Below are 56,310 nucleotides of genomic sequence, written 5' to 3'. Positions count from 1 at the left end.
AGAGATCCAATGATGAGTAAAATTTTGGGATGGCATATGAACTGCAAATACTTAAATATAATAGAAATAGGCGAATTATCTCTCAGTTTCCTGGGTTTCTGCTAGACAGTCCTTTAGTATTTGTAGAGCACCTAGTACAATTGGGTTCTGGCTCATAACTTGGACTCCTAGGAATTACAGTAATGAAAATACAATAATAGCAATAATCTTAATATATGATATTTTGGCATTTCAGTTCCTCCTTTAATTATTAGGCCTTGTACACACAAGAAGATGAGGTTGATATAACTACCTCACTCAGGTATGTAAAAAATGTCACACCCTTAAATAATGAAATGAAACCAACCTAACCCCTCGCGCAGACAGTGCTATGGCAACACAAGGATTTCCCTTATCAGCATAGATACCACCTTTTGGGAAAATGAAATACCAATGCCATCATGACACGCCCTCTTATCGGTGATACTATCTTCACTGAACAGCTGCAGTTTCTAAAGCCTTGTTTACACTAGCATTTACATCAGCAAAATTTGATCACTCAGGGATGTGAAAAATCGATACTGTTGTTTCTCTGTACACTTGTAAATGCAAACGTGGGCTAAATTAGACTTGCCCATAGTTCAACAAAGAATCAGCTAAAATTTCTCATGTTCATTTTTCCTTTCATAGACCATAACACTCCTCCAAACTGGGTCATTTCTATCCTATAATTACAGTTAGAGATAATAGGCAATAAAAAGAACTGCATAGTAAAAGTTCTTATGAAGAAATTCACGATAAATGTATAGTAGCCAGTTTTGAAAGATAATCACTTAATTTGTTTAAGAGCCTAAAACCTAAGCATTTCCATGTACTGTACCCAAATTTATTAAATAACACCATTAACACTGAAATTCCTGTGGTAAATGAAAGCCATTTTAAATGATAAATGCCCTTAAGAGAGTCTAAAAAAAGAAATATTCGTGATCTTTTTTTAAACACGCTTTTTAGTGCTCAAGTTAGGAAAAATGGAGACTGATGTTGACATATTTATGTGTCTAAGCTGCATAAAGAGAAGACTTTAAAGTTCTCAGCCACCAGCAGTCTCATTTATCATTCTGTTTTTGGAAGGGAAAATAACAGATTTAAATGTCAAAGCTATAATGTCAGGACTGTTTATAATGTCAAGTGTTGCTTGTTGCATACACTGTCTGCTGTATTGATCAAACCAGCAACTGGTATAATCATTACAGATAATGCTGGACACACCATGTGTAATTGGATACAGATTTGAAGTGAATCTGGGAGAAAAAAACAAAGCCTTGATAATTTCCCTTTATCTATGGGATGCAACAGCCGGTGCAATCATTAATGTGCATTAAGCTGTTGCTTTAAAAAAACAAAATGAAAACAAAAGCAAAAACTAGCAACAGCATCATGCCTCTTGGTATGATCAGCCAATGAGAATTTAGTTTCATAATATAATGCTTGTAATTTGATAATCTGTTGCAGATTTGAGAGAGACTCAATCCTCAATAGCATCAGAGAGAACTACTGTATAATTCTGTCTCTGCAGCCTGCTCATGCAGTTTCTTTTCAGCTCAGGCAACTAATTTTATTATTTCTAAAGTTAAATTGTGGGTTTTTTAAAACTGTCCTCTGGACTTCTTTAATAATTACTCCATAAAGAACAGTGTTACTCAACAGTTCCCAAATTGATTAATGGCTGCCTTCACATTAAGGTAAGAAGAAAACTAGGTTTAATAAACCCCCCATAGAACATCAATGAATTAAGTCCTTTTAATTTACAGATGCAATAAAACTAAGAAATAGCCTTTGCAAATGGATGCTTATCTCTGGCACAGTAAACTGATTGAGGTGTTTCCAAGATAATCCACTCTTATTTTAACCACTGATTAGTGCAAACTTAAGTTTATACAAACCATGCTTCATTCTTAACTGATCCAGATAGAAGCCAATCCTATCTAGTGGTTTATCACCACATTGTAAATGGCAAGTTTAAAAGCTGTACTTTAAAGGGGCAATTCATTAGCTCAATATTTCTGCAAAGGTTATTTTTTGCTATTGTCACTGTTTATCCATTACTACCAACAACTGATAGTGATCAAAAAGGCAGGTTGTACTGCAACAGATAGATTTGCTATTGTGTGTGGATGAAGTTTTATGTTCAGTTGTAACTCCTGCATCAGTTGAGAAAAAAGAAAAAGGAAAGTATAAATTCAAGTGTGAAATCTCTGAAGTGACAATTATTCCTGGAGTTTGAAGTCTACGATTGTCTGTGCAGAGCTTTGAAGACTTCTGTGAAAGTACTAAATATTATCTTCCTTGCAACATCCATGTCCCAGTCCCCACTTAGGGAGTACACTTCAGATGCTGTGCCGCCTCCCACTTTGTATGACTTTAAGTACGTTGGAAAGATCAAAACTTTTTGAAATCAGTTCCAAGAGGCTTGCATCGCTTTCCACACCATTGATAAACTCTTCTAAAGTCAGTTCCCCTAAAATGAAATGAAATGAAGTTTAGAAACTGGAGGCCAAAGGTTATTAGATCCCTGGTGCAATAATTAGGCTTACAATTTTACCTCATTTGTGAACATCATTGTAAGAATGTGGATTAAAGTAAATAACTTGTAATTGTAAATGTTCATGTAAAAAGGTGCAAAAGGAAATAGAAAGATGGAATTATTAGCTTGAAAAAAATACCTCCTGATCTAACTCAAGGGGCTTGTCTGCACTAGCCCTCTCCTTTCAAGGGGGCATGTAAACGAGTCCAAGTGGTAAATAGCAATGAGGTGCTGCATATGCATCACCACATTAGCATAATTCTCACTGTGGGAACTTCGAAGTTGCTAACTTCGAAGCGCCAGCAAGCAGTGTAACCACAGGCACTTCAAAGTACCGCAGAACTTCGAAGTTCATGTGGTGAGAATTATGCTGATGAGGTGCTGCATATGCAGCGCAGCACTTCATTGCTATTCACTGATCAGGCTCATTTATGTGCCCCCTTTGAAGGAAGGGGCTAGTGTGGACGAGCCCAAGGCGTGCTTAAAATCATGTCCACTAAACAAGAGGTGTGCGAGACTTAAAATCAGTGAATCAAATTAGCGTGTCAGAAATTAGGCTATTTGTAGACAAAATAATGAGCTGATGATCTGTTTTGTCCATCAATCCCTTTTGGGAGCTTTAAAAGAAAAGTCTTTGGGAGGGTAATTAGCAGAAGCAGAAAAGAAGCTGTCTATTGACAACCTCTGCAGTGAGTTTAACCATCCTGTCTACAACCCCACCATCTTCAGGGTCACCATAATCCATTGTAATATTCTTGGGCATTTGCCCTTCTGATTCAAAGAAATGTTTTGACCAGACATTTCTAAGTGAGAATTTAAGATGACAACATCAACTCTTCCACTCTTCCAAACAGCACCTGGGATGTGAAAAGTTGTTACAAATCTTTCTCCTTTGCTTATTTTTTATCTGCCACGCCTTATTGCTTCCTTTCTATCCCTCTCCTTTTCCCTTCCACCTAACAAGAATCTGGTTTAACTGGCCAGGACTGTGTTTTGCAATACTGCAGTAAGCCTGTGACCAGAGGAGCACTTAAAACAATGCCTTAAAGAGTCTGCCTTAAAGAGTCTGAGATGTTAATACCTTTGACTCTTTGGGCCCATAGATTCCATCTGAATTAAAACAACATCCAATACGTGGCTGTCTTCTGTGTGCTGGGTTCATTGTTACTTTCCTGTTCTGTCTCACCTGAGCTTTGAGCGGAGGTCATTGGAATGTAGAATAGCCTTGCCTACCTTGCATGTTGCATTTCAAACTGAAAATCAGATCACAGGTAGTTTTTGTCTGTTAACAGAGGAGCTATCAATCACAACTCTCACTTAAGTCAATGGGAACTGCAAAGGTTTGGCATTTCCAGTGGAGAAAAAGCCCACAAGGGACAGATGCAGAAAGGCTGAACTTAACTGCACAGCCCTATAAAGGCAACGACAATGCTCTTGCAGGCAAGCTCCTCCAGACTATGGTGTTTACAGTTAGTCAGCTGCACAGTGACATCTATGCTCTGCTGTAGTAATTAGTCCTGATGTATTTGAAGCCTCAGAGGATTAATATTGATTAGCTAATGACAGACTCGTGTGAAGTGCTCCAGATTTCCAGAGTCTGTGCTGAATACCAGAATTACTCAAAGACAATGTTGAGATGCAGCTATCAGAACTAGAAAAAAATCTTCGTCTTAGTCTGATTTGCTACCTTGGGAAGCATGGAAACACCTTCACCAAACTAATAGACTCAAATTCTGGCACCCTTTTGGTGTTACTTACAGATTCTGTTAGGCAGCGATTAAAGATACAGCCCCATTGGTACATAAATCAGCTTCATAAACAGCAGAAATATACAAATGAATTTTAAGAATTCAGTGAAAGATTTTCAAGAGAGCCTAATGCTTTGGGATCACAAGTTTCACTGACTATGTTGTTCTGTGATACCCAGCATTTGGGGGCCCTACAGCTATTATGTGCCTGGACATCGATGAGTCTGATGACACTTCAGTTGATACACCAGTTTAAATCCGAAAGAATTCCTTTGACATACAGGAATAAGAATGAGGTTTACTATTACTGCTAATCATTTCAGTCATTTGTATACCTATAAATTCAATATTCCTCCCAGAAATATCAACAACACAGTCAAGTGAAGTAAAGGTTCTTACCATCATTGTTTACATCTATCTTCTGAAATACCATGTCTGTGAACTCTTCAGGAGATGTATTCTGGTGGCCGTTAATAGCCTGAATAGCCTGAAAGCACAAATAAAGGGTTCTCTCTCGGACTAAGGAAGGACAGGTCAGCAACTGTGGCACTTAGCTATGACACTTCAGCTCACCAATTCATTTGAACTGCTAAAAGAAACAGCTATAACTTCAATTAAATCTAATTTAATTTAGTTTAATTAACCTAACAGTGGATTAATGACCTAATTTACATATCATTAAAAGTTTTGTGAAACCATTTGACACCTCAGTTCTGAGACACATTTCGAATTTCACAGCAGTAGTTGTGTCATGCCCTAGATAATTCTATGGGTTGAACAATGCATAACATTCTGCCCATTTTTTTTTTAAAAAAAAACACTATTTTTTACACAGTAGTTTGAACATTGTGAGAAAATTTAGGAAACAATTTTATTGAAAAAATGAGTTTTTAAGTGATCACAAATAAATGCCAGAGCGATAGCCCTGCAGATAGAAAGCCTTTATTTAGCCTCTGATTGCATTAAACAGAAGTTTTTCTACCACTTTCTTGTTGTTGAAGATTGTTATCTCTGAAAGAAAACGTAAATTTGTGCCACCTTAGGCCTCAGCCTTCTCTGCTAAGATTGTCATTTAGTGCCAGTTGGGAAGTGTTGTAGAAATAATGTCCACAATTAAGACTGAGTCTCCAGTTCCACAATGCACTTAGGCAAATGCTTAAGGGCTTTGCTGAATCAGGCCTTAGAGTTAATACAACAGCTGTTGATCCAGTGGGAGCAGAGAACCAAGATTCCGATTTTAGCCCTGCTTTTTGGTTCCTAATTAAAGCATCCAGATAGGAAGTATGAAAAACAGAGTGGGATCGGGGTGGGAAGTAATGGGCACTGATATAACACAAACTCCTAAATATTGGGATTGTCCCTACACATTTGGGACATCTGGTCACCCTCTTCCTAAATCCTTTCCAAAGAGATATTGTTGAACATTTTAACCCAATTGACTCCCGGAAATTTATGAAGAGTAATAAAACCTCCAAATTCCAAGCATTGTTCCAGAGTGTATTTCAGTGCATATGTTATAGGTAACTAGTTATTGACCATTTGCTTGTGATTGGTCATGTAAATCACAGCCATTTGTTTTCTACTGACTGGGTGGCACTTATGAAGAAGCAGAACCAACTCAGATTTCAAAATATCCACTAAATTACACACAGTCTGAAATAGCTACGAGACTTGTTTTTTGTAGATAGTTCTGAAAACCAAAAAAAGTCATGGGGCAAATATTTGTTGACCATGGAGCTGAAAAAATAGCATTCATCTCTAACCACTCATCATCATCATCATCAACAACAACCGTGGGCTCAGTGCCCGTTGGTGTCTGATGCCTCTCTCACTACTTCCTTCCATGTTTCCCTATCCAGTGCAGAGTGGCTTAGTTTCTGTAGACTAGCTCCTCACCAATCTACTACATCATCTATCCATTCTCTGTGGGGTCTGCCTCTCCTATTCAAACCGTCCATTATGCCAAATACAAGGGTCTTGATTTTTCATTCATCATTCATTCTGCAAACATGTCCAACTAGTTGTAGCCTCCATTTTATAACTTTCTGCAGCAGGTTCTCTTTTGGCTGTATCTTCCGATATAATTCCTCATTGGTGACCTTCTGCATCCATCCTATTCTCAGAATCTTTTTATAACAACTCCTTTCAAATGTCAATATTCTTCTTTTCGAATCTTTCGTTATCACCCATTTCTCACATCCGTTCAATATGATGCTGAATGCACACATTTTCAAGATGTCCAGTTTTGTTCTTAAGCTAATTGCTTTGCTTTTCCAGATCTTATCCATCGCCTTCAAACTCACTCTTGCTTTCACTATTCTAGTCGCTATTTCCTTCTTACAGTCTAGAGCATACGTTATGTTGCTCCCCAGATATAGGAACTTCTCTACATTTTCCAGTTCAATACCATCCACACTGATCTTCCTTTCCTATTTCCTTATCTCCAAATACCATTGTTTTTGTTTTATCGATGTTCATAATCAGTCCGTATTGCTTCCCTTTTTCAACACCCTCACTGTTTTTGTTAGCTTCTCCTCATCTTCCTCAATGATAACTATATCATCTGCGAAGCTCAAGTTGTTAATTCTTTTCCCATGCACAGATATCCTTCTACCTCTTCCTTGACCTTGTCCACCGCTCTCTCCAGATGTGCGATGAAGATACTTGGCGATATTGGATCTCCTTGTCTCGTACCTCTACTTGTTTTAAACCAACTTCCCAACTCCCCGCATGTTCTCACCACTGCCTCCACATTATAATTGATATCTTTCAACAACTGTATCAGTCTGCTATCCACTCCATATGGCTCCAACACCGCCCAAGTCACTTTCTGATCTATACTGTCAAATGCCTTTTGAAAATCGACAAAGCAAGTGTATATGTTTTTGTTCTTTCATCAAGCCTTCTCTGCTATCAGTCATAGTGCCAATATCTGCTGTATGGTATTTCTATCTTTTCTGAACCCTGCTTGCTTGTCTGCTATATGTTCTTCTATCTGTGATCTTAATCTCAGTCAGTATCATCACCAGCAGCTTATCTAGATGACTCATTAGGGCAATCGTTCTGTAGTCCTTGCACTCCAATGTACTGCGTTTCTTGGGTACTGTCACTAGCACAGATCTTGTCCATTCCTTAGGCGCCTTCCCTTCTTTCCATCTATATTACAGAGTCGGTGAATTTCCTGAATCATGCTTTCTCCACTGTATTTGATCATCTCTCCCGTGATCTTATCATTTGCAGGGCGTTCGTTGTTCTTTAGTTGTTTCGCTGCTTTTTCTACTTCCTCCTTTGAAATATTGGTCTCACTCTCGGTGCTCAGGAGAGATATCTCTTTCAGTTCTTCAATCAGTCTCTCTGAGACACTCGGGTCCAACTGTGCTTTGTATAGATTGGTGCAATATCTTGTCCATTGCTGCACAATCTTCTCCCTGTTCATGAGCGCTTCTTCTTTCTCATCTTTGATCACCATCTGCTTCTGTTGCCATATCCTATTAATATTCCTAATCGTCTTATGCACATCCCTGGTCTTACATTCGCCATAATACCTCTCGATATCTTCACATTTCTCCTTTAACCATTTCTCCTTATCCTTTCTGGCTGCTTTCCTTACCTTATTGCATTTCAACCTATATTGCTGTTCTTCCATCTCAGAAACATCTCTTCTGATCTTCAACACTCTTTTCTCTTGAACCAGCTTCAGAGTAATCCCCTTCTTATTGATCTTTTCTTCTTCTGGAACAGTCTGCTCAGTTGCCTCTTCTATAGCGATGACTATCCCTGGAACTCTCTTATCTAGGTCTTTGTGGCGATATTCTTAATCTTCTCTTCCAGTGCTGTTCTGTATGCATTCCCTGTTTCTTCCTCACATAGCCTCGCCACATCTCTTCTTTTCTTAAACTGTGTCTTATATTTTCTTTTGAGTTTTATCTTGATGTTCACGATCACTAGACTGTGGTCTGAGTCTATATCTGCTCCTTGGAAAGTTCGGCACTGCTGTACTGATGTTATCCATCTTCTTATCAAAATCATATCTATCATGTTCTTGACTTCCCGTCATTCGATCGCCATGTCCACTTCCTACAGTCCTTTTGTTGGAATCTCGTCTTGCAAATCACTATCTCATGCTCTGTAGCAAACTCTAATAGTTTCTCACATCATTCATTTCTTTCTCCATATCCAAACCTTCCCATGACTCTCTCCCAACCTTCATTATCTGTTCCAACCTTCACATTCCAATCTCCTCTGAAGATCAACACATCTTTCTTCGGTATCTCCTCCACCGTCTTTGTCAAGTCTTTGTAGAATAGCTCTTCCTCTGTACTGTCCGACGTGGGTGCATACACCCGAATGACTGAGATATTGAATGGTTTTGCTTCGAACTGCATGGCCATCACTCTTGCACTCACCGGTTTGTATCCTAATAGTGCCCTTCTAGCTGTTTTGCTAGGAAGGAATCCAACTCCTGCTTCATGCTTCATTTAGTTTCCTGACCAAATGACTTTGCAACTGCATATTTCTCCTGATCCGGTCCAACACGTCTCTGCCAGTCCAAGCATATCACATCAGTATCTCTCCATCTCCTTCCAAAGCAGCTCTAATTTTCCAGTTGCCCACAGTGTTCAGATGTTCCATGTTCTAATGGACAGCATATGCGTTAGGTGTCATTTTCTTTCGGTCGCCAACTTATTGACCGAACCCCGATCGCTCGATTGGTATCGCAGACCTTGTTTATCAGGGTGATGTCTGAGCCGGCATCTTTTAACATTTAGTTGTACTGGCATCAGATTTCACTCGTATTGTTGTTTGACGGTCAGCGCATCAACACACATCTGACCAACCCTCCTCCTTCATCCAGGCTTGGGACTGGCATGGAGCTCTCAGTGGCTTCATGGCAGAGTTATCTCTAATCACTGCCACCCAAGATTTCATCCAGTAATGGTGGGGAGAGGTCATTATCCTAGTACTAACGCTTCAGCTAAGTAAAAAGCTGTCAGTCAAAAAATTGGGCCTCACTATAATTGTGTTCTCTGTGTCAATGGGCTAAACCTACAATATAACGGTCTGGAAGCTTATCTTTAGTTGTAAATAGTGCCAACAGACCCGTCAGATACATCTCACATCTGTATCAACAAATTAACTGTGCAATATAACCAGATATCGATACAGTAGAACCTCAATGATATGAATACCAGAGTTATAGACTGATTGACTCGAAAATGTGAAACCGGAAGTAAGCAATCAGGCAGCAGCAGATACAAAACTAACAAAACAAAACCAAAAAAAACCCCACCCCAAACCAAACCAACCACCCCTGCCTCCATTAAAACTATACTGTGCCCGTATTGCATTTTAAAAGCAGGTACATCTCATCTACCAGCTTTATTCATTAAGCTACTACAGGTCTGTATGTCTGCAGAGAGCAGTTTTTCAAAATAAGAGCTCACCATTATGTAGCTGATTCATAGTATTCATTTTGACTCAAGTCATACACCTGTAGCATGGCTTGAGGTAAAACACTCAGATATATGCACCACAGCAAGCATAAATAAAGACAAGAATATTTCCAGCTAGAAACAGTCGGTAAATTGTTGTTGAACCATTTATGTTACTTGGCAAATCACTTCTCCAGAGGCAATGGGCTATGTATAAATGTACTTGCTTACCGTGAATATGCTTAGCAGTTCTTTTTTGTCAATGGATCCATTTCCATCAGCATCATATAGCTTAAAATACCATTTCAGTTTTTGGTCGATTTTTCCTCGTATAACCAAATTTATTGCAGCAATAAACTCCAGAAAGTCTATAAATCCATCCTATGAAAGATCCAAAAAATATTGTGTTTAACAAGTAAGAAATAGTGTTTAACATTCTGGCAGCAATCTTGCATATGCAGGTCATCTAATACAATATAAGATAAGCTTATTTATAAAGCACCTTGCTGTGAAAATCTTCCATGGAATTTCCAAAGGATAATACATGAGCTCAGGCTAAAGCAATACAGAAAAGAGATTTAACACATATTATATCCTCCCTGCCCTGAGGCAGCTGATATAGACACTGATAGAAAAGGAATATGGAAAATGGCTTTTCATTATACTTCATGCCCCAACGAGGGATTCCAACAGCCCATCTTCACTGCTACATAGGATCCAAAATTGCATTAATTAAAATGTGTATGTGCTCCCAAAAAGTAATTAAAAATGATGTCTTTGTATCCTACAGATTGGCTTCCTGTGGTATTCATGTGAGGGCTTATGCTATAAATGGCATTAAAAAAAGTAGTCTCAGAGGGGTAGCCATGTTAGTCTGAAGCTTCACAAAAATAAGTAGTCCTATAGCACCTTAAAGACTAACAATTTTATTTATTAGGTAATGAGCTCTTGTGGGTAAGCAATCTCACTACCTAATGAATAGTTAGTCTTTGAAGTAGTACAGAGCTGCGTATTTTTTATTAAAGTAGGTATCTCTTTTTATCCCCTGCCCCCTCCAATTTAAAAAATAAAACATAAGTAAATAAAGCTTTGTCACATTTTCGTGCTGTGGCCTCATTCATCCGTTCAGGTATCGAGAACCTGTTTGTTTTTTCACTGCAGTGTACTTATCAAGGAACAATAGTAGTGAAGCAACACAGAAGGCTTTACGTATTGCGTCAGATAGTGATGGCACCAGAGCCGCCTAGAAGTGTCTAAACTGTTTGGGTAGGCTAGCAATTACAAGACCTGGATTTACACAAGTAGGAGATCTAATGGGAATTTCACCTTGGGAATGGGAAAAAAAGGAAAGGGAGATTTGATCTCTCAGGCTGTTTTTGCAGGAAATTTGGAACAATTCAGAATTTAACTATAACTCTAGATATTGTTTATCCTTCAAAGGGTCTAATCGCTTTATCACCAGCTAACGATTTGGGAATGACTATAAACATCTCATGATTCAGAATTTAAACCTGTTTTTTACTGCTAAGGGATTAAGAGGAGACCATTAAGATGACAATGACAAACATCCCCCTTGTGACACTGGCAGATCATGCCAAGGCCCCAGACCACACTGAATACTGACAAGAGCACAGCTGGAAACCAGTCTGACTTACCTGTGAGTTATGTGGCAGACTGAGCCTGTAGGCTGCAGGGACCTGATCGAAAGCCAATATTCTGGATGGTGGGCTAACGCTTTTCTGTCCCTGGAGGAAGCCCAATTAGGGCAGGCAGCTGGGGCTAATCAGCACCCAAGGCCAGCTGAGGCCTCTGGACATGCTATAAAAAGCTTCCCCCAGGCGGCAGGGTGGAAGGAGTTGGAAGGTGCACAGGGCAGGGCAGGGCAGGGCAGGGCAGGGCAAAAAGGTACCATTGGGAAGTGGTGGGCAAAGTGGCCCATGGTGAGGTCGCTACATTGGGGCAGGGGCAAGAGTCCCGCTAGCTGCCTCTTGTCCTCTTAGGGACCCTCGGCCGCAGTCCAGGGTAGTGGGTGGGTGTGGACTCCCCCCACCCTTCCCCAAAGGGCTACCTCACTGGAGCAGGTAAAAGCCTGCAAAGGGACCTGTTTTACCCCCAATCAGGGCTTGCCCATGATGACAATGGCTTGCTAAGTGGAGATCGCTGCCTCTGGAAAGACCTGGGCAGTTAAGGGCCACCGTGAGTCATTGAGGCACAACATGGAACTGCCAGGAAGTGTAGGGACCCCCCGCGGGGCTGACAGGGGAATTTGTCACACTGGTATCAGAAATGGGATTTCACTGTATGGCAGCCAAACAGCAACCGCACGAAAAAGAAAGGAAGGGAGAAACAAAACAAAACAAAACAAACAAAAAACAAGGGGGGACGGGGTGCACTCACAGGTGGGAGTTAGGAATATCCCAAAATGAAGACTATAGTGAAGGCATTAGTACAAGCTACAGCTACCCAACAGGAGGCCAATCGGTGCAGCAGGAAACAAGCTCCCAATGGACCAGGCCATTGCCGATCATGCTCTTCTTGGAGAGATGATCGACAAGCTTCTTGAGTTGGCGTCTTGATCTCCCAGGGACGAGGGAGTGAGAACCCTGAGAACTGTGGGCTGTCTCCCCAAGATGGCACCAGGAAATGACATCGAGGCCTCCCTCCTTGTGTTCAAGAGGACTGCTCAGCAAGAAGCCTGGCCAGAGCAGCAATGGGCGAGTATTCTTGATCCATTTTGTTGAGGGGATGCCTGCTGAACATGCGAGTACCTATCCTAGGCTCAAGGAAGAGATTTTGGCCCAATTGGGGTGAGTACAGCCACCCAAGCTCAGAAGTACCACAACTGGGAATATCAGGAAGGTAAGCCACCGACGGCGCAGCTGTCTGAACTGGTCCACCCCCGCATTAAAACAGCTGCATCCCAAGGCTCATAACACTGAGATCATGTTGGAGATCCGAGTGATAGACCAGTTCACTCAGAAGTTACCCCCAGATCTCTGTGCATGAGTGGACCAACATGACCCCACCACGTATGGTGATGCAGTTGCCCTCATGGACCTCCGGCTAGTGGCAAGGGGGTTGGCTTGCATTTCCAGGGATGCCAGGCATCGCTTCAGAGGAAGGCTATCAGCCCCAACCACACAGGGTCAGGGGCTCAAGAGCCCAGTGGGCCCTGGAGGGAAGGAGGAGGGGGCTAGAGGGCCACAGGGTCAGAGGCAGAAGTGAAGGAGCTAAGGAAGCCCAACCCTGACACTAGACCCTGTTTTCCCCAGAGTCCAGGGGAAAGCTACAAGTGCTATAGTACGGGGCCACATAGCTGTCCAATGCCCCAACAGAGAGGAGCCAATGCAGTGCAATCTCAGGGACTGGTTGGCCCCATGTGCCCTGCTTGATTTCGTGGGGGTAGCGGTTACCTCTCCCAAGGACACCCACCCAATGCAGCTAGAAGGAAAGGAGACCTTGGCACTAGTAGATTCAGGGACTGCGGTCACCTTAATTTCGAGGAAGCTAGTCAGGCCCGAGCAGCTATTGCCAGGGAGATGAACAGGGGTTACTTGTGTCCATGGGATGGCAAACTTTTAACCCAGTGCAAGGTGAGAATACAAATTCAGGGGACCAGCACCCAGGTGCAAGCTGGGGTAGTCCCACACCTTCCCTATCCAGTATTGATTGGAAGGGACTTCCCAAGGTTCAGCAGCCTGCTTCCGCCCAAAGAGCAGGGATTGGAGGAGCCCCCCAGTCACTGGGAGTTAGATGCCAAAGGGCAACATACCCCCCAAAAAATTGTTTCTCAGCTCTGGGAGGGGCAGGAAGTCAAAAAGACAGAGGTAGGCAGCCAAGGCATCAGGCATGCAGATCCTGATGCAGGCGCAATGGCTCGCCTGTGCAAACCGGCAACCTCAGAATGCATAAAGGGAAAGCGAAGACAGGCAGGGTGGGGAAGACCCTGAACTATCAATAGTTGAAGAGCCGGGGCGGGGGAGGAGGCAGAGGCTAGTGCCAATCCCAGCCAAACAGGATCAATGCAGGGGCCAGAGGGTCCTCCCCAGGACTTGAACTGGCTGGACCAGACCTTTGATTGGGACCAAACAGGGGATCCCCGGTATGCAAATGTCAGGAAGGAGGTGGTTGAGATTGATGGGGTGCCAGTAGAGAGCAAGTCCCGTGGCCCCAGCCCCTACTCTATCCTTAAGGAGGACCTACTGTACTGCGTTACACAGATACAAGGACAAGAGGTTCACCAGCTCCTGGAAGCACCAGCGGACCATTATGGACCTGGCCCATAGCCACCTTTTCGGAGCACACCTGGGGGCAGAAAAGACTGAGGACCGGATCCTACACTGGGTTTACTGGCCAGGGATACATGAGGATATCCGCTGATACTGTGCTTCCAGTCCAGAGTGCCAGCTGCACAGTCTTTGCAGGGTGAGAGCCCCTTTGGTGCTGCTACCCATTACCGAGGTCCCATTTGAACAAATTGTGATCGACCTGGTGGGTCTATTGGAAAGGACAACTCAGGGACACTAGTGTATACTTGTGGTCCTCGATTATGCCACAAGATACCCTGAAGCCATGCCCCTCTGGAATATGGCCTCCAAGAACATCGCCAAAGCGCTGGTGGAAATATTTGCTCAAGTTGGTCTCTCGAATGAAATCCAGACCAATCAAGGTACCCCATTCATGTCCCACCTGATGAGGGACTTCGGTGCCCTGCTCCAGGTACAGACTTTGTAGAACGCAGTTTATCATTCTCAGGCAGATGGCCTCATGGAGAGGTTTAATCATACCCTCAAGGCCACGATTAAAAAGGTTGTGAGCAAGGACAGAAAGGACTGGGACATGCTATTACCCTGTCCCATGTTCACTGTCCAGAAAGTACTTTAATCATCCATGGGATTTTCCCCTTTGAATTTTTGTATGGGCACCACCTCCAGGGCATTTTAGATATAGCCAAGGAGAGCTGGGAGGAGGAGCCAAATAATGGGAGGAACATAGTAGAATATATGATGCAGCTGAGGGACCACATAGCCCAGGTCACTCTCATAGTGTGGAAACATATAAAAGAGATTCAAGAGGCACAAAAGACCTATTATAATCATCAGGCCAAGATACAATGATTCCAGACTGGGGTCCAGATTATGGTGCTGGTCCCAGCTACTGAAAGTAAGCTGCTGACCCAGTGGCAGGGTCCCTACAAAGTTATCAAGCCAGTCAGAGAGGTAAATTATAAAATATGCCAACCAGGGTGGTGGAAGCAAGAACAGGTCTATCATATTAACCTCCTGAAACCCTGGCAGGAGAGACATGCATGTCTGGTGGCCTGAAGGGAGGAGGCCCACCCACTTGCTGAACCCATAGTACCGGTAAAAGTGGGTCCTCAGTTTGCACCAGCTCAGAGAAGGGAAGCCGTCGACATGATCGCCCGGAACCAGGATGTATTTTCAGAAAAACCTGGAGAAATGTCTGAAGCCATCCTCCAAATCATTACCTATCCTGTGGCCTGAGTGACAGTGATACCCTACCGGGCCTCAGCAGCCAAAAGGGAGGAAATCAAGGCAGAGGTACACAAAATGCTGAAGATGAGCATCATTGAAGAATCTCATAGCCAGTGGTCCAGTCCCATAGTGCTGGTATCGAAGCCAGATGGCACCATATGCTTCTGCAATGACTTTAGGTGACAATGAAATCTTCCAGTTTGATGCCTATCCCATACTAAGCACCGATGAGTTGGTAGACCACCTGGGCAGTGCTTGGTACTTGACCACACTAGACCTAACCAAAGGTTATTGGCAGATCCCGCTAGCTGAGGATGCCAAGGAGAAGACAACATTCTCTGCACCTGAGGGGCTATTTCAACATAGCATTCTCCAATTTGGTCGCCATGCGGTGCTAGCCACCTCCCAGTGCCTCATGGATAAGTTGTTGCAGCCCCACACCAGGTACATGACCACTTACCTAGACAACCTAGTTATTCACACCCTAGGACTGGGAGACTCACCTGGAGAGAATAGAGGGGACACATTCAGGTGAGCTGGCCTCATGGCAAATCTGGTCAAATGTGCCATGGGGTTCACAGAGCCCAAATACCTCATGTATGTGGTGGGGAACATAAGAATGGCCATACTGGGTCAGACCAAAGGTCCATCCAGCCCAGTAGCCTGTCTGCTGACAATGGCCAGTGCCAGGTGCCCCAGAGGGGGTGGACCAAAAACAATGATCAAGCAATTTGTCTCCTACCATCCATCTCCAGCCTCTGACAATCAGAGGCCAGGGAAACCATTCCTACCCTTTGCTAATAGCCTTTTATGGACCTAACCTCCATGAATTTATCTAGCTCTTTCTTAAATTCTGCTATAGTCCTAGCCTTCACAGTGTCCTTTGGCAAGGAGTTCCACAGGTTAACTATGTGCTGAGTGAAGAAGAACTTTCTTTTATTAGTTTTAAACCTGCTACCCATTAATTTCATTTGGTGTCCTCTAGTTCTTGTATTATGGGCACAAGTAAATAACTTCTCCTTATTCACCCTCTCCACACCTGTCATAATTTTATATATCTCTATCATGTCCCTCCTCAGTCTCCTCTTTTCTAAACTGAAAAGTCCCAATCTTTTTATCCTCTCCTCATACAGAACCTGTTCCAAGCCTGTGATCATTCTAGTTGCCCTTTTCTTAACCCTTCCCAGTTCCAGGATATCTTTTTTTAGGTGAGGAGACCACATCTGTACGCAATGTTCAAGATGTGGGCATACCATAGATTTATATAGGGGCAGTAAGATACTCCTTGTTTTATTTTCTGTCCCTTTTTTCAATAATACCTAACATCCTATTTGCCTTTTTGACTGCTTCTGCACACAGCGTAGATGTTTTCAAGGAACTATCCATGATAACTCCAAGATCTCTTTCCTGATTAGTTATAACTAAATTAGCCCCCATCATATGTTAAGTATAGTTGGGGTTATTTTTTCCAATGTGCATTACCTTACACTTATCCACATTAACAGAGAGAAAGCTAATATATATACTATATATATCTATTCACAGATTCACAGGCACATTCTCATGTTCCTCAACTAACATCATATATGCCATCATGTGTCAATAATGCCCAGATGCTTTGTATATTGGACAGACCTCAAACTCTCTTAGACAAAGAGTTAATGGGCACAAAACGACATAAAAACACTCCTGATCCACAAACCAGTCAGTCAGCATTTTAATGGAGTGGGCCATTCTGTTAATGACTTAAAAGATTGTGTCTTACTGAAGAGAAATTTTTACAGAAGTCTGGAAAGAGAGGCTGCTGAACTCTCTCTTATATTCAAATTCAGCACATTAACACATGGTCTGAACTGGGATGGGAATTTTCTGGGTCATTATAGGGGCTCTTTTGCATACTTGGCTTAATCTAATTCTTGACTCACCACCCCTCCTTCTGCCCCTCTACTCTCTGATTTGCTCACCTTGATCATTTTTTTCCGATTTGTCAACCTTGATTACTATTTTTGGTTCTCTGTGCCTTAAATATTGAATCTGTTCTGGTCTGGCTATGGTCTGAAGAAGTGGGTCTGTCCCATGAAAGCTCATCACCTAATAAATTATTTTGTTAGTCTTTAAAGTGCTACTTGACTGCTTTTTTGTTTTTATCCACATTAAATTGCATTTGCCATTTTGTTGCCCAATCACTCAGTTTGATGAAATCTGTTTGACATTCTTCACAATCTGCCTTTGTCTTGACTGTCTTGAACAGTTTAGTGTCATCTGCAAACTTTGCCACCTCACTGCTCACCCCCTTCTCCAGATCATTTATGAATAAATTGAACAGGATTGGTCCTACGATTGACCGTTGGGGGACACCACTTGTACCCCTCTCCATTTGGAAAATTTACTATTTATGGCTACCCTTTGTTTCCCATCTTTTAACCAGTTCTCAGTCCATGAAAGGACCTTCCCTCTTATCCCATGACAACTTAATTTACATAAGAGTCTTTGATGAGGCACTTTGTCAAAGGCTTTCTGGAAATCTAAGTGTACTATATCCACTGGATCTCCTGTCTGCATGTTTGTTAACCCCTTCAAAGAACTCTAATAGATTAGTAATCTGCAAAAACCATATTGACTTTTGCACATCAAATTACGTTCTTCTACGTGCCTGACAATTTTATTGTTTACTATGGTTTCAACTAATTTGCCCGAAACTCACGTTAAACTTACCGGTCTGTAATTGCCAGGGTCACCTCTAGAGCCCTTTTTAAATATTGGTGTCATAAGAACATAAGAACATAAGAATGGCCATACTGGGTCAGACCAAAGGTCCATCAAGCCCAGCATCCCATCTGCCGACGGTGGCCAATGCCAGGTGCCCCAGAGAAGGAGAACAGAAGACAAGTGATTTATCTCCTGCCATCCATCTCCTGCCCTTGTTATGAAGGCTAGGGCACCATACTTTATCCCTGGCTAATAGCCATTTATGGACCTGACCTGCAAAAATTTATCAAGCTCTTTTTTAAACCCTAATAGAGTCCTGGCCTTCACAGCCTCCTCGGGCAAGGAGTTCCACAGGTTGACTGTGCGCTGTGTGAAGAAAAATTTCCTTTTATTAGTTTTGAACCTACTACCCATCAATTTCATTTGGTGTCCCCTAGTTCTTGTATTATGGGAAAAGGTAAATAATTTTTCTATATTCACTTTCTCCACACCATTCATGATTTTATATACCTCTATCATATCGCCCCTCAATCGCCTCTTTTCCAAACTGAAAAGTCCCAGTCTCTCTAGCCTCTCCCCATATGGGACCCTTTCCAAGCCCCTAATCATCTTAGTCGCCCTTTTCTGAACCTTTTCTAATGCCAATATATCTTTTTTGAGGTGAGGAGACCACATCTGCACGCAGTACTCGAGATGTGGGCGTACCATAGTTTTATATAGGGGAAGTATGATCTCTTTTGTCTTATTATCGATCCCTTTTTTAATAATTCCTAACATCCTATTTGCCTTACTAACTGCCGCTGCACACTGCGTGGATGTCTTCAGAGAACTATCCACTATAACTCCAAGATCCCTTTCCTGATCTGTCGTAGCTAAATTTGACCCCATCATGTAGTACGTGTAATTTGGGTTATTTTTTCCAACATGCATTACCTTACACTTACCCACATTAAATTTCATTTGCCATTTTGCTGCCCAATCACTCAGTTTGCTGAGATCTTTTTGTAGTTCTTCACAATCCCTTTTGCTTTTGACTGTCCTGAACAACTTGGTGTCATCTGCAAACTTTGCCACCTCACTGCTTACCTCATTTTCTAGATCATTGATGAACAAGTTGAACAGGATCGGTCCCAGGACTGAGCCCTGGGGAACACCACTAGTTACCCCCCTCCATTGTGAAAATTTACCATTTATTCCAACCCTTTGTTTTCTGTCTTTTAACCAATTCCCGATCCATGAAAGGACCTTTCCTCCTATCCCATGACCACCTAATTTACATAAAAGCCTTTGGTGTGGGACCGTGTCAAAGGCTTTCTGGAAATCTAGGTATATTATGTCCACTGGGTGCCCCTTGTCCGCATGTTTATTAACCCCTTCAAAGAATTCTAATAGATTAGACAGACACGACTTCCCTCTGCAGAAACCATGCTGACTTTTGCCCAACAATTCGTGCTCTTCTATGTGCCTTGCAATTTTACTCTTTACTAGTGTTTCTACTAATTTACCTGGTACTGATGTTAAACTTATCGGTCTATAATTGCCAGGATCTCCTCTAGAGCCTTTTTTAAATATTGGTGTTATATTGGCCGTCTTCCAGTCATTTGGTACCAAAGTGGATTTAAAGGATAGGTTACAAACCACTGTTAATAACTCCGCAATTTCACATTTGAGTTCTTTCAGAACCCTTGGGTGAATGCCATCTGGTCCTGGAGACTTGTTACTATTCAGCTTATCAATTAATTCCAAAACCTCCTCTAATGTCACTTCAATCTGAGTGAGTTCCTCAGATTTGTCGCCTAAGAAGGCTGGCTCAGATTTAGGAACCTCTGTAACATCTTCAGCCGTGAAGACTGAAGCAAAGAAATCATTTAATCGCTCCGCAATGGCACTGTCTTCCTTGATCGCTCCTTTTATATCTTTATCATCCAAGGGCCCCACTGCTTTTTTAGCAGGCTTCCTGCTTCTAATGTATTTAAAAAACATTTTACTATTGTTTTTTGAATTTTTGGCTAGCTGTTCCTCAAACTCTTTTTTGGCCTTTCTTACTACATTATGACAGTTAATTTGGGAGTGTTTATGTTCCTTTCTATTTTCCTCACTAGGATTTGACTTCCACTTTTTAAAAGCTGCCCTTTTCTCTCTCACTGCCTTTTTAACATGGCTGTTTAGCCATGGTGGTTCTTTGTTAGGTCTCTTACTGTGTTTTTTTATTTGGGGTATACATTTAAGTTGGGCCTCTAGTATGGTGTCTTTAAACAGTTTCCATGCAGCTTCCAGGGATTTTAGTTTAATTACTCTACCTTTTAGTTTCTGTTTAACTAGCTTCCTCATTTTAGTGTAATTCCCCTTTTTGAAATTAAATGCCAGAGTGTTTGACCGCTGCGGTGTTCTTCCCAACACAGGAATATTAAAAGTTATTATATTGTGGTCACTATTTCCAAGCGGTCCAGTAACAGTTACCTCTTGGACCAGATCCTGCGTTCCAGTCAAGACTAGATCGAGAATCGACTCTCCCCTTGTGGGTTCCTGTACTAGCTGCTCCAAGAAGCAGTCATTTAAGGCATCAAGAAATTTAATCTCTGAATCCCGTCCTGAGGTGACATGCACCCAATCAATATGGGGATAATTGAAATCTCCTATTATTACTGTGTTTTTTATTTTGATAGCCTCTCTAATCTCCCTTAACATTTCAGCATCACTATCACTGTCCTGGTTAGGTGGTCGGTAATATATTCCTAATGCCATATTCATATTAGAGGAATGAATTGTTATCCATAATGATTCTATGGAACATTTTGATTCCTTTAGGATTTTTACTTCATTTGATTCTATATTATCCTTCACATATAGTACCACTCCGCCACCCGCACGACCTGTTCTGTCTTTCCGATATAATTTATATCCCGGTATGATAGTGTCCCACTGATTGTCCTCATTCCACCATGTTTCTGAGATGCCTATTATGTCAACTTCCTCCTTTGATATGAGGTACTCCAGTTCACCCATCTTATTAGACAGACTCCTAGCATTAGTGTAAAAGCATGTTAGAAAACTACCACTATTTATATGTCCGCCTTTCACAGACGTGGTGGATTTTTTTATGCACGATTGTTTCACATCTGATCTTGCCCATATATTATTTCCCACGTTCCCTATCTGACTAACTTCTAGGGAATCCCTGTCTATGGAGCCTCGTGTAAGAGAAGTCTCCGTCCGATCCAGGTGCTCCCCCGCACCAATCGGCTTTCCCCCACCTCTTAGTTTAAAAACTGCTCTATGTCCTTTTTAATGTTTAATGCCAGCAGTCTGGATCCACCTTGATTTAGGTGGAGCCCATCCTTCCTGTATAGGCTCCCCCTACCCCAAAAGTGTCCCCAGTTCCTAATAAATCTAAACCCCTCTTCCCTACACCATCGTCTCATCCACGCATTGAGACTCTGAAGTTCTGCCTGTCTATCTGGCCCTGCGCGTGGAACTGGAAGCATTTCAGAGAATGCCACCAAAGATGTTCTGGATTTCAGTCTCTTTCCTAGTAACCTAAATTTGGCCTCCAGAACATCTCTTCTACCCTTCCCTATGTCATTGGTACCAACATGTACCACGACGACCGGCTCCTCCCCAGCACTGCCCATAAGTCTGTCTAGATGCCTCGAGAGATCCGCAACCTTCGCACCAGGCAGGCAAGTCACCATACGGTTCTCCCGGTCATCACAAACCCAACTATCTATATTTCTAATGATCGAATCCCCCACTACTAAAACCTGCTTCTTCCTAACAGCTGGCGCTCCCTCCCCCGGAGAAGTATCCTCGGCACGAGAGGATACAACATCACCCTCTGGAAGGAGGGTCCCAACTACGGGATGGTTTCCCTCTGCTCCCCTTGACTGCTCTCCTTCCCTGAGCCTTTCATCCTCCGTAACAGCCTCAGGACTGTCAGATTGGAGGTGGGACAGCCCTACTATGTCCCGGAAAGTCTCATCCACAAACACCTCTGCCTTCCTTAGCTCCTCCAGTTCAGCCACCCTGGCCTCCAAAGCACGCACTCGGTCTCTGAGGGCCAGGAGCTCCTTGCATCGAGCGCACACATACGCCACCCGCCCACAGGGTAGGTAGTCATACATACTGCACTCGACACAATAAACAGGATAGCCCCCACTCTGCTGCTGGGCTTCTGCCTCCATTTCCTACTCTAGTTATATATGAGGGTTAATTAAATGTTTCAGATAGAGGTTGTTATAAAGGATTTAGTTTAAGGGCAACAGAAGTCACTGGCTCCCTCCAAGCTCCCCCTCTCAACTCCCCTCTCCAAACTCCCTCCTGTTAGCACGCACCCTGTTTGCCAGCACCCGGTCGCAAAGCTCCCTGGTCGCTTACTAGCAGGGTTTAAGTGCTCGGCCTCCCTGATAGCTCCTCCCTCTGCCTACAGCTCAGCCAATCAGCACACGGTGTTTCAATTCAAACCTAATCAGCTTCCAACTGCCTGCCTGCCTGCCTGCCTGCCTGCCTGAGCACACGGCCTTTCAAACAAACAAACAAACACTCAGCTCAGCACTCCAAACAAACAAACTCCAAACTCCAAACAAACACACAAGCCCAAAACCTCCAAATATAAGCAGCCACTTACCCCAAGGTGCTTTAGTTTGCTCCTTCCTTCTCCTCCTCCAGGAGAGCCTCTCCAAACTCCCTCCTGTTAGCACGCACCCTGTTTGCCAGCACCCGGTCGCAAAGCTCCCTGGTCGCTTACTAGCAGGGTTTAAGTGCTCGGCCTCCCTGATAGCTCCTCCCTCTGCCTACAGCTCAGCCAATCAGCTTTTCCTTATTACAGTTTTACGCTTAATTTGGTAGCGTTTCTGTTCCTTTCTATTTATCTCACTAGAATTTGCCTTTCACCTTTTGAAAGATGCTTTTTCATCCCTCACTGCTTGTTTTACATAGGTGTTAACTCATGGTGGCTCTTTTTTTCGGTCTCTTAGTATGTTTTTTAATTTGGGGTATACCTTTAAGTTGGGCCTCCATTAGAGTGTCTTTGAGGACCTTCCATGCAGCTTGCAGGGTTTTTGTTCCAGTCACTCTGGCTTTTAATTTCTGTTTAACTAACCTCCTGATTTTTGCATAATTCCCCCTTTTGAAATTAAATGCGGGAGTGCTGAGGTGTTCTTCCCACCCCAGGAATATTAAATGTTATTACATTATGATCACTATTCCCATGCGGTCCTGTAATAATGACCTTGTGGACCAGATCCTGCGCTCCAGTCAGTACTAAATTGAGAATTGCCCCGCCCCTTGTGGGTTCACGTACCAGCTGCTCCAAGAAGCGGTCATTAATGGCATCAAGAAATCTTATTTCTGCATCTTGTCCTGATGTAACATGTACCTAGTCAATACGGGGGTAATTGAAATTCCCCATTACTACTGAGTATTTTATTTTGGTAGCCTCTGTAATCTCCCTTAACATTCAATATCACTATCACTGTCCTGATTTGGCGGTTGATAATATATCCCTACTGCTACATTCTTAGCAGAGCTTGGAATTACTACCCATAGTGATTCTAGGGAACATTTTGATTCATTTAAAATTCTTATTTCATTTGATTCTACGTTATCTTTCACATACAGTGCCACTCTACCACCCACATGGCCCATTCTGTCCTTCCCATATATTTTATATCCTGTTATAATTGTGTCTCATACATTGTCTTCATTCCACCAGGTTTCCATGATGCCTATTATGTCAATTTCCTCCTTTAATACAAGGTACTCTAGTTCACCCATCTTATTAGTCAGACTTCTAGCATTTGTGTAGAAGCATTTTAAAGATTTGCCTCTGCTTATTTGTCTTCCCATCCCACATGTATTAGATTCTTTTATATGTGATTTTTTGTCTGATCTAGCCCGTTGTTTGATATCTCCCCTCCTCTCTTTTTTAGTAAAGCCTAGAGTCTCTCTATCGATGGATTCTCCTGTAAGAGGAGTTTCTGTCCAATCCACGTGCTCCTCTGCACCAATCGGCTTTCCCCCATCTCTTAGTTTAAAAACTGCTCTACGACCTTCTTAATGTTTAGTGCCAGCAGCCTGGATCCCCTTCAATTTAGGTGGAAACCATCCTTCCAGTATAGGCTACCCCTCTCCCAAAAGTGTCCCCAGTTCCTAACAAATCTAAACGCCTCCTTCCCACACCATCGTCTCATCCACACATTGAGACTCTGAAGTTCTGCCTCCCTACCTGGCCCTGCAGCTAGAACAGGAAGCATTTCCGAGAATGCCAGCTTAGAGGTCCTGGATTTCAGTCTCTTTCCTAGCGAACTAAATTTGGCCTCCAGGATGTCTCTCCTACCTTTTCCCATGTTGTTGGTACCAACATGTACCACAACCACCGGCTCCTTCCCAGCACTACACATTAGTCTGTCTAGATGCCTTGAGAGATCCGCAACTTTTGCACCAGGCAGGCAAGTCACCATACGGTCTCCCGGTCATTGCAAACCCAGCTATCTATGTTTCTAACAATCGAATCACCCTCTACTAACACCTGCCTTTTCCTAACAAAAAGGGAAAGGGGCAGTAAAGCCCCAATTAAACAAGCTAGAGACCACTCAGCAGTGGCCTCGGCCCAAATGGAAGAAGCAAGTTCAAGCTTTCCTGGGGGCTGTGGGATACTACCAACAGTTCATCTCCCACTTTGCAATGTGGGCCAGCCCCCTGACAGACTTTGTGAAGGCTTGAGGCCCCAACACAGTAAAATGGTCTGAGGTAGCAGAAGACACATTCAAGGATCTATGAACTGCTGTCTGGAGCACTATGGTGTTAATAGCCCTCAACTTCACCAAGGAATTCATCTTGCAAACTGACGCATTGGACATGGGTTTAGGGATGGTCCTGTCCCAGGTGACAGAAGAAGAGGAACACCCAATCTTATATCTTAGCAGGAAATTGCTCCCCAGGGAACGGAAGTATGTGGTTGTTGAAGGAGTGCTTTGGAGACCCTATGATATTACCTACTCAGACGTTGGTTTGTCCATGTCATGGACCATGCCATGCTACAATGGATGCAGTGGAACAAGGAGAAGAACACCAGAGTGACCCAGTGGTTCGTTGGCCTGCAGCCCTTTCAATTTAGGGTACACCACAGGACAGGAAAACAACATGGGCATGCAGATTGGCTATCCTGAGTGCATTGCATAGCATCCCTGGTGTTGAGCAGTAGGGAGGATATGTGGCAGACTGAAGCCTGTAGGCTGCAGGGACCTGGCAGAAGGCCCATGTTCTGGATCCTAGTGGGATAACAACTAAAAGGTCCCCCTTAAGAGGGGGATCCATTAAAAGAACACGGTTCCCAAATGAATGTGGGTACAACTAAAGAAAAAACAGGAACGCATGTGGGGATCAAAGGGTTAAAATAAGGGATCCAGAGGGGGACACTGAGCAGAAAGCTCCAGACAAGGCCCACTGCTCCTCGAAGGTGTCAAGGGAGCCAGCGGACACTGCCCAGAGGAACTCTGCCCGGATTCATGAGAGAATGGTGGAAAGGAAGTAGGCCCTGCAGTCACAGTTCCCCCCCTTATGTTCTGGATGGTGTCCTAATGCTTTTCTGTTCCCAGAGTAAGCCCAGTTAGGGCAGGCAGCTGTGGCCTCATTAGCAGTCAGCCACAGCTGAGGTTAATCAGCACCCATCACCAGCTGAGTCCTCTGGACTTCCTGTAAAAAGCTTTCCCTCAGACAGCAGGGGGGAAGGAGTTGAAAGTTGGACAGGGAGAAAGGAGAGCAGAGCAGCACAAAAAGGTACCACAGGGAAGTGGTGGGCAAAGTGGTCCAGGGTGAGATTGCCATGTTGGGGAAGGGGCAAGAGCCCTGCCAGCTGCCTCTTGGGACCCTGGTCTGGGGTCCAGGGTAGTGGGCAGGTCTGGACTTTCCCCTGAGGGCTACCTCTCTGAAGCAGGCAAAAGCCTGCAAGGGGGCCTGTTTTATCCCCACTCACAAATTGCCTGTGATGAGAATGGCTCAGTAAGCGGAGACCCCTGCCTCTGGAAAGACCTGGGCAGTTAAGGGCCACCGTGAGTCTTTGAAACACAACAGGAAACTGCCAAGAAGCGCAGGGACCCCCCAGGGGGCTGATGGGAATTTGTTACAGGTTGCATCACTAAAGTAGGTATTAGTGTTTTAAGGACGTGTGAAGTGTTTAGACTTTATGGAATGCTTGTAGGATGCTGCTTAGTTCTCACAGAATGACAAATAAATTTTAGTCATTGTCAGAATCTACTCTTTCTCTCCCTGCCCCCACTGTTGTTTTTTTTTTTTTGAGAATGGTATCATACCTGTGTCTTTCCTGTACTCTGGTTCCACTGGTGCTTTGCTTTTTTTAAAAACGTGTCAACAGTTGAGAAAGTTTATTAGCTAATCTTTTAGCACACTGGGATACAGGATGCTGTTATAGAGAGTGCTGATTTTGTCGTGTGCATGTCTGCCCTCTCCGCAGGTAAGGATGGGCTGTCAGGCCAAGATGAAAATCTGGCTAACAGCAAGATTGTAGCTAATAATGACTCACCAGCAAAAACTATACACCTGCAAGGATCTTCAGCCACATCTTAGCCCAAGCAGCTAGTCTACCAGAGGAAGGGAGGGATGGGGATGCTTTTGTCATAGTACCAAGGATAACCTTAAGTGAATGAGTATTTCTTATCTGTCCCTGAAGAATTATCTCATGGTAGCACTTAGTAGCCATTTACTGAAAAAGGGTTTGCCAAAATATTTTCATCTAGTACTAGGATGAAGAGACCCAAAAATTACATTAAAAATTCCCCTTTCGAGTTAAAAAAAAATTGTCCAGGTCAGTTTCGTTTCCTTAAGACTGGAGAGGTGGCTAGTTCAGACAGTTTTCAATTAGGAGCACCAATGTTTGGAAAAACAAAAGAGGGATGAGTTGTTGGATGACTACCCTGACTGAATGCTGAATATTTTGAAGTTCATCTCCATTTTGGTAATCAGAATAGAGTGAGGCCTGGTCTACATGAGACAATTCGGTTGATGTAAGCTGCTTCATGTTGACCTCGTGGTGAAATTGTCATCACTTAAATTTAGCTCCTACCAACATATGCTGATTTACTAACACCACCTTCCTAAGCAGCGTGGATTCATGGTCTAGGTAATTTGGTCGACACAGGGTCAGTGCAGTCACTGCATTGCTTACGTTGACTTTTACTGGCTATCAGGAGCCATCCCACACTGCCAGTACAATGAATACAAGTCCTCCCAGTGAGAGCACACACTGCTGCCACAAGGAGCAGAGTATGAACACACACCAGTTATTTAATATCTGCAGTGGCTATATGTCAGCATAATTTTGTGGTGTAGAAATTGTCTAAGGCATCAAAAACTGAACATAGTATTATCACATGGCTGTGCAGATCACTTACTGAACTCCCAAGCCCATATCAAAATTTTTTTTAAATGCGGGCAGATAAGAGGCGTGTCTATCCCATACACACTGTAATAGAAATGTGACACAGGCGTGCTGATAAGATACTGAATTATATTTCCTGTCTCCAAATGCATGACATCCACCAGCTTTACAAAGATGATAACCCTTTCCAAATGAAGGGTTCATTTAGCTCACTGTGTTGTGCCTTTAAGTGCAAAGTTCAACAGGGGAATTAACAGTCTAAGAGCTCTGGACTACTGGCAAAGAAATAAATAGTGGCAGGGGCTTCCGAGTAGACCGCAACCCCCCCCCCAAAAGGAGAAGGTGGTGGTGGAATAGAGGACTCAGGCCTGCCCTTCTCCACTGGATTCCACCTCAGGGCCTCATGAGTGACAGAGGGATTCGGTCACAGTGATCCCACCAAAACATGCAGACCTAGACTCTGACAACACAACTGAACTAATGTCTGCTCTCCCTGGGCTACTTCTTACTACCCCCTCTGAGTGTACCTCAGTCTTTTGAGATTTTCCCACCTCTCCGGGAAGGCCATCAGAACAGCTACCACCTGAGTTAGATGGTTCTCCCAGCAGAGACTGTGTAGCACCATGCCATCGAGAAAAGGGGTGGCATACCAAGTGTGGGGCTGGAGCAGGCCTCCCATTAGTCTCAGGACATTTGCAGGCATGCATGATGGTTAAAGGGCATCTGGGCGAATTGATATAGCTCACTTTGGGTGACAGAGGTGCTTCTTTCCTTTGATACTGGGTTGAGAGGGAAGTGCCAGTAATTTATGGTGAGATTGAGGGTAGCTATGTACTGGGCCTCTCTGAGTCAATTGAGCAGTTTCCTAATCCAAGGTATTGTGTAGGAACTGAATATGGTGATGGCATTGATCGTCTGGAAATTGCCTCTGACTCCAGGATCCCATTGCACAGTGCATTTATGAATGTTTTGAAAGGAGTTCTGTATATCCCCTGAAAAATGTTCTTTCAGCTTATTTTGAGGACTGGTGCAAAGGTGAAAAAGATGTTTTCTGTCACACAAGTGGTGTTCAGTTTTCTGTGTGTTGATGTGAAAACTGAGTATTGTCTCTTTCACAATGGTTCTATCTGATGTCAAATACCACTCACTGAGCTGGTAGAAATTCAGAAAGGAACAGGGAGAAGAGAAACAGGAGGAGAGGAGAATCTCTATTTGGGGATGCAAATCAAAGGCTTATATTATTATACTTTAGGGCAAATAGAACACCCATGCACCCTTCAATAAGGAAGTAAACAGACAGTGAATTTTCTTGATGGAAAGAGGATCTGAGCCAGACTTGTTTAAAATATTGGCAAGTACTTGGGGTAAGATAAGCTTCTGTAAGTGGGAGGTTAACCTGTTAGTTATTAGCCTCTAGAAAGTGTCTTATGATTTTGTTTTATATGTAACTAGCTTTCCAAAATTCCCTTCTCACTAGCATGTCAGTCTTTGATAACAAGTTACTCTTGTTTTCATGATAAATATATCTAAGAGCTATGGAGTTAAGCACAGTGATGGCCTGAGTTGAATCTTATAAGCTGGTGTATACTGTTCCGTTGGAAGTTGCAGGTCACTTAATTCTGTCAGTGTTCTGTGGATAGATGGCTGGACACCGCAGGGTTGTTGTGTTCCTATTGTTACCAGTACAGACAGAATGAGGCCTGCAAGGCAAAGCTTGTGTTACCAGAGGATGGTGGTTTCAGAGAACTGATCCACAACAGGCGCAAACAAGACTTCAAAATGCTAAAGGCAGGATGTGGTGAGGCACCTTGCAAACCTGGGCAGTATTGCACTCTTTTAAGGCAACAAAGACAGCTATACTGTGCTTAAACCTGACTAGCAGCTTATCTGCTTACATGAACACTGAACTCTAAAGAAAGACCAGAACCATCTATTTAAGCCAGCTGCACAAAATAAACTGGGGGAAGTTCAGATAAAATGGATCCCTGACCTAAAACACCCAGCTTTGGGGTTGGCAAGCACCCTTCCTATCCATGCCTGCCATCAAATCAACCAACCAACCAACCAGACAAACGAAAACAGCAACACTTAGTTCTAGTACAGATAAACAGATTCATACACTAAAAACGTGGATCCTGTTTTCACTATACAGTTCCTATGCAATTTTTCTCAATGCACTGTGGCCACATAGACCAGGGGTCAGCAACCTTCCCAAGGCAGAGTGCTGAAATTTGACCTTTGGACATTTGTGTGGTCTGAGTGCTGGAGATACTTTTTAAAGTCACTAATAGTCCTACTATCAACAGCTTCACTAATAAATAAATGAAGTTGCAGAGCTTTACCATTTGGAGGTGTTTGGTAGGCATTAGCTGGTCTTTTGTTAAAGCTCCCAGCTGCATGGGGAGAAGAGCGGTGGGACTGAGCTCCCACCTCGCATCCCATGAAAATTGGTTCGCATGCCACTCTTGGCATCTGTGCTGGGGGTTGCCAACCCCTGACATACACCTCACAATAACATTATATGCTTTAATTAAATTTAAAGAAAAAATCTAGTCTTTCTGACACTGTAATCAGCCCAGTGAAACTGGTCTAAGAGTCTGCCATTATTAGCCAACTTCCTGATTTTTTTATGAAGTCTCCCTAGATATACTGAAGAGAGCTCTCTCCCCTGCTCCCCGCATTTCATCTCCTTCAAGCACCCTTTGCCCCTTCCATCAGTTTTCGCCATATGTTGCATTGCATGCTAGAGAAGGAGCTTTTGTTTTGGGGCCCTGTCTCTTGCTCACTATGCTCACGGGGTTAAAAGCCCCACAGCAACAGTCACCAAATCATATGAGTCAGGAGTTCCTCGAGTGAGTCAATGGAGTCTCTTCAGTGTGTGTGGGCAGTAGTGGTGGACCTTCTCCGCTGCTCCCGGCATAACGTTCTGCTTCAAACAGCACTGGAGAAAGCAGACATAATTGGAGACAGGGGAGTTATGTTTTGAGTTGGCTTTCAACTCTCTTTTAAAAAAGTCCCAGCTGTAGGGGTTAATTGCAGAAGAACTTTGTACATAACACTTAAGGGGTGTTTTGGCAAAACACTCCCCCATATCTGATGAACCAGGGACGTGCCTTAGGAATATACGCCACTCAAGATAAGTGATGTCGTAGCAGAACACAGAGTCATAGAAGCACAGATCTGGAAGTGACCTCAAGAGGTCATCAAGTCCAGCCCCCTGCCCTAAGCAGGATCAACCCCAACTAAGTCAACTCAGCCAGGACTGTGTCAAGCTGGGACTTGGAAACCTCGGTAACGCATTCCAGTTCTTCACCACCCTCCTGGTGAAGTAGTTTTTCCTAATATCCAACCTACTCCTCGCCTCCTGTAATTTCAGACCATTACCCCTGGTTCTGCTGTCTGTCACCACTGAGAACAATTTCACTCCATCCTTTTTAGAGTCACCATTCAGGAAGTTGAAGGCTGCTATTAAATCACCCCGCAGTCTTCTATTCTGCAAACTAAATAAGCCCAAATCCCTCAGTCTCTCCTCATAGGTCATGTGCTCCAGCCCCCTAATCATTTTCATTGCCCTCTGCTGAACCTGCTCCAGCACATCCTCATCCTTTCTATACTGGGGCCCCCAAAACTAGACACAATACTCTAGATGTGGCCTCACCAGTGCCGAATAGAGGGAAACAAAAACCTCTCTAGATCTGCTCTAAATGCTCCTCCTAATGCACCCAAATATGCCATTAGCCTTCTTGGCTACACGGCACACTGTTTACTCATACCCAGCCTTTCATCCACCATAATCCCTAGATCCCTTTCTGCTGTACTGCTGCTTAGCCAGTCAGTCCCCAGCCCATAACAATGGTTGGGATTCTTCTGTCCCAGGTGCAGGACTCTACACTTCTCCTTGTTGAACCTCATCAGATTTGTTTTGGCCCAATCCTCCAATTTATCCAGGTCACTTGGGATTCTATCTCTACCTTCCAACATATCTACCTCTCCCCTTAGCTTAGTGTCATCTGCAAACTTGCTGAGTGTGCACTCTAGTCCCTCATCCAGGTCATTAATAAAGATGTTGAACAACACTGGCCCCAGAACTGAGCCTTGGGCACTCCAGTTGAAACTGACCGCCATCCAGATATTGAGCCATTGACCACTACCCCTTGGGCCCAACCATCAAGCCAGCTTTTTGTCCATCTTACAGTCCATGGATCCAATCCATATTTCCTTAACTTATGGGCAACAATGTTGTGGGAGACTGTAACAAAAGCTTTAATGAAGTCAAGGTATATCATATCCACTGACTTCCCCATGTTCACAGAGCCAGTTACCTCATCATAGAAGCTAATCAGATTGGTCAGGCATGACTTATCCTTGGTGAATCCATGTTGACTACTTTTGATCACCTTCCCCTCTTCCAAGTGCTCCAAAATGGATTCCTTGAGGATCCCTTCCATTATTTTCCTAGGTACTGAGGTAAGGCTGACTGGTCTATAGTTCCCTGGATTGTCCTTTCCTTTTTTAAAGTTGGGCACTACATTTGGCTTTTTCCAATCATCTAGAATCTCTCCTGGTCTCCAAGACCCTTCAAAGATAATGGCCAAAGGCTCAGCAGTGATATCTGCCAATTCCCTCAGTACCCTTGGGTACATTAAAGTCAGACCCTTGGATTTGTGCACACTTAGTTTTTCTAAATAGCTCTTAACTTTTTCCTTCGCTCCCCCTGCCCCCAAGGGCTGCCCTCCACCTTTCCATACCGCATTGTCTAGCACTGTCGTGCGGGAGCTGTCCTTGTCCTTGAAGACTGAGGCAAAAAAAGCATTGAGTACTTCATCTTTCCTTACATCATCTGTCACTAGGTTACCTCTCTCATTTATTAATGGCCCCTCACCTTCCCTGATAACACTCTTATTGTTACAATGCCTGCAGAAACCCTTCTTAACATATGTACAGGCAGTCCTCAACACATCGACTTATGACCATACTCACTTATGACCAACCACCAACTCACCCCCCGGCTGCGCACCCCAGCCTACCTCTCCCAGTGGGGGACTCCAACCCCATGCATGGGGCTCCCCTCGAACCCTTGTGGACCCAGCTCCAACCCCTGTGCCCCAACGCCCCCCCCGCACATCCAGGACTTGACCCCCTCCCCCACACCCAGCCCCAACCTCCACAGACCCACACCCATGCCCCCCAACCTCTGTGTGGCCCCAGATCACTCAGCACATGCGGGGCTCCAACCTGCCCCCTGCTCAAGCACCCTGTCCTGGTGCATTCCCATTCAACCCCTCCCCCACCTGGCTCAACCCCCCGCACCCCACAGCCACAGCTCCACCGCCCGTGCATGGAGCTATGAATTCAACCCTTGCCTGGGGCTCAAGCTCCCAGCCTGTAGTGGGGCTCCAACCCCCTTCCACTCAACCACCCTGCCCCAGTGACTCCCCTGTCCAACCTCCCCACCGGGGTCAACCCTTCCCCCTCCCATGGCCCCAGCTCACCCTCCTCCCCCTGCACTTGGGGCTCTGGCTGTCAGCCACCGCCGGCGAGTGTAGAGGCTGTATCCCCCCTGCCAGATCAACCCACCCTGCCCTAGTTCACCCCTGTCAAATCCCACCTCCACCCAGCTCAACCCCCACCCGCCCCCAGCTGACCCCCCGGCATGCACTGGGCTGTCAGCCGCCGGCACGTACGGGGCTCCAGCTGTTAGCCACTGCACCTGTATTAGGCTCCACCCCCCAGCTAATCCCCCCCAAATGGTTCACCCCATTCAACCTCCCTAATCCCCCACAGCCCTAGATCACACTCCCTGGCACATGGGGATCCAGCTTCAATCTACACCCAGGGTGCCTAACCCCCGGAGCCCAGAGCTCCAGCTCCAACCCCTCTACCTACCACCCCTGCGGCCCTGGCTCCAACCCCCTGGCCAAGCTCAACCCCTGCCCCAACCCCCTCCTGCCCAGGTCCAAACCCCTGCATGCCCCATCTCATCTGCACCCTTCCACCCCCTGTAGCCATAACCTACCCCACGCTTAACCCCCCCCGGCCCCTCCCAGGGCCACAACCCATCCCCCTCAAGCCCTCTCCGACTTACACGAAATTCAAGGTATGTGAGGGTTGCATGGATTGCAGCCCTTGCGTACCTTGGGGGATTACAGTATAAGGGTATTTCCAACTTACGACCCAATTGAGTTATGACCAGGTGTTCTGAACATAACCCATTAGTTAGTCAGGGACTATCTGTAGATAAGGATATGGGGAAGGGAACAAACAGATTGTGATCTAGTGTAACCAGATGTAATAATCACACATAGGCAAATAAGGAAATACCTTAAAAGGTAACGTGTGACCTAATGGAACTGCATAGCAAGGAATTAAAAACTGCATATTAGCAGCACAGAAATCAATGCAATTTGGACTTCACTGATGGACCTGGTACTGGTGCCTTTGTGCCTCCTGCTGGTCTGCAGCTGCCTGGTTTCCCCGGCTTCTGAAAGGACATCAGAAGCCACTTTCCTGTTATGCTTGAGAAACTGTCAAGGGGTCTGTTTAAACTTGTCAAGAAATAAACTGCCTGTGTTAAAAGATATCTAATCAGCGTTTTCATACTCAGAGAACCCAGTGTTGAACCTAAATTACTCTTGCCTGTATCGCCAGCAAAATTAAGTTGAAGTGCCCAATTTCTGCACGCTTTAAGTTGGAAACCATGAAAAAAAATTGTGTGTGTGGGGGGAAAGAAATTAAATAACTAGTTAGCAAATGCAGGTTAATTTCTGAAAGGCTAAATGGGAGCACTATTTACTTCCAACTAACGATTTCAGTTGAATTAACATGGTGCTTCTGCTGGAGGGAATGATACACAGTCTTTGAGGATTTGTGTGACATTTGTATCAAAACCAGATTTCCATACACTCAATTTGACAGATTAAACACACTAAATGCAAAAGGTGAAAGCTCTTGATCTGAGTGTAATAAGTAGACATTAGTGTGCAGCCAGCAAGGCTGATGAGGGTTGTTTGGTAGTGGCTGCATCTCATAAGGAATTGGGCAATTTATTTTCATTGTTTTATGGCAGGATATTGCTTTAGAACGTCAGCTGTGTGCCATTGCTGGCAGCTGTGCTCTTTAGTCCCTCAGCAGAGCTCTGTGGCCCGTAAAAAGAAAATGGGGGCACTAAAGGAATTATGACATTATGCAACCATAATTAGGTAACATGCCCGCACCAGGAGTTTAACAAGAACATTATCCTTTTGGACCTAGAATAGTGTTGATAATCCTCAGAATTAGTTAAAAAGCTCCGAAGATCCCCCTCCCAATGGCCATTCAAACAATGCTTCCAAATTAATTTACTTGCAAGTACTTTAAATGGTCCATCCCGATACAGTGAAGACAGAACTGGTTTTAATGGGCCCGAGACTCATGTTCGCCCGGAATCAGAATTCACGGAAAGCACGTTAGACTTGACAGATGTTTCCATTCAGCCAGTACTATCAAAGCTGTATATGTTAGTTGTAATTTTAGAATTTGCAGAGTGCCTTTTATCTGAAGCGATTTGCGAACTGCTGAAATGCAGACAACTGTAGGAAGGTGTGATCCAACCCATTGGCACAAAGCACACTGCTTAACAGATGACAGCTGTCTCCGCCTCTGCCTCAGCAGCCTTTAGGTGTATATGTGTGTGCTGCCTTTTCAAGCCTATTATGCCAGAGGCTGTCACACTGGGTCCAAACCAGTGGTCTGCGGGGTCTGTCCAGGTGGTTTGGGGATAGTTTCCTCTGAAGTGTGCACCTGGGCTGCTGCACTCAAGAGAATGAAGGACTGCCCAACTAAGTAGCAGCTCAGAGGCATGGCTCCAAGGAGCCTGGACTCTCACAAGTAAGGTGAAGTGGTGGCTTTTAGGGGGAAATAAAGTTGGAGGGGGCAGTGCAGTGAGCTGGAGGAAATAGGAGGTTAGGTAGGGGTGTGGGAGCAGAGATGGTGGATGGAATCCAGGACGTGCAGGGCTGTGGTGGCCAAAGATAGAGATGATTTTCCCCAGCTCCACAGCTGTGGCTGTTGGGGAGAGAAGGCTCTCCTTCCCAGCCCTGCTCTGTGGTGGGGCAAAGATCCCTACTGATATTAAAATAGGAGCTGCGTGCTTATATTTGTTTTTGTTTTTCTATAACGCTTTATCTAAAGTGCTTCACAATATTTAGCTCACCGTCCAAACAGCATTTGGGAAGATTGTTAAGTGATCAGTTCAGCAGTTTCCAAGTGGTCCCCCAGTAAGGCAGTTTGAGAACCGCTGTATTATGCAGCTGACAGGAGGCGCAGGGCATGAATTTTCCTGTGGATTGGATCGGAGAGTAAGCGTGTGCTACACTCAGCCTGCAGTGGCATCTCCTGTCCCAGGGGCTGAGTGCAGCTTCCACTGGGGGTGGCGCAGCATGTCACACTGCAGCATGTAATTCACGCACGATATCATCCATGTCATGACATAGGGGCAGCCAGGCCAAACCTGAATGGTGCTGTGACTTCAAGGGTCAGGTAACCACACCCACAGCAGGGAGATGCGTTCAGCCCCAAAAGACAGGAGCTGCCCCTGTAGCGTGAACCTAGGACACACTTGCTCTGTTACTGTCCTTCCCTTCTCCTCTCCGCCCTGTGGTCCCTCCTTCACCACAGGCCACGGTTAGGGTTGCACTGGTGAGGCGGAGTGTGGTGCCACAGATAGTCCTTTCCTGCCTCAGTGGGGAGAACAAGAGGAAGAGGTTGTGGCAGCAGAGTATACCCACCGAACAGAGAGACAGCACCCATTGCCCGTTTCTCCCGGTTACACTCTGCCGCTGCTTAACAGTGTGGGGAGAGGTAATTTTGGCAAGGGATGCTAGTTAGTGAACACATGAAGGGACGTGATTAGCCATGGGTTCCCCAAGGGGCCATGCAGAATAAGGAGATTCTTGGTTTTAAATTTGCTTCTGAAGGATTTCTATATAGTAAACTTCACAGAACTCTATTTAGCTACATCACCAGAATGAGAAGCGTGTGAGCATAGGGATTTCTGAACCAAGGCTTAGACTACTAACACTCTCCATCCCTATGTCTTTTAAAATGCTAATTAAGATGGAACTAAAAATAGAAGGCAAGGTTAAATATTTACTCTGGCCATGCCTGTATCAGATTCTGATCGCTTAGACTAACTGTGTGGAGTTTAGAGCTAATCCAGGGGTCATGAAGTAAGTTTGCCTGTAGTAGGAAAAAACCCCACAACTGAATGAATGGAGAAATGCCACAGTTATTACGATTCATAAATAGGGTAAGCAACTTTCACCTGCCACAGCTGCCAGTTTGTGATATTGTTTATAATAAATGTCCCATAATCAGTAACTGGAGAATCAATTAAGCACTGTGTAAAATCAAGCTATAATTAATAATAGAGTAGAAGAGACAATACTCTGTCTCTGTTTATGTCATTTATTGCTACAAACATGGAAACAAATTTTATGTTGAGTTTAAGGAGCTGAACTTGAAATGGGGACTTCAAGGAATATTTACACTAATTCCACATGGAACAAACATTTATGGAGAAGACAAGACCTTTTTTGATGTGGGACTGCACTGCTCTAGAATATTAACTGCACAAAATACTGGAAAGGGCAAGACACAGCAACCTTACCTGGAATAAACCCAGGAGTCAATTTCTAACAATTGAAATCACCAACTTGAGAGAAATTGGTCACAAAGGCAATACACTTCATTATTTTAAGTCATAATTTTGCAGATAAAGGAAATTCTAGCTTAGATGTACAAACACAGCGATCCATTTGTAGCTGCCCAATTTGACATTGTAAGAGGGTCTGATTTTTCAGTGACAAACGTGCACCCTGTTCCCAGCCAGGACATCACCCATTAACAACCGATGTGTTGTCAAGAGCGCATGCACCGTCAGATGACACAAGCAGAACGACAGCAGGAAGTATAGATGGTGAGGGAGAGTAACACAGAAGCAACCCAAATGGGCCAAATTTAATAGTGTTGTAATCCATGCACCAGAGCAGAGCAACATGGCCCATTCTGAATGAGTGGTATTACAACCTTGGGCACAGGGTCCCAAAGCCACTCAGATTTCACCTAGCCACCCTTTAAATTGCCAGCAGGAGAGAGGTTCCATGATTGTGCCATGCCTTCACTGTGCCAAGGTTAGGTGCTCAGAAGCATGTGTATGGGGCAGGGAGTACCATGTTTCTTTGGTGCCCCCCATCTCCAGGATACACATCACCAGGCCATCAGGCACAAACGCTAGTAAGGTGAGAATTTGGTAAAAGCATCTTTTGCCAGAGCAGCAGGAATATGTTATGAAATGGAAAGAGAAATAATCAAGGAGGATGTGCTTCAGGCAATAATACAAGCAGCCAGTAATGGACAGAGAAGGTACCCCTTCTCATAAGCATTTTAAAAGGGGGTCCTGTGATGTGGGGAGTATTAGTATGGGGGAAAATATAGGAACAAGAAGTCAGGAGAGGGAAGGATAAATGCCTTCAAATGACTATGGCAGATGTCAGAGACATCATTCTGGCCACAGATGAAATAGAGAGCAAGCAAGGAGACTTCCTGCATTTCAGAGCAGCTCGGTAGAAGGAATCCGTGCCTCTCTGAGTCCTCACCAATGTTGGGAATACAGCCACATGACTGTTCAGAATAGGTTGCTTCTGCAACTTCTCAGAAATAGTGACCCTTGAAGACACCACAGTTTCACATATGACAAGGCATGCTCACTCCCAGTTTCCATGCTGTGGGATGCCAACACCATCATAAGACATCCAGTCTTAAATTCACCTTAGAGAGGACAGATTAGAAGCCACAAAGACAACACTCTCTAGGACTTGATCAAACAGTAATTTTTAAAGAGATCTTTAAGACCTTATCCTTAGCTGTTCTCCTCAACAGAGCAAAACTGCTGCAGTATGAACAGCAACATTTCTAGCAGAGTTACCAGGATCAAAGGGTAACACACTTCTGCTTTTGAGACAGGTGATAGGCATCTCTAAACACTGAACAAAGTCATAACAGAAGCATAAGATATCTACCACATCAAAAGAAGGTATCTAGAAAACAGCAGGAGGATTGTGTGTATTATAATGTGAATACTAGGTTATTTTCCCTAAGTTCACCAGAAAGCATATTACACTCTGGAGCCTGGGGACCTGACTGACAGTACAATGATACAGCCGGTCAGAGTGTGCTTGGCCAAACGATTACGGTTATAAATAAATGTTCCAAAGCTTAGGTCTGTATTTGCTGTTATGAGGAAATACTTTACAATGTTACAAAATGCAGAGTTTAATAGAAAAACATAATACAAACCTTTAGGGAACTAAAAATCTATTGAAAGGATGTAATTTGCTAATAGAGTTTATAGGTTAGAATTGTTTCCATAGAATCTAATTAAATATTTGTAGAACAGAGGCCAGTTTAATTTCTACTGCATTCTGCAGGATTTTCTGTAAAGATGAACTAAGTGTTAAGTATCCATGTCCCAAACAATGTATCCCTAGACCAGAGGTCTGCAACCAAAATAGTGAGAGGAGCCATGTTTTTCAAATTCAGTTACAAAATCAGTACTTCAAGAACTGCAAGGCACATGAATGTGAGACAATCCTTAATAAATAACGTCAAACTCTACTTTTGTAACTCCTATTTTAAGAACAGCTCGTGCACATGATGATTTGTACCAGATAGAGAGTACAGGTGGTCACCGATTTATGAACACATCGAATTATGACCATTCATACTTATAACCAACCTCCAGCTTACATCCCCTGCATGCCCCAGCTCATCTCTCCCAGCGAGAGACTCCAGCTGCATGCCTGGGGCTCCCCTCCAACCCCTGGGGACACAGCTCCTGCTCCGGTGTCCCAAACCTCCTGCACTTCTGGGCCTCAACCCCCCTCCCCCCCGGACCCAACCCCCACAGACCCAGACCCAAGCCCCCAACCCCTGTATGGCCCTACATCACTCAGCACACACGAGGTTCCAACCTGCCTCAACTCAAGCACCCCACCCCAGTGCACCCCCATTCAACACCCTGTGGCCCCAGCTGACCCCCACCATGCATGGGGCTATGAATTCAACCCTTGCCTGGGGCACCAGCTCCCAGCCCCTGGCGGAGCTCCAACCCCTTCCACTCAACCACCCTGCCCTGGTGTCCCCCCGTTTAACGCCCCCACCCAGCTCAACCCCTCCTTCCCATGGCACCAGCTCACACCCCAACCCTGCACTTGGGGTTCCAGCTGTCGGTCACCTCCAGCGTGCGTAGGGACTCTATTCCTCCTGCCAGCTCAACCCACCCCTACCCTGGCTCATCCCGTTCAATCCCCCTTCTGCCCAGCTCAACCCACCCCCGCATCCCCAGCTGACTCCCTCCAGCATGCTGGGCTGTCAGCCACTGGGTATGCTGGGCTGTCAGCTGCTGCAGGCACATGAGGCTCTAGACCCCCCAGCTAACCCCTCTGCCCCAGTTCACCCCACTCAATCGCCCCGATCCCCCACAGCCCCAGCTCCAACCCCCCTACCCACCACCCCACAGCCCCTGCTCCAACCCTCTGGCTGGGTTCAGCCCTTGCCCCAAACACCTGCAAGCTCCAGCTCAGCTGCATCCTCCCACCACCCATCACCCTAACCCACCCTGGGCTTAACCCCCTGCCCCCTCCCAGGGCCCCAACCCATCCCCCTCCAAGCCCTCTCTGACTTATGTGAAATTCAACGGATGCGTGGGCTGCATGGAACGCAACCCTCATGTCCCTTGGGGGATTACAGTATAAGAGTATTTCCGACTTACGACCAAATCGAGTTACGACCAGGTGTTCGGAATGTAACCCCTTCGTAAGTCAGGGACTCTCTGCATGTTATGTTCACCCCTGTATTGGAGAGGAAATGAGGACCAGGAAAACGCTGCACTTGGGGATAGGCTCTTAAGCAGGAAGAACCAATATTCACATCAGCCTCCATGCCCACCCCCATTCTCAGGCTCTACCCCCCCCTCAGCCCCCAAACCTGTCCCCCATCTCCAGGCTTAACTTGCCTCAGCGCATGAGCTCCCCCAGCTGTGTGCAGGGCAGCTCCTTGCCCTTTTTGTGGAAGATCTTGCACAGCTTGAACTGCAGGTGCCCATTGCTCTGGTGCACATGCTCATGCTTGGCCAGCAGGAGGTGGTACCACTCAGTCAGCTCCGCACACTGCCACTGCCCTTCATGGGCAGCACCTCCTCCTCCAATCTCCTCTTCCTCCTCCTCCTTCTCAGCGCGGCTGCACGGCTCCAGCAGGGGCAGACTCTGGTGCCCCTCCCCCTAGCTTTCCTTAGCACTCCCCCACCATGCAGCATGGGCAGCTCCCTGCCCTGCTGCAGCTGCTGAAATAATGGAACTAAATTTTGTTTGTTTAATGGTTGGATCCCTCCAGTCACACTGCTGACTGTTAAACCAATTACATTCAGGTCTACTGTTCTGGCGGCAGCAGAGCAGGGAGTTGCAAGAGGAGTCAGTGATGGCAGCATCCGGAGCCGCAAATGACTCCTTAAAGAGCCACATACGGCTCTTGAGCCACAGTTTGCAGACCCCTGCCCTATGCCTTCAAAGTTGAGGATTCATAATTACTTGACAAGCTGCCTTGTCTTAACCAAATGCTGCGAACCAAAGCAGTTAGTTATTTTATATGTAAGGTAGGGTTATGAAGCATCACTTGGGCACAATCAGATGCTTGAGGGGGCAAATCATTTGTTTTGCTTTGCTTTCGTTGGTTTGTTTCTCAGCCTAGCTGAGGTTGTGTGTAGACACACACAAATGCACAAGAGAGAATATTTAAAATAAAAGAGTGTCATTTCCAGGTGTAGTAAGAAAAATGATGGTCATTGTTGTGCCTACATATTTATCTACTCCTTGCAGATGTTTGTACAGAATCTGCTTAATTTATTAACACAAACACTTATTTCTCACTTTACTATGCAAACAACATGGCTATGGGACAGCAGTATCAGGGTTTTTTCCAATGAAACGAGAAAAAGTCAAAGTTTTAATATCAGAAACCTGATTGCTGGTGACAATAATCCTGGAAGAGGGCTCAGACTGGGAAAGAAAATACTGACACTCCTAAATTACACTCCCCATCACATTTCCCTTGACACACAACTGTGCACAGTTGCAATACTAAAAGGAGCCACTGCTTGCAGTAGTTTACATGAATATTCATAACATTATCACCCTACTTTCCTTTATGCTTTGATCATCTCTTAAGCCTGAAGCCTAATGATATCGATGTGAACTTTGTTAATTTTCCAAATGATGAAAAGTATCAGTTCCTGCCTCTCATGAATTATGGCCAGCAGTCTGCAGATTCAAATAAACATCCTTGGTTTATGCCCCTTCCACATTTGGAAGGTTCCGTTTGCAAATACAAGAACTAGAGGCTTTAAATAAACCAACAAAAAACCAAACCGACCAAGGAAAGCTTAAGTTCTGGAGCAAAAGAAGACTATCTCTAGGACAAAGAGGCACAACTTAGCTACCAGAGGAGGAAAGACAATCATAGGCTATGGTTACACTTCAGTGTTCTGTCGACAGAAGTCATTGTCGGAACAGATTTTGTCAGAGTGCTGCCAATGGGAAGAACGCTTGGCGAGCAGCTGCACTGCCTGGCTACTCTCTTGACAAAACAGGCACCCGGAAGCATGGCAGACAGGGCTGCCCTTGTTCGGGATGTCCTGTCTGTCAAGAGAAGGCCCCCCACAGCAGCCACATAACTTGAACAGACTCTGTTGGCAGCAGTGTTATGCCTCATGGATGACAGGCAGAGCGCTGCCAGTAAAAGTGTTGAATTTTGTCAACAAACTGTCAACAAAACACAATTTGTGTGTGGACGTGCCACCAGTTTTGTCAACAAAATGGGTTTTGCCAGCAAAACTCACCAGTGTAACTATAGCCCTGTGGACCTGTGTCAAAATATATAATTTTGTTTGTATGGCTACATAACTATACTCCCAAGCATAAAACTAACATTTCTTTTTCATTAAGTTCCATGTTATCGATGAAGTTGTGCTTAAAGTTTTTTTTTTGCCGTGCCTCCACTTCCCCACAGTCCAGCAACTTATTCACCAGTCTCTCTTTAGAAAGCACACTGAAGGACTTTTTAAAAAATTGGTACCTCTTAAATCTAATTCTTATTCTCATTTCTTCAGTGATCTCAGATACAGCTTAATACAATATTTCAGTAATTGAAATACTTTATTCATGCTGCCCTTGGGCATAATTTTTCAAAATTACTTTTGTCACTGTCTCCTCAAACTCCTCCCCACCCTTGCGTTGGAGGTTCCACTCCCCTGGACTTCAAGCTTTCTCAGAGGCAATGACAGAAAAGAGGCTATTCTCAAAATGGTATATCCAGAGCTTTATGAAATGTTAGAAGAAAATCACTAGACTCATAGTGGAAAAGTAAAGAAGATTAACAGGATTTTGGCTTGTGGCAGTACAAGACTGAGTATAATCTACATTTTAAAATCCAATTTCCTTACAATACGATAGTAGTTTTTCCTTGGCTAGTGTCCTTATCAAAATAAGTAGCATAAGAACTTAGATAGCAAAATCCTATTTCCCATATGTTGTGTCCTATGTGCAATGATAATAAAAGTTTTTTTCTTCACAGGGCACAAGAACCTAACCGATTCTTGCATTATTTAATTGCTACATTAACAGAGACAAGGCGAAGTTAAAATAAAACTTTAACATATTGCATCATACATTACTGGTGACTTATTGATATTACTTGTACACGTAGATTACTAACATTCAAAGAATTTGGCTCAAGGTTCCGGTTTGCTGGCAGGGGAACCCTCATCCTGTGGTGATCCTAGAAAGAATGACCAAATTTCTAAGTACCTCTCCTCTTTTTAGTGCTTTTCTTGTAAAAGTACTTGTTGTGAAAGCTTTTCCATTACAAGGACAGTCTATATTCTACTATACACAAGTCCACAATAATGTGCCATAGAATGATTTACTGCTAGTGATTTTAAGTGGTGAATTTATTAGTTTAATTTTAGTTTTTGAACTGTAGCAATTATATGAGGCTTTCTTTTATTACATTAAAAACAAAGAGCTGAGGTTCCTAGGATGAGTGACACGTTGCTCACTTTCTTACACTAATAATCTCAAAACCAGCATTGCAACCATAACCTCCCTTATGCTTCCATTGTATTGAAAATATTATCTTAGTCGGCTTGCTTTGGGATTTGTGTGTGTGAATAGAGAGAAACCTATTGGCCAGCATACATGTCTTCCCCTTGCATAAGCATTAACGGAACAATTATGAATGAAGCAGTTTACCCTTTTTTTTTAAAAAAAAAAGCTAACTTCATGTACTGTTAGGAAAGGTGAATATTGCATTGATATTTCTGAGATTCAGCTTCTTTTTGTCTTCTTCAGTGGTGTGAAGGATGTTGAAGACCAGCTTTTAAAATCCATTAACATTGTTTTTTGTAATGCATCCATGAGAGACCAAGTTAGGGATGAAGAATTTTGACATAGCAGCTTTGGAAACATGGAAAAAAGTGAGACATTTGCATACTTTATATTACAAAACCACTTTGCTCTCCAAGGGGATGCGAAACCAACAATTAAGTGACCTTTTGACAATAACATTCAGATTTTACGGGCTCTGCATTCTCAGAAGCACACCAGCCATGCAGATTTATTTTCTCGGTGGGTGTTCTTATGGGATAATGCCATGATTTCGCATTCGGTCACCACAGGTCTTATTTAACTTGCAGCACATAGACTTTGGCCTTCATGGGCTAAAATATAACTCCTTCAACAACCTTTCTATGTTGTTGCAGGCATTAAATGGTGCAAATAGCTTTCAAGTGGTGGTCTACATCTTGGTCAGCAATTATCACTCTAAATTAGTCCTGTCAGTTTAAAAAAAAATAAGAATCCTTTCTTATCAAAATTTGCAAGTATGGATTTGTTTTTCTTTTGGAGATTAAGACCCTGTCCCCAACATACACATACAAACCAAATTATAACTCAGTTCACATTGCCACCAAAAGACTGTATCAGATATGACTTGTAGCTTAGAGAAGCACTGTTGAAGTCAAGTATTAGACTGTAGCTCGTTCTGGCCTGGCCCAGTGAAAGCAGACTAAGTTCTGCCTATTCACTGTCTAGATTCCTCGGAGCAGTACACTCCAGCGTGTATCCTTTCCTGAGGTGAAGTGCTATTGCTTGGCTATTGAACTGTGGAAGTCTACATAAACTGATGAGGTGAGCTCAGTCACCTTCTGACCACGTATTTAATGGTGCTGCCTGGAGTTCTCAAATTCTGCTTTCAGCCAGACCCTGAATATATGGCTTATTTGATTGAAAGCAATAGGGGATGGACATGCACCATCTGAGGTCAGAGGATACTTTTTGAACTTTTTTTAAGTGCTGAAATGTATTTATAAGCCAAAAGGCATGAAGTTATGTCCTTGCATTATTTCTGCATCAAAATTATACCTCCCCCACAATGACAAATGATGACAAATACCACTGAAAAGGTCACAACTTTCTCAAGTCTTGTGCTACCCAGCACCATAGAATTCTAAACATTGTTTTCTGTGATCTCAAGAAGTTCACTGTTGATTCAGACTTCCCAGGAAGTCTCTTAGGAAACTTGAGGGCACTGTGGGGTTTAGGCATACCCTCTCTCCTCTCAACACCCCCAAGATTTTTAATAACTGCTAAACGTGGTTTTATCAATAAGAAGGGTAGCTGAGTTTTGACATGCACATTTGGCTTCTGTCATGACTGCCCTCAAGACAATCTTTCCTGAATAACAGTCATCATCATTGTCCAGAAGACAACTCTCCAGTGGCCTAGCTAGCTTTGAGGGTCTATCTCCTAGAAGAAAAATGTGCTGCTTTTTAGCACACAAAATGTAAGTGAAGATGGATATGCCCTGGGACCTCTCAATTCATGTTTTCTAACTAGCCCATACACAAATGCAGAGCACCTAACAAAATATTCCACGTAGTCAAGATGGACGGCAAAAACTGTTGGAGGCCTGAAACAGTCCACACACAAATGTTTTTATTTAAGCCTCTTGCTTTAGAGGAAGCTATGTCTTCTGCAGGAGGGTGCCACCGACTTGAAATCCCGAGTTTCTAGAGTCTCTGGAAGGGCTGCTAAATGGAATGATTGTGTAACTCCATGACTGAGCTTTCAGTCAATGATCACAGATTGGAAAAATCCTTACTGAGCTGGAAGCAATGGTAAAGCATTGTAGGAGCATGGGGGTGAGATGAGATAAAGTAAATCCTTAGCTTAGACTGAGATATACATGGCAAAAGTATAATACCCACGTCTGTTGGGAACTTCCTAATTGGCTAGAAGCTGTAAGGTTGACAAGTCAAAACTAAGTACATAGAAATGCTATGAAATGTCCCTGATTTGACTTCTGACCTGATTGTAATATAACCTTCCCTTGTTTCTTCAAAAAGAGACAGACAGAAAGAGAATATGGTGTATGTAGGGAAAACAGACAGGCACAGAGGGAAAAAAGAAGCAGCCTGTGAACTTGGTGTATGACACTGGAAAAAGCTAGGAACAGGTTTTTTGGAGGGGGTCTGGTGCTGGCTAGTGGGCTTGGGGTTGCCTGCTTAGAGACTATTCTTTTGTTTCTGGTTCCTCCTGCATTCAGAGAAGCACGACGTTCTATAGCGAGGAAAAATACCAGACTCCTTTTATATGATTATAATTTCTGTTCCTAACTGGAACATCACGTTTAGTGAGCTGGAAGGACCATTAGTGACCCTGAACTCTTATTAGCTGCTGAATCAAAAGAGGCAGCACAAATGAGGAAGAAAGCCAGTGGGAAGGGCAGAAGGCAAAGAGAAAGAAGAGTTTGCTGTAATCAGGCCCCATAAGGGCAAGAAATCAGGGCAGGTGGGCTGTGTGGGCTGGGAGAAGCTGATCCCCAGGAGTGGAAAGGTGGCTGTTTTCTCTAACTCGGAGACATTTTGTAGCAGGCTAGTGATATTTTTAACCCTCCAACAGGGAAGGCCTGATTGTGTCAATTACCGAAAGGGGAGATCGGAAGGGAAAATATTTTTTAATTGGATGCTTCAAATGTTTGATTTAAATAGTTATATTGTCTCAATTGGCATGATTCACTGATTTTTTTTTGTGTTTAAACATAATAACAGGGAAGGAGTCAGCTATATTTTGCTGTTCTCAGTTTTTGTGTTTTCTTGTAGCAGTTTTTTTCCCCCTTATATGCATAATGAAACAGTTAATTAACTGACCAGCTGAATGATTTCAAAAGAGGAAGACATGTCTGCATGGATTTCAGCTGAAGATTCCTACAAGCAAGTGGAGGGAATATGTTGATTTAGCAGAATGTATAGATTACATGATCAAAGACTGTGAGACTCAGGTGAACTCAGCCTAACCTTCTGGCAATACTGAGTTTCTTCTCATTGTTTCTGTGGTAACTGTCCTGTTAAGACTTAATTTGTGTTCTCTTTATTTACGCTATGTCTAACTTTGAAGATAATGCATGTGAGTCAGAAAGTAGCCATTCTATGTTGTAAGAAAATTAAGTTGTAATTAATTATTATTATTATTATTGTAAGATTTTAAAGGTGGTACTTAATTTTCAAATTCAAATTTTTATTCTTTGGGGAGCTGAATGTGAGAAGATTGACTCTACGTAATCCTTGCTGAACACCCTAAGAAACTGAATAGTGGGTATCCAGGGGCCTGGCTGTGTGAATTGCGGATTTTAGACACTGGGGAAAGGCAGTAAAGGAGACTGTGGCCCCCCCAAAGTTTACACTTACACATTACATAACCAATTATACCCCTGTTTTATTAGATAGTATAGAAGCCAGCAGACAGAAGAAGTGACTGTGTCTGCAGTATGGCTTAATTTAAATTAAATTGGACAAAGTTGATTATTACATAAGATGTTACTGTATTGACAGAGTAAAAAAGCGACTATTGACTAAAATGGCTCCTTTACTTAATCATTCAATGATTCCATCCGGGACTATAGATAAAGCACTTACTACTGTGATAGTTGTAGATCTGCCATTTGTTGTGTGTCTCTGCTTCTGTTCCCCATCTGTAATATAGAGGATACAATACTCTCTCTCACCAAGGATGTGTTTACTCAGCTAAAAGGTCTGCATGGTCTAGCCTGCCTGCTCCAACGTGACTCCAGCTAGCACAGGTAACAACAGCAAATGCCAACTGCACAACATAGGTCAGAAAAGCCCAAGATAGACCTTTATATGCTTTGTTGTTTTACTCATCAATCTAGTACTTGAGCACTTCTTGAACATAAGTTAATGTACTTTCACAACACGCATAGAGTAGGTCTTATTCCACAAAAGCTATGCACAGGCTAGCTTACCTAAGCTAGCTGAAAGCCAGCACAGCATAGACTAGCAAGGACATATTCAACTTGCTAGTCCATGCTGTGCTGGCTTTCAGGTAGTTTAGGTAATCTAGCCTGTGCATAGCTTTTGTGGAATAAGACCTACCCTATGCGTGTTGTGAAAGTACATTAATTTATGTTCAAGAACTGCTCAAGTACTAGACTGATGAGTAAAAGACCAAAGCATATAAACAAATAGCAAACTTTCAACTTAATCTAGTTTCAAAAAGACTTTTAATGCCATTAAGTCACAAGCACAGCCTTAGTTTTCCAAACGTGGCCCCTCATGTACTCACAAGGAAGTTAAGCTTTACCTGAACTGTCACATTTATTTGCAAGCAGCTCCAATTATATTATGCAGCCCTCCACAGCATTCACTTTGTGAGCAATTCAGCTATTTTACATAGCAAAATAAAATGTGTATCATTGTAACTAACCAAAGCTTACCTTATTCAAGTCAAAGGTATGGAACACTCGGTCAACATATGTATCTGCCTGTGGATTGAGACCGTGCAGATCAAGAAGCGTCTTGAATTCATGAAGACTAAGCTGTCCGGAAGGGCACTCCTTCATAAATTTGGTGTACCATTGATGGGTCTCTGCAGCATTGATGTCATCTGCTGCGGAGGCGCTGGATCCCATAGTATCATACAATAAAAATCTTTTTTTTTTCCAGCATTTATTCATACATTTACGTTTCTCCGCTTCAGTGGCTTGCACCCAGCTAGAATTCAAATACAAAGCCTGAATCTAAGGAGCTAATGTAAAGCTCTTATGAGACAGATACAGCTACAAGCCAAATAAAAATAGAAACTTGAGTGAGATGATCATCGCTATCCAGTTTTAAACCAGAAATGTTTTGCAACACGTTTAAAGTCAAAGCAAATAGGAATACTTAAAGGATTATTTCTTCAAACTCCAAAGGAGGGGATTCTACCTCGTAGGTTTGTCCCATTGATAGTTAAGGCAACTACTAGCGAAAATATGTTAGTACGTCCTCAAACTGATTGTCTTTGTGCGGTAACTATTAATGCCACACAAGTCTAATCCCTAAATGCTTGGGACTAATGAGTGCTGTAGTTAATAAGGTAAAGGTCAAGAACTTATTGGGCACATGTGATGTGAGGAAATGTGAGTGAGAGCTCAGACAGCACAGCTGTGGGGGAGTGAAGGCTTTTCTAAACCAACGTTCGGTGGGAACTCCCATATGATGTACTTCATACCATGAGCACTTGTCAGAATCCAATTTCTTTGACTTCCAGTCTTCTAATACTGATGGATTTCAATGAGTTCAACAACTCTGCTCTGTTCTTAGTCTAAGTCTAAGGTGTATAGTTGTGCCTGTATGTCGTCTGCATCATAACTTGCAAATGGAGGTTTGTATAGGAGGTACACAAAAGTGCCACACCCTTTAAAGGGATCCTGAACCAGACATTATATTGGAATGGTACTTCATTTACTTAGCCATAGCTAAAAAGTCTGGAAACATCAGCAAAAATGTATAGGGAAAATAAAGGATGTCTCACCTCTATGGAGAGACTACAATGGAGTATAATAGCTGACAGTATAACTGATTTGAAAAGATGGTGGTTTTACGGAGCACAATGTGGGCTAAAATTTCTTATCTGCTGTGTACTTTAACAGCTTCTATTAAACCCACAGACAAAGCATTCACTGAGACTGTAGCAATTCTACAGAAATCACCTATTCCCAAAGCCACTGGTGATACAGCATATTACTGCTTTCATAAACAGGAATTAAAAATTACAAAAGAATAAAACCATGACTTCTATGTGGCTGGATTAAGGACATATAAGAGAACATTGCCAGTGCTCAGGGAGTTTAAATGATGATTTGGGATCAGGGTGTGTGCTGTAAACAAAATGAAGCAATCCAAAAAACTGCCATCACCAAAGGCTCATGTAGCCCTAAAACGCACATTAGAAATTGCTTTACCAGTGGAGACTGCTAAAGATTCACAGATTCCGAAGCCACAATGGACCATTGTGATCATCTAGTCTGACCTGTCTGACACAGACCATTCAACTTCCCCAAAATGATTCAAATAACAAATCTTTTTTTAAAAAAACATCCAGTTCAGTTTAACATTGCCAGAGATGGGACTCCACCAGGAGCCTCAGTAAATGGTTCTAATAATTCCTTACTCTCACTGCTAAGAAATTCTATCTTGTTTCAAGTCTGAATTAGGCTAACTTCCACTTGTAGCAGTTGGATGCTATGACACTGTACCTTTCCCTGCTAGACTGAAGAGCTCATTATCAAATATTTTTGTTCCCCACATCGACACTTACAGACTATAATTAAGTCACCTCTTAGCCATCTCTTAGTTAAGCTAAACATATTGAGCTCCTTGAATCTATGACTATGAGGCACATTTTCTAATTTTTTAATCGCTTATTCCTGTGGCTCTTTTCTGTGAGCCCTCTGCCATTTACAGCAGTGCTGACAGCTACCGCTGGCTCTGGGGCACTGTGGGAGGGAGGGTTGGCTCCGCACCTCCTGAAGGGGATGGGACCAAGAGTGGAAGGGGCGGGGCCTAGCGCAGTCAGCCTTTAGTACTGCTTGGATTGCAGTGCAGCCCCTCCCACAGCTGTGCAGAGTGACAGAGCAGCACTGTTACAGCAGTTCAAGGGAGCCCTGTGCAACTGTTCCCCTTTCATCCCCCATTGGCAGGCCTGGCTATCTATCAACAGCCTTCTTGAATTATGGACATTGTAATCCAGCAGTGCTAAATACAGCTGTTGAATAACAGCTCCACTCCTACTTCAGATTCCTTCCCCTTCCCCACTTTTATGCATCCAAGCATCACACTAGCCTCTTTATCTGAAATGTCACACTGGGAGTTCATGTTCAGATAATTATCCTGCTTGATTCCCAAATCTCTCTCAGAGTCACTGCCTCCCAGGACAGAGGACCCCATCCTATCAGTATGGCCTATATCCTTTGTCCTAGATGTAAACATTTACATTTAGCCATATCAAAATGCAATTTCTTTTCTTGTGTCTAGCTCACCAAGCACTCCAGATGGCTTGGAATCACTATTCACAAATGCCTTAATTTGTATCATTGGCAAACTTCATCAGCGATGATTTTTATCTTTTCTTCCAGATTAAAATAGCATAGGTTCAAGACCCAGTCCCTGCAAGACTCCAGTAAAAACATGTGATCCATAACTCCAAACATACAATTACACTTTGGCTATGTCTACATGGGCAGCCTGTACCGACAGAGGGCTCTGTCAACAGGGAAATCTTGATAGAACCTCTGTCAACAGATTGCTGCTGCACACAACTTGCTCTGTCCACAGAGAACTGTCAGACTGCACTGCCCTCTGGTGCCAGAACAGCAGAATGGCAGTTCTGCAGACAGGGCTTCCTGGCAACCAGAAGCCCTCTCTGTGGACAGAACCGTCTACAAGGGCACACTGTTCGCACAGACGTTATACCTGAACAGGAAGAGGTATAATTCTGCCAGTTAAAGAGCTCACTTCTGTCAACCAACTCTCAACAAAGCGCCTTAGCCAAGTAGATGCTCTGCGAGTTTTGCCGAAAGAAGGTCCGTTCTGTCGACAGAAGGTGCCCAGGAGACCAGTCAGATGGACAGCCTTTTATCCGTTAGATATATGTCATGTAAGTTTTATATCACTCTCAAGTTTTAATCAAAATGTCATATGGTACCAAGTTAAACACAAATCAACACTTACATAAATTTATAAATAAATAAATACATAAATCTACAAACATAAAAACAGAAATCTACATATATTATATCAACACTATTACCATTATCAGTAACTCGTAATCTCTTAAAAAAGATTTCAAGTTAATTTGACAGGATCTATTTTTTGTAAAACTGTGTTGATTACATTTGTTATATTACAGTCCTTTAATTCTTTGTTAATCAAGCTGCGCTATTTTGCCTGGGATTGATAGCATATTGACAGACCCATAATTGCCTGGGTCAACCCATGCACATTTTTTAATTATTGACACCACATTAGTCTTCTGGCACTTTCCTACTGTTTTATAAGTTTATTGAAATTCAATATTAATGGCCTAGCAAGCTCCTCAGCCAGGTCTTTTAATACTCTTTGAAGGAAGTTATCTAGCACTGATAATTTAAAAATGTCAGATTCTTGTAGCTACTGTGAACGTTCTCTTGAGAATAGAATGGAAGGAGGCAAAGGAGCTGCAAGCAAGACGCAGAGCATTTACTTTTTTTTTTTTGTAGCAAACAGCATTACAATGCAAATAATTTCTGGTTCAAGGATGACCCTGAAAGAAGTGGCAAGAAATTGGGGGACACACTCACAAAATCTTTGGGCTAGTGGCAGAGCACAACCACTTAGTGAGGGCAATACACGAGGATTTCAGAACCTGAAGCTTGCAGTGAGAATGCTACAGCAACCATTTAATTCAGATGACTGCAACATATTATTTAGATTACTTTGCAAGTAGGAACAAGAGGAGTTTGACACCATACCTGCTGTTTCTGTAATTTCACAGCAGGTCTATTTAAAAACGAAGAGGCACAGAACATCTCAGGGGAAATTCGTACTTCGCTGGGTGTTATTTGTATTCATTATTTTTATAGAGTGTGACAGGCTCAGTTGGGTGCTACCTGTTTTAATATTAAAGATACAAAGATTATTGGTCATTAAGTAGCAAACATTGAGTTTTAAATGTACACACACTGAACTTACGTAAAAGTTGTGTCACTTTTCTTACCTAATCACTTTCCACTTTCTCTCTCACTCATAGCAGAGGCTTTATATTCCTCACCATATCAACTTTTTTTCTTCCTCACGTTACTGCTGGTTTCCATTTGTAGTTCTCATTGAAAAGCACTCTTCCTTTTCCTGTATGCCCCCCGCCTCCACCACACCCTTGCACCACTTCTTTAGTTCAGTTCTCCTTGTTTTCCCATGTTCCACCGTTTGCAGTGCTGTGGCAATGGTGCCAGGATATGAGGAAGACAAGGTGGGGGAAGTGATATCTTTTTCCGGACCAACTTTTCCCCTCTTCTCTATTCCCTTGCTATGTCTTATTGCTCCCTAATCATATTTACCACACAGAGAGCTTATAAATAGTAATTAGGGGTCTCAGTTAATCCCATTTAGCGCTTCTGAGTAACTGAAAGCAAAAGGATCATGTTCATTTTTAACCTGTTAATCTCACACACTTGGGCACAGCAGGAGGCACCAGTGGCAGAGGGCTGAAGCAGCCCAAACTTGCCAATGCCCGGGTGGCAGGGGAGCTGGATTTCTGAGGGAGCCTGAGGCTCAACACCCCAAGAGAGCCCGGAAATTCATGATTTGACATAACATTTGAACTGGAATTTATTTGCCAATTTGACACTTGAAAATTCGGCCTTAACAGGAATCTCCGTTATCTTGCAATTTCCCCACCTTAGATAGGCACGGAATTGGCAACCATCCCACTTAATTTGCTGCTTCCCTGGGTCCTGTTAGTGGGGGGGGGTATCCCCCTTTTTTCCCCCTCCTGCTGTGCGTCCTTCCTTCCTCCTTCCATCCCCTGGCTACATAAACCCTGGATTGTAGTTGTGTGGTCCAAATCAGAGGATGTGGGGCTTACCCATGAAAGCTCATGACCTGATACATTTGTTAGTCTTTAAGGTGTTACGGGATTGTCTGTTATTTGTGCAAGATAAGTAACTTTTCTTTCTTCGTTGAATGATGGTCTCTCTGTCTATGCCACTGTGACAAGCAGTATTCTTCAAGGAGAAGAATGCAAGGTGGCTTCTGTGTTAACAATGACTGGAGGACTCCTGTACCAAAAGATGCACTGGCCACAGAAGCTTGCACCAGGGCATATTATCTCATGAGAGTATGGACAGAATGCCATGTTGCAGCTTTACACATTTCAGTAATGGGAAAATCTTCAGCAAGAATAGTGAGAGGGCCTTGGTCCTAGGTGAGTGGGCTCCTACATTCTCTTGGCATGCTGTTTGGAGTGGCTCATGACTGGGAATGGCTACCTTAGGGCAGACTGTCAAAAACAGGGCAGGGACTCTAAACTGGTAGTATGTTCTATGATTCAGTGTCACCAAGCCAGTAACGAATATGAATTCCTGGATCACAATAATTATCCTCTCATGGAATCACAGGCAATCCCCTTATTCTCGCCAGTCAAACTGAACTTAGTGATAAACGGCCAGCTGCACCAAAAATCAAACCACATTCAGAGTGCTGCCAGTCCCAAGAGACCAATCACTCACTGCAGCTAACTGGAACCCTAGATTTTACACCAAACACCTGTAGCCATTCCTGTAATAAACTACCTAAAGGCTTACTAACTAGGAGAAAGATATGAGAGAGCTGTTTATGGGTTAAAGCAAGCAAACTTCCTCCCATCACCAAATTACCACTCTAAACCCTAAGATGGGCAGAGACGTAGCAATCTATCAATTCAAAGTGATTCTCAGAGCAAACCCAGGAGGCAGGCCCTGCAGCGTTCAAACAGTGAAAAAGATGGAAATACTTTGCTAAGTCTTTGTTTTATTTTCTTCATTCAGCTTCTAAGTCCACTGAATAAGCTTCCTTGCCTGTAGCATTCGACAGGGGCAGTGGGGCCATTATGCAAGCCCTTTTATTACGATGCTCCTTTCTGGCACTTTGGATTCTGGTATTCTTCTGAATGGGTCAGGGGCTCAATTCCCATGCCTGCGTTCACAAGTTCAGAGCAAATGTTTTCAAAGTTATAAAGAAGAATGGAGGTATTTTCTTACAGCATGGAAGACAGACTTTGAAAGAGTGTGACTGATGCATGCAGCACCTTAGCGGTATTCTATAGACACAAAATACATTCGCATATGCCTATTTTGAGCAGAACTAATGTATAGGTGAAGTAACCTAGTCACCAGCTATCAGTTGTTTAGCTTTCTGTTTGTAAGGTAGGGATCTTGCCTGTTTCTTTCATTACCTGGTTGGTGAGGGGTGTGATTACAATTTTACACTCAAACTTTTTCTTTCCTGTCATCTTTGGAGTGAGAAGTGCACATGACTGAAGAGTTCCAGACCACTGTTGTAGCTTTGAAGACGACTTCATTAATGAGGAGTAGGACCTTTCTAGACTCCATGCAGAAGGGTTATTGAGGTGTCTCTTCCACTTCCTCTGGGGCATCTGCAGCACAGAGCAACCCTTCTTATGAGGTATTGGAATTATAAAACACAACTCCCAGTTCAATCCTAAACTCCACCCCAAGGATTTGATATCCCAGAACGCAGCATGTTGGGCAGTCTAAATGTTAGTGCCAAGACAGCCACCTTGATCAGCCATCGTTAATTGAGAAGGGAAAACCCACTCAACCCTCGAAGCCAGAACCTCTTTCTTCACATAATACAGCCTTCTAACTAGATCTGTTCTCTAGGTTCTATAGGAAACTCTCCAAATTCTTAACACAAAGGTTAGATACACTTTTCCCACAGCTTTAATCACGGGAAGGGAAAAGCTAGTAAACAAATGATGTTCTCCCAAAGACCTTTTCCTTGGTTTACAAACCGCTTTTCTTAGAAATGGAATCAGTTAAAGAAATACAGGTTTAACAAGTAAATGCTCACTACTAGAACACATTCTGTTAGTCTTCAAAGTGCTACATTTCTGCTGTTTTGTTTTGTTGGACTGCAGACTAACACAGCTACCTCTCTGTTACTACTAGAACACAAGTAATCCTTATATGGGTGTAGCACTCTTCTCCCTGAAACATGCCAAAGCAGTCTGCACCCTAAATACAAACTGTACACAGATCCTTCACCCACTCCTGAGATGTAACTGTATCACTTGTAAAATATAGCACCTTTTAACTTAGTATATTAACAGTGAATGGCAATTCTTTGAGTAGAAAATAATGGGGACTGTTCAGGAGGCAGAATTCATTACCTGACCTCAACATTTAGCCAAAATACCACTTATAATTAACCTATGCAGAAGTACATGCCCTGAGCTCTTTAATAACCGCAAGTCATTATTGTCAGAGGGGTAGTGTGTAACTTTGCAAAACAAAGCAAGTAGCCTTGTAGCATCTTAAATACTAAATTTTATATATCACATAATGAGCTTTTGTGGCAAAGACCTTCTTCAGGTTCTGGAGCACAGATGAGAAATCAATGAAATATAAAAAGGAGTAGGGGAGGGAAAAGGATCATATTGCTGTATAGGTTGTAGGTTGTCAATAATGTGCTGGAGGGGTTTAAGTTGAGGGCTAGAGGTGATGACTAGTGGTGTTCCTTTTTCACCCTCGTCGGGCTGGTATTCATGAGTAGCTGGGTATTCATCTGGCCCCGTCAATCTGTTCCAACCCTCACTCTCACAGGCTCTGGATGACAGGCCTGTTCTTTCCTACAGACAGCCACCCAAACTCAAGAAAATACTCACTAGGAGCCACACTCCATACCACAGAAATACTAACCCTGGAACCTTTTACTGCAAGCAACCCCACTGCCAGCTCTGTCCACATATTTACACAAGAGACATGAGCATTGGACCTACCCACATCA

At 43.6% G+C, this 56,310-nt stretch overlaps 1 protein-coding gene across 1 annotated transcript; it reads right to left on the bottom strand.

Annotated features, from left to right (window-relative positions):
• Nucleotides 1–2,185: 2,185 nt before the first annotated feature.
• Nucleotides 2,186–48,416, bottom strand: GUCA1C (guanylate cyclase activator 1C). Its single transcript, XM_074983522.1, has 4 exons — nt 48,222–48,416; nt 9,975–10,124; nt 4,711–4,798; nt 2,186–2,497 (listed from the first exon to the last, which is right to left on the bottom strand). Exons 1-4 carry the CDS (start codon nt 48,414–48,416, stop codon nt 2,367–2,369), a joined length of 564 nt encoding a protein of 187 aa, XP_074839623.1. The 3' UTR covers nt 2,186–2,366.
• Nucleotides 48,417–56,310: the final 7,894 nt, after the last annotated feature.

Source organism: Carettochelys insculpta, chromosome 1, assembly GCF_033958435.1.
Source record: "Carettochelys insculpta isolate YL-2023 chromosome 1, ASM3395843v1, whole genome shotgun sequence".
Taxonomy (NCBI): Eukaryota; Metazoa; Chordata; order Testudines; family Carettochelyidae; genus Carettochelys; species Carettochelys insculpta.
Note: the sequence above shows the minus strand (reverse complement) of the source record. Positions and strands in the feature narration are given on the sequence as shown.

What these genes read in the sequence shown, in the direction of transcription:
- GUCA1C (XM_074983522.1), bottom strand. Translation starts at nt 48,416, where the DNA reads ATGGGATCCAGCGCCTCCGCAGCAGATGACATCAATGCTGCAGAGACC. An exon ending in ATACCTTTGACTTGAATAAG is followed by an intron (nt 10,125 to 48,221) that starts GTAAGCTTTGGT and finishes GATCTTTCATAG; the next exon opens with GATGGATTTATAGACTTTCT. An exon ending in GATAGATGTAAACAATGATG is followed by an intron (nt 2,498 to 4,710) that starts GTAAGAACCTTT and finishes ATTTCATTTTAG; the next exon opens with GGGAACTGACTTTAGAAGAG.